General features: G+C 35.1%; 2 protein-coding genes across 3 annotated transcripts; both read right to left on the reverse strand.

Annotated features, from left to right (window-relative positions):
* Positions 1 to 17,844: 17,844 nt before the first annotated feature.
* Positions 17,845 to 24,340, reverse strand: LOC128558753 (uncharacterized). Its single transcript, XM_053548942.1, has 4 exons — positions 23,960 to 24,340; positions 21,442 to 23,011; positions 20,552 to 20,648; positions 17,845 to 20,042 (listed from the first exon to the last, which is right to left on the reverse strand). The coding sequence occupies exons 1-2, from the start codon at positions 24,338 to 24,340 to the stop codon at positions 21,632 to 21,634; spliced, it is 1,761 nt and encodes a 586-aa protein (XP_053404917.1). The 3' UTR covers positions 17,845 to 20,042; positions 20,552 to 20,648; positions 21,442 to 21,631.
* A 19,244-nt stretch (positions 24,341 to 43,584) lies between these two features.
* Positions 43,585 to 47,836, reverse strand: LOC123555641 (uncharacterized). 2 transcript variants are annotated; one of them, XM_053548974.1, is made up of 4 exons: positions 47,013 to 47,836; positions 45,272 to 45,442; positions 44,527 to 44,694; positions 43,585 to 44,014 (listed from the first exon to the last, which is right to left on the reverse strand). In XM_053548974.1, exons 1-4 carry the CDS (start codon positions 47,178 to 47,180, stop codon positions 43,982 to 43,984), a joined length of 540 nt encoding a protein of 179 aa, XP_053404949.1. In that variant the 5' UTR covers positions 47,181 to 47,836; the 3' UTR covers positions 43,585 to 43,981. The 2 variants fall into 2 exon arrangements, with proteins under 2 accessions (XP_053404949.1, XP_053404948.1); XM_053548973.1 differs by having other exon boundaries at positions 43,585 to 44,254.
* Positions 47,837 to 72,089: the final 24,253 nt, after the last annotated feature.

Genomic DNA, 72,089 nt, shown 5'->3' on the forward strand with positions numbered 1-72,089 from the left:
AAGATCGGTGTGCAAAACTGTACATGTCATCCGAATTTCAAAGCTGTATCTTAAAAAAACAAGAAAGTAGGTCAGTAGGTCACATTCATGGTCACTAAAAGTCAATTTTAAGATTGGTGTGCAAAACTGTACATGTAACCCAAATTTCAAGGCTGTATCTTTAAAAACAAGAAAGTAGGTCAGTAGGTCAAGGTCAAAGTTAGTGACCCCTTATCTCTTGGGTCATCAGGTAATTTTAATTAAACATTCTAGGAAATATGATCTGATAATTTTTTTATGTATTTTTACCTATATAAACCATATAACAAGTGACCCGCTGGGTAGGGCCTCTTTTCATCACAGTGGCAGAATTCGAACAATCTTGTTAGAGATCAACTAAGCAATGATACATACAAAATATCAAAGGCCTAGGCTTTGAACTTTGAGACAAGAAGGTTTTTTCTATGTAAGTCTATATAAAACTTGGGACCCACAGGGCAGGGCCTCCTTCCACCCCAGGGCTTAATTTAAACAATTTTGGTACTAGACCACTAGGCAATGCAACATACCAAATATCAAAAGCCTAGGCCTTGCAGTTTCAGACAAGAAGATTTTTAAAGTTTTTTCCTCTATAACTCTAAGTAAAACTTGGGACCCCAGGGCAGGGCCTCTTTCCACCCCAGGGGCATAATTTAAATAGTCTTAGTAGAAGACCACTAAGCAATGCAGCATACCAAATATCAAAAGCCTAGGCCTTGCAGTTTCAGACTAGAAGATTTTTAAAATTTTCTTTCCATATAAGTCTATGTAAAACTAGGAACCCCCGGTGCAGGGCCTCTTTTCACCCCAGGGTAATAATTTGAACAATCTTGGTAGAGGACCAAAAGGCAATGCAACATACCAAATATCAAAGGCCTAGGTCTTGTGGTTTCAGACAAGAAGATTTTTAAAGTTCTATATTAACCATGTGATCCCCTGGGCGGGGCTACAATAGGAGGATAATTTGAACAATTTTGGTAGAGGACCACTAGATGATGCTACATACAAAATGTCAAAGACCTAGACCCTGTGGTTTAAGACAAGAAGATTTTCAAAGTTTTTCCCTATATAAGTTTATATAAATCTTGTGACCCCCAGGGCGGGACAATAATTGACCATGTGGGGATAATTTGAACAATCTTGGTAGAGGACCTCTAGATGATGCTACATACCAAATATTAAAGCCCTAGGTCCCGTGGTTTTGGACAAGAAGATTTTCAAAGTTTTTCCCTATATAAGTTTATGTAAACCATGTGCCCCGCAGGGCGGGAACATATTTGACCATAGGGGGATAATTTGAACAATCTTGGTAGAGAACCACTAAATGAGGCTATACACCAAATACAAAAGCCCTAGGACCTTTGGTTTTGGACAAGAAGATTTTAAAAAAAAATTCTTTCGGTTGTCATGGCAACCAGAGTTCTGCATGGATTTCAATTCTTTGGCAAATTTTGAAAGGGGGCTACCCAAGGATAATTCCTGTGAAGCTTGGTATAAATCTGCCCAGTGGTTTTGAAGAAGAAGCTTGTTTTAGAAATTTTGACACACGATGCATGACGGACGACGGACATCGGGCAGTCACAAAAGCTTACCTTGAGCCTTTGGCTCAGGTATGTTAAAATTGTCAGGCAATCCTTAATAACAGGGCTCGTCCTGGCAGGCTCAAACAACAGTGACGTTAAAGAACATTGTACTACTGTAAGACGTCAGATTGATGAAGACACAAGCTGCACGGTGTCCTTGATAGCGTCTATTCTTGGCATGTCAAAGGGGAGAAACCAAGTTCTTGGGTTTAAGAAAGGTTTGTACCCGATGGGTGTCTCATGTTAACCAAGGAAATAATGCCATTTGGGTCAAATGTGCTAAAGAAACGTTGAAAAGGTTCTCAAATTTAGATGATCTCAGAATGTCACAACTCCAAACAAGAGATGAGATGATATATTTTTATGAGCCACAGCTTCGCGTTGACATCTGACGATCTTGGACACGCTTTTTAATAAACATGTTACAAGACAGAAGAAACAATCTTGGACACGTTATTCAGTATCTATGTTACTAAACTGAAGAACCGGTATTGGACACACTTTTTAATAGCTGTGTTAAAAGACTGAAGGAAAATATTGGACACTCTTTTAAATGTTCCAACATTCAAGTAAACAAAGGTTAAGGTTTAGTCGATATTCAGTTCTAATTATGACCAATTACTATCTGACTGTTTTTCTGCATACATTATCAGAATATGTTTATTCAAATGTCTTCCACATTTAAAAGAATATTATTAAAATGGGTATTAAATACTAGTAAATATACAAGTTAAAGCGTAGCAAAAGTTCCTTCTAGGGCACGTCTATATAAATAAATAATGATCACCTTGTAACATTTTGGTTGCAATTTCTGTTTTAAGTATTGGTCATCAGTGTGTGGAACCCCAGGATCGGACACAAGGCCAAGACCATTCTACCTTTTTGACATTCCGTATGCCCCTGTTTAATCAGGGAGTCAGTGACGTAGTGGTTAGCAGTTTTGACTACAACGACACCGATCCGGGTTCGATTCCCGGACCCGGATCGATTCCCGGTTGTGGCTAATATCCCGACTAGTGTTCAGTGCTGGGCGATTTACTTTGCTTGGTACTGTTTGCAACAGCATCGTGCTAGACTGGATGCTGGGGAGGTAGATATGACGCCTACCGTGGGCTCGGCTGGAAATAAGTTGTTCCATCAATTTCAGGTGGGGACTTTCGTCGACTACCCATGTTAAATAGTACCCCTGGGAGTATGGAAGGGAATCTCCGCCAGGACATGCATGCTGCTAAATGACATTGCTATGTTAATTACTTACATATGCGTTCTGCAACATTGCAACTGCATTTTAGGGAATTTCCGCCAGGACATGCATGCTGCTAAATGACAAATGCATGTTGCCTTGTGTTATTCGTTTTAAACTAAATGCAACATCCATGCGTCTTTGTGTTACCTTCCATCCGTTAGTGGCACATACCTTGCATCCTTCGTCACTGCATGTATGTAAAACGCATATTCTTGCGTGTAAATGGCAAATGCATCCATTCTGTGGCATATTAAAAGGTTTATGTGGACAAGTTCTAAGTGTTTTGTACGTTTTACTTTCTGAAATTGATTAAATCGTTCCTCCATTATATAAAACTAACACATGCATGTTAACATTTAGTTGTTGCCCGTTGTTTTTTGTTTTTGATATATAGGTCCCTGTTGTAGACCTTTTCTATGTAGGTCCCTACTAGTATACTATACTTTAAATTCATAGATTCTTAGTATTGCAATGATTGAAATGTATGCAAGGCGAAAAATGTGCTAAGTAAGCACTACGCAGCACGAAGTTAATCAAATGCGACTTTAACATTTGTAATATGAAATTCGTAGAAAGCTGGGAACCAGAATTTCCGGCAGTTTCCGTAAAATCAGTGAACCATGAACGGTGTTTTAGTAAAATAGTACTCATAATTTCCAGCTGTCCAGGGACGTAATTTCCACCGAAAACAACACAAGTATACACGGGTAAGTTTAGACTCTCTCACCGTTTAACCCACGGAAACTACCGAACACGTGAATTTGCTGTCGAGAGTGGTCTCCCGTGTATACTAATTTGCGCTAAAATTTTTGCTTTTTGTTGGTTCCCTGTAATGTTGTAATGCACTACCGCGCTTAAATTTTTGTTATACTGCAAGTTTAAATATTTATTAAAGCCATGTGTTTTAGTATATTATTTTTGCCGGGAAATTGTAATATAAACAAGAACAAAGTGGTTGCAAGCATCACTAATGTTAAATCCAAAAACCAGTAACAATGAAGTTATGAAAATTTCGGAATATTCACAAGTCACAACGTTGTTAATAGCTCTTTACATTCAGTAGCAACAACTTCAAATACGCGTAAGAAAACATAGAATACAGTTAGTAATAGCATGAGTATACATTTCAATATTGCACTAAGCAAACAAAAAGGTTGAACGCACTTGTCAATTACATGCAAGAATAACCGATATTCATGAAAGGACTGTTTTCTTAGCATTAAGAAGCATTAAAGATGAATTTCTTGTAAGGCAAATGTAAGAAACTAAAATGCAGTTGCAATGTTGCAGAACGCATATGTAAGTAAATAACACAGTAATGTCATTTAGCAGCATGCATGTCCTGGCGGAGATTCCCTTCCATATGGGAGCGTTACATTTTGCTTTAAGGGTGCGTTTATTTTTGTATCAAAATACAAATAAAAACTAAAATTTTGAGAAAAAAAGCTGTGTTGTTTTATACTGCCAAAAATGTCAAGTTGGTATTTACGCTAGTAATTTAACATAAATTGTTAAATCCAACAACAAGGTAAATCCTTACTACTTTCAGTTGACTAATACGGCAATAAGATATTGACCCGGTCTATCCATTTCTACATGTAGTGTACGATTCGATGCGTGAATTTGTTGCGCATAATTAGAGGGTCGCAATGGGGTTTGTTTTCACATGTTAACCATGCATTCGAAAGTAACGATAATATTTAGTTGTTTCTGATATATGTCTATCTGTTTGTACATATGTTATGCTCCTCAAGAATGGAGGGGAAAAAAAGAATCAATCAACCATCCTCGGGTTTAGTAATATGTAATCCGCGTAGCGCGTTCTGTCACAGAGTAATTTTTTTAACGTCAAAGGTTATTTCTAAGGTCACGGAGTTTGACTGGCCAGCTTGTAATGACAACAGCTTTCGAGGTCAATTGCTCAGTCAAGTGTGACTTACCGAATCAAAGAGAAGGAACAAAAATTGACTCTTCACGTTTTGATAAAGGACAGGTTGCCGAAAATTTAATATACAAGTTAAATTCGTTAATTTTCACAAATACTATATTTATCCGTTACTGACAAGGGAGAAAACCTACATTTTCACGAATGCGAAATTTTTGTTTATTACATGCTCAAAGGTTAAAATAACACTAAAGTTTCATCGGAAAATACGAAGCAATTTGTATGCCAACTATCGTAATTCGTAGTGACGCAGAATGTCTATGTTCAGTCCCCGAAAATAAGAAAACAAAGCCATCTTATTGTTGGAAAATAAGTACAAAAGACACATTTATGCAACGATTATTATAAACAAGTTTAATCATTCAGTCATCAATATAAGTATGTGAAACCGTCAAGTATGTATTTATTATTACCACAAGATATTTCTTACAATTTAATCCCGTAAAAGTGGAGGCTGGCCGAGCGTTCTTCAGGAAGTTGGCAACCGTGGAATATTTGGACAGTTATTGAATTGAGATCGTCGAGATAATGTTAATCTATTTTCTGAATCAACGGGTGCTATGGTTTGTGTAGATATAACTTAGGTCTAACGGCTGCTTAGTGAGAATGGGTACTCTATGGCAGCATAAAACTTCACTTGCATTTGCCAGCAAATTTAATTATGTTCAACATTATGAAGACACCAATGACGGGTAGAAAAGAAACGGAGACGGACCACTGCAAAGTTTCCAATCTGACTGTCTCTTATTAATAAAAAAGTGTTTGGCAGTGAAATGTGAAGTTTATTTCACCGATAATATAAGAGCATGTAATAGAGTGATGTTTAACCTGTTAGTATAAATATATTTCAATTGACTCGGTGAGACATATCAATAAATTTAATGGCTATAAACTTCACAACATGTACATTATAATTTTCAGTTGAAAAGTGAATACTCAAGGTTTAAACCAACAGCATTAAATAAGAAGTAAAACCGATGGATGTTTTCCAAAGTATGATAACTGCATATTTAAAGCTCAAAAGCACAACAGCGTTGTTCATCGACTGGGCACATACCTCCTATTAGTAGTGAAGCTTCCAAAGAATTTCTTAAAACTTCAGCAAGTAGTTGTTGAGAAAAATCACACACAAAGTATGCGCATCTCATCTTGGGAGTGAAGTCTGGAGCAGTTGAGGAATACCCCGGACAAAGATTGTGCTACTGTTTACTAATGTGAATAATTAAATCAGTGAAAATGTTTTGAGCAGAACATGAAGAAAATATGCGCATCACCTCTTGAGAGTTAAGTTTGTTTTATATGACATTTTTACTGAATTCTAGTGAGTGGTTGCTAAGAAATACTCTGAACAAAGACAACGCTATAGTTAACAAATGTTGAATAATCAAATGGCAATAACTCATCTAAACAACATCCGACCGTAACATGAAGAAAATATGCGCATCTTCTCTTAACAGTGAAGCTTCCTATAAAGTTTTGCTGAACTCCGGCAAGTAGTTTCTGAGGAATACTCCAGACAAGAAATGGTACTATAGTATACGAATGTTGGATATTAAATGGTATTTACTCATTGAAAGATCACCCGACCAGAACATTAAGAAATTATGCGCATCTCTAAGGGGTAAAGCTTCTTATGAAGTTTCGCTAATTCAATCCAGTTGTTGTTTATGAATAGTCCGAACAAAAATGGTGCTACAGTATATTTATAGGGTAATGATCAGTGAAAAATCATCCAACATACGCGCATCTCCTCTGAAGAGAAAAGTTTAAATACAAATTACAAGTGGTTGCCGAGGAATATTCCGGATAGGAAATGGTACTATATTATACTAATGTTGAATAATAATCAAAGGGCGATAACTCAGTGAAAAAATCTTCCGACCGGAACGTTAGTATTTGGGAGTGAAGTTTCTATGAAGCTTCAACAGTGGTTGCTGGGAAATACTTCGGACATTAATTGCAGGACGGACGGACGAAGTTTCCCCTCGGGGAGCATAAATAGCCCGGCTTATAAATCCTAAAATATGGCCGAACCTTGCACATTTTAGTAGAGACTTAAGATCATACATTTCTTAAAGAAAAATACCAGAAGATAAATTCTGGATATGGAACACTCAAATAAGTCAACCCTGAAAGCCTGGGCAAACTGTTTTATGACGTCATCATTAGGAATATTGAATTCGTAAAAATAATTTGATCTTGTTCAGCAACGTATAAAATTTTATCGCCCTTTTCGAAATTTCTCATAATCTGGTGACAAAACAATTGGGCTATGTAAAGCTTCTCATAGTTACATTTTTTAAAGAAATATCAAAGAAAGGTTACTTTTGGAATAATTTGTATGAACAGGGATAAATTATCTAAAACGACGTATCACATTTCGTAAACTTTACATCCTGTTTTCAAACAAAGACAAAATTTTTATAAGATAGTGTTATAAAAAAGAGAAAACATGTGTTCATAATTAGATTATATCGCTTTAGAATTCTTCCGACTATAAATGCCGTAAACTTGTCCACGCATACGGGAGAGATGACTCATATTTTGCTCATTCTAAATGTTGTATATTTCTTTCTTGTTGATACAAACTAAACCACGTATTTATGTAATAATCAATTCATACGTAGATCTTAATTCGAATTAAATACTTTTCTATACGTTTGCATTGATATATTACTTGATATAACATAATAAAGAATAATGTAGAGTGGTTAATTTCATGACTATTTCGCAACAGAGCTAGGCTAAGGGATGGCATATAAAATACTAAGAAAAGCAGACCCTTTCTAATTGTAAAAAAGCAAGGAACGTATACAAAACTGAAAGAAGAAATACTCCCTTAAAGAATATTTGTAGGGATATGTCAGAAAGATTTTTTTTTGTACCGCGATGTTGCATACAGCTGCAAACTGTATGTCTGGGGATGAGACAGATAAGAGGGGTGTACTAATCCGAATATACCTTTTAACTGGTAAATAAAACTGTAACATTTGCGCATGTTTGAAACGATTTCCTTACTAAATTTCATTTTTGGCGTGTTTTTAAATTACCTGTCAGAGATACATTATTCTATTATAATATAAATTGATGAGAAAAAATGATTGCTTAATGTTTTTCTTATAGTGTGGCGACTTTGATCTAACATATTTATACCAAACTGCATTTCACCAGTGAGATGATATTCTGTGCTAGTCTGTCGTATGACTGTAGACAAAATATTTATAAATGTACTTTTACATATGTTTTTAAGTCAACAAATGACATTACAATTTGGACAGGCTACCTCATAAGTAATTAAGGTATATGTTAAAATTGCTTCTGCGTTATAAACGATAAACCTATGTACCATTACTACGACTTTACGTAAAGGTGGAACAGTTGTGGTATGGTAAATGTGTATGTTACCGGATGTGACCAATGGGAAAACTGCATTGTGACACCACATTAATACATTTGCTGTAGGGTTCCCGCGAAGTATAACTCCCAAAATATGTAAAATTAGACTGAATATTTCAAGTAGTAGTTATAAGATACAAATCACCATCGTCAGGGGCGTAGTTGGCATTTTTTAAATTGCAGGCCCGATGCGCCGAAGAAGCGACTTTGGTAGTGGGGTATTGGGGTATCCTGCCCACGAAAATTTGGAAAAACTAAGAGTGTCTATGGTGCATTCTGAGCCATTCTGGAGGAATAAAAGCAATGCTAAGCGGGGGAGTTTAATTCAATAAAAACACACAAAAAACGATCGAAGTTCAGTTTATGACAAAGTTATCATAACTAAGTATAACTGACCCAACATCAGTATTATCAGTTCCATATCAGTCACACTGTGAGTGATATAGGTTTTCCATTTCTTTTATTAGCATTCAGCAAAACAAAATAAACAGAATTTGTTTGTTTTGAGTGGATATGGAATAAATCACATTGACAGTTGATGCAATTAAATATTTTCATGAGCAGGTAGCGCGAGTTATTGTATCAGTTCTCGGTGTGTTATTCCATATCCATTCACAGCAAACAAATTCTGTTTATTTTTTGCTGAATGCTAATAAAAGAAATAGCAAACCTATATCACTCACAGTGTGACTGATAAAAAAATATGTTCCTGTATTTTGTTGATGGATAAAATGATGCGAATAATTAAATCACTCATGCTACGCACTCCTGATTTAATTACTAAGCGTCCGAAGTTCTGATTATATTTATTCACCGAAAACTGTAGTAAATCATTATTTATTAAACAGATGCACATTTCAATAATTATTCAACTGAAAAATAAGCTGTATACGCACTTCAAGATATGCATTTTGTACTATGAAACAGATTTTACAGCACAGTCTAGACTACTTTAATAAAAAAAAATACTTTCAAACTTTAATAAACTTGAAACAGTTTATGTTTTCAAAATGCATTAGATTCACGGATTACTGAGAGGCACCGAGGTGTAGGGGTAGAATTAAATCAGGGTTTTTTCCCCCTTCATAATAGGGGCCGCTGATAGGCCCCTTCCGCTCAGTAAATTTCTTTTAAATCATGTAGTTTTCCACAAAAATTGACTTTGCATCAGGTTTTTATTCCCCTTTGCTTAAATACCTAGCTATTCCCCCTCCCCCACCCCTCAAATAACAGGCCTTGGCCCCTTCCCCTCTTGGTAAAAAACCCTGTAAGTACCGTCGGACTCCTAACCCGGAGGTCGCGGGTTCGAATCCCGTCCGCGTATTTTGATCATGACATTCGCAACCCCTTTTTTCGGCGCAAGTACTGTCTATTTGCCAACATTAATAAAGTTGTGGGGCGATAATTGGCGGGGCGGTGGTATACGAGCAAGAAAATAATTAAAACTACTGGTATCTGTTTTATCTTTTTAATCATGGAAATATCTAATAAATACGCTCTAATTACATGTTCAATATTGGTCAGGCGCGTATCTGGGCATACGCCTATACGCCTGTGCGTACAATTCAAATTCGACACAAACTGTCAGCGAGAACATAACGAACGTATAAAGGAACACAGTGGGAACCGCACAGGAACGGCCGGTGGCAAGACCTTCGAACGATACATTTTTGTGTGTGTATTTTTCTCCTTTCTAAATTACACATTGCTTACAAAGCTGGGCATACTGATACTGCTTCATTTCTGTATATCATACTTATCTTCTTTGCAGTTTGCAGTTCATATGATCAGTGGCATCTGGATTCTTGTGATCTATAGCGTAAAAGTGAACAAACCTTATATAGGGAGTACGGACATATCATTTGATGTCGAACATATATTGTGAATCGTTTTAAGTCTCGTATATTTTCGTAATGTCATACGATCTTAATTACATATGTGTATATTGTGCATCCGTTTAGTTGAAGTTTTCTATACATGTAGAAGACATTTCGCATAGATATGTCTCATAAGAACTAAAAATTCTGTCTGCCTAAGTGATAAACTTAAGTAGAAACAAGCAAAAAATGAAAGTAAAGCAAGTGTTTTAATGCCATGGAAAACAATTATGTAGGTAAACCCTAAACAGTTTCAGAGGTTTAGTATAAAATCATCAACTGTAATTTTTACAAGTACGTGTTTATGTCTCTAAAGAACTGTCCAGCTTTTAACAGTGTTTAATGTTGGGAGGAAGACCCCGGATGTCTCCTTCGGACATAACTTTAGGCCATGAACTGATGCCTGGATGAAGCCGTAAATTGTTCAGAAAGCCAACCTGATGTATGAACTGATACCTGGATAAAGCCATAAATTGTTCAGAAAGCCAACCTGATGGTTTCCTCACAATGAAAAATGAAAAAGATAGACACCTCGTGCGAGGTTTCGAACATACAAAGATACAGTCAAGCGGATACAAGCTAAAGACTTTCATATTTGAAAATATGAACAGTTACTACATATAGTTGAGGTAAACATAAAGTAACAGGTTTATCTGTATTAACAGTACTATATGCCCTAGGTTTAAAATAACCCGTAATGCATGTATAGCTAAACACAGTATAAATATTTGCTGCTATTACAAAAAGTTTAGCCAATGATTTATATTTAATTGACACTAAATCTCAGCATACCGGTACATGTATATTAACTGGATGTTTGGATATTTTAGATTTAGACCACCACTTCAGGCGAAACATTTTGCCACAAACCCCTAGTTGCGATACTCAGTCAAAAGCGAGATTCTGTTGTGCATGCAAGTTTCTACGGCAACTACCGAGCGCTCGTTTCTTTAAAAACATACCTACATATCACTTTGCCCATTAAACCTCGGTATACTCAATTTGGGCATGTCGGAATCTGTTTGCACAAAGGATCACCCGCCTGACTGCTATTCAAGTATCAATAAGATGCAATAAAACAGAGCAGTGGGAGAATAAAAATGATAGTCTTCCGTTATCTCGAGTAAGAAAAACGTGACTGCTTACGTGATATCGAAGACTTTATTAATGGTTGCAATAACATCTGTCAATCTATATCCAGATCTGAATACAGAAGTACTTTTAGCAATTTGCGCAGTTTAAATTTGCATTTGCCAAAATTAGATGTTTAATGACTAAAAAATGTTAAGTTTTCCGTGAGAAAACTTGAAACGTTTGCAATGTGTGCATAGATACATTTATCAAAAACTTGCAAAAATGTTGATGCAGACGCAATGCATTAAATTAAACACTGACGAAGATATCAAATACGATTACAACAAAAGTAAAAAAAACAACCTAGTATACCTTTAAAGTGCGAGGTATCAAAAACTTACCAAATGCGGATGCAGACGCAATGCATTAATTCATGACGAAGATTTCAAATACGATAAAAAAAAAACCTAGTATACCTTTAATGTGCTAGGTAACCTTCCATTCATTGCCTATGTAATCTTGACATTGTGGAGGATATTAAATGAATAATAAATAAATAAATAAATAAATAAATAAATAAATAATCATAGTGACAGCTTTGCACACGGTTCGAATATTCGATGCTTTCACGGGTGTAGCAGTTAGATGCAGTTACCCAAACTGCCATAGTGTTAGGCCCCTTTGGCGCGAGCGGGTCTTGGTAGTTGTACAATAAAATATATCATAGAATGACACAGTGTTTCAGTGACACAAATATTTTGAAACATAACCATATATCTACTGTTACTATTGATGTCTAATGTACGAAAACAGGGAGTATATTGTGTAGAGCAATTCACAGAACTCTGATTCTTCAACGTTCTAAGCCTCAGCCGTGCTAGAGCGATACACAATTTCATGGTCAAGTTAATTAGAACTCTTCATTGTAAATAAAGTACACGAAAAATGGTTGTATTCCTCAAAATATCCTGGGCTGCTCGAGTTGCAGTTTTTGCTTTTAGACAATGTCACGATCCCTGCCATTAAGCATGAGCGGTGTGCTAATCTTTGATTTTAAATGATTACCTCCGTAATATGAGGTACAAATGTGACAAACAAAATAGATTAACGCTGGAATATAGCAAGAGAACGCATCTCTTGCCTAAAACATTCACTAAATCTCAATTTTCTGGGAGATGGATACCCCCTCCCTCACCTATATCATACTCGCAGCATCGCTGCTTCGTTCGTAACTATGCTGCGCATATCTAGCGTACAGTTCTAAACCATCCAGGTACGCCCCCGTTAGTGACTGATTCATTACCTCCTACAGCCTAACCCCCTTACTCTTCGATTTTTATTGCATATGTGGCATTTTTATTTTTTCACTTTCTCGGATAATCTGCAGGCCCGGGCCTGCAGTGCCTTATAGAAGCTACGCCACTGATCGTGGTCTGCAAATTTATATTTTGGTATGAAATACATGATTTTTTATTTAAAGCGCGTGTGAAGACCGCCCTCTATAAACTAAACACGTCCATATGTTTCCTTAGTGTTTCTTTAGGACGGCCAGCACATATTTATGCAATCTCGCCAGGCATATGTATGTTTTTGACAACATAGAAAATGACGTCACTCGACCTTCAGCTATTTCCGGAAGTAAAGAAAATGAAAGTAGAAATGCTAAACTTGAAAACGAAAGCCGTATTTTGATTCGTAAATAGTCAGGGGTCACGGGCAGGGGTCACCCCGTCTAAATGTATGCGCGTGAACTTTTATTTTTGCTATTGGGAAGTCAATTTTCAGCAGCTTCTTACGAATTGAAATTACCTGGGCTTTAGCATGGCATGTAAGCTTTTCATCTACTAAAAGATATTTGAGCTTGGGATAAACACACATTCCACAGGGGTCCGTAATGGACCAAGGGTATATTGATAATTTTGGAACTTCATAAAATCCCTCAAAATGTCATTTTTGTTGTTGTTTGACAGTGTCAGTATATGCCTCAGATGTAAGATATAAACGTATTTGAGAGCTTCAGACCTAGGCATTTCAGAAATATTTTCAAAATAAATTTCGTGTAATAAATGTTGTCTCTACGGAAGCGTGAAAGGGCCTTCAGACGCTAATATGTTTCAGTACGTTAAGACTGTGTAAAGGATATGTTTCATACCCAGATGTGAACCACTAAACCGCAGTCTATTTTTGAAAAGGAATGTAAGATTAACATAAGAATTTTTTAAAAAACTTAGTACTTTGATGAACGAAATGAAATAAATAGTTCTACCGAAGTTAATTGGCTTTCCAAAACGGGACTAAAAATATCAGAAAGTTTGGATGTACGATTGCTTACAGACGTCGCGTCGTCATTCTTTTGTGATTACGCTGGACATTAGTCTTTTAGAAAAGACACTTTCATGATGATTCATGCTAGTATAAATATATGCCGTAAGTTGAAAAGTTTATCTATAAAAACGGTTAAAGTAATGCAAAACTGAATCAGTGTAAACAGTGTTAAAGAAAGACAAATAAAAAATGTGCTTATTATTATAATATATGATATAAATAGCAAATTAGCAGTTTCCATTTTGGTATGTACTACATTGATGCGTTCGAAATACGCACCCCTTAACATTTAAAACACGAATATATTTGGCTGATTTTTATTTTACACTATGGCCTTCAGGATGATAGGTCAATTATAACTCTTAAGACTTTTTCATGTTTTGTGTGATTAAATTATGTTCTGATGTCAATTTTCTTTCAATCTAAAAATATTCATATGTCAGATATAAATACAGTTTGATTAACGTAAGAAATAAATCGCGACTTAGTACTGTTCATTTGAGTATATCTTTTATTACGTTAGTTTGCAAAAAATATACAGAGTGATACACACATCATGCCGTTACAAAGAGTAAAACAGCAGCTTTATTAGATTTATAGAAACATTTCACTTAAAATATTAAACCCATGTCTTTATATAAATCACGTTGTTAAAAATATCGCATTTTAAGTAGATTTATTAAAAACATTTTGGTTCAATTTCTGCGCATCCGAGCTCTGAACCGTGATAAATCAGGTGAAAAACCACTCGACGGCTTCTTTGTTTTTACTTTAACGTGGTAATTGAAATTTAATGATAAAATTTTGCTGGGCTTCATTTATCCAGGTAGTAATAAACCGGACGTCATACCACCACTTGACGCCATAATGGACTTTATAATGCTGTCTTACCGGTCCGCGCGTCAACCGTTGTTTATCGCACATTCTAACACAATCGAATTCATTTTCCTAGCTGATTATTATGTATAATACTAAACTTAGTTTTGTTTACCAGAGTGATATAATATTCACACTTAAAAATAAAGTAATCCTGTAAATGAAATTTTTAAACAATTTCCCCCCTTTTAGGGCCTCATCAATGTCATTTGTCAGTGTCCTATATATTGAATCTGTATAAAATGTAACTAAATAAATATTATGTCAATAATAGTTATTTCTCTAGGTTATAAATTAATCTTTTTGACATTGCTTACATTATATATGATTAAAATAAATAAAATATAGGCCGCTTCTGGGGCCTCATTTTAAGCTAATTGAGGTAAGCGAACAGCATGTCTCCTCCTTTTTTTGGATTCAGCACACTTCAAAATAGTTACATACAAAGTTTGGTGCTTTCTTCACAAAAGGAAACATCTTTTTCCTATAACCTACTTACTATAATAATATGTGCTGTTACGTATAGAAACAAGAGGGCCTTGGTGGCCCTAGATCGCTCACCTGAGTTCAACACCTTGCTTGAACAATCGCGCAAGAAAAATATATGTGAAACTATTTTGTAATAGGACCAGTGTTTCAGAACAAAAATATTTTGAAGTTTCTACTAACTAAATACGATTTGATAATGGCGTTGTGTGTTTGTCAGGGTTGGGTATGAATGGGGAACGGGGTGAATGATGACACGGCAATTAATAGAAAATACATTTACATTTTTTGAAGAGGGAGAGGGAGGTGGTTTATGTGTGGGATGGGGTGGTGGAGAAAGGGGGATAATGTGGGCAAGGAGAATGAGACTAAGCCAGACAATTTTAAGAAACTAAAAGTAAAACAAATAATGAAAATGCCCTCTCTTACTTGAAATAATGTACAGAGGGAAACATAAGATCTTCCTCCGCCATTGAAGCTGGATAGTCGCCTTATGACTTTAAATGTAAACCTCCAACAAAGAAACAGAACACATGACTGATTAATAGAAAATCTTCGTTTTCTACAGCTACTCTGGTACAAAACACAGTACTTAACACTGTTTAGGTTAACTGGCTGCGGGTATATAATAAGTGACACGGACAGGTTTATGTCTCTTGTATGCACCCCTTTATATGAACTGGCTTAACAAGATCGGTACAGCTCACATTACTCGCATGTGCATCAAATTGCGTTCAGGGGCGTACCTGGGCATACGCCGATACGCCTGTGATATGAAAACGTGTGAAAAAATGCAATAAAATGTAAAGCCTGCAGGGAGTAAGGCGGCTATTTCAAGTTCTTCGTTTAACAAAATCATCTGCTTGAGACTTATCGAATTTGTTTTTGAAACAGATTTATTTGTTCCTGTTCTTGGAAAAGGTAAGGGTATATTCTTTGCAAGCACAGCAAATACAGCCAGAACCACACATCGCCAAATAGAAACACAGACGCACACATGCACGCACGTACACAAACAGACAGTGATGACAAAATGAACACTGTTGGTACCTCCCAGGAACGGGTAGTGGTAACAACTTCGAATTTTTTTTTCATTCCAAATTATATAAAAACACAATTTTATTGATGAGAGCTGGTCCTAGTGTTTCCCCTAGGTGCTCCTCCTTGCATTATTTTATCACGGGCAGACACTCAGGTAGAACCAAGACCTTCCGTAAGCCAGCTGGATGGTTTCTTCATATGAAGAATTCAACACCCCGACTGAGGTTCGAACCCATATCTGTGAGGTGCAAGTGATTCAAAGTTAGCGACCTTAACCACTTAGCCATAGAGGCCTCGAGTAAGACATAAGTATTCAAGCATGCAAAGGGAGAACAAAATAGCGCAACGTCAATATCGATGTGCAATTCAATCTAGATCAGGATACCGAAATACTACATGCAAATTACGCAGTTTGAATTTTCGTTTGCATAAATTAGACGTTGTGTACATTTCTATGAAAAGTTTACTTTTGTGTGGGAAAGATATATTAATTGTTATTTGATAACACCGGATACATTCGCAATTGATAAGTAGACGCGTTTATAAAAAAAACTGTCAAAATGCGGATGCAGAAGTCATGTATGAAAATTAAACATTACGATGATTTCAAAAAACGATAACAACAAAAACTAGAATACCCCTACACAATCCAATCGAGACTCTCTCACCTACCCCATACTCTCATCATCGCTGTTCTGTTTGGCTCATCGTTATGCTGGTCGTCTATCTGGCGTACAATTCAAAATTATCCAGGTACGGCACTGGCGATTGAATGTCTTTCAATCTATCGGGGTTCGATCCTTTGGTGGCAAGGCATTTTTACCTCCCTGAGGCCGAAATGCGACTATAGGCGCTATATTTTCTACCCCTGTAGCGTCGATATGCGACTATAAGCGCGTTATCAGGACTCCCCAGGACGGCGATTGACGACTATAGTCGCGGTACCGACTTCATGCTAACTGCGTCACATACTTGTTAATTTTTGATAAATCTGATAAAAGCAAAATTATATTGTATTCTGGTTATTATTTCTCAGATGTTATAATTACTAAGTGTGCTACTAATCAGTTCCCTTGTTAAAATAAATGTTTATAATTATGCGGTCATGTAAAGGAAATAAAAAGACGAACTCCGCTGTGTTTTTTTTTCTTTCATACTGTTAATACATTTTTTTCAAAAGAGTAAAATAATGGCCCAGTTGTTCAAAACTTTCGTTAAATTTAACGAATCGTTAAGTTAACGGTCGTTAAATTTTGATTTTACAAATCTACGTTAAAAGTCACATACCTTTTTAAGTAATGTATTATGTTGCTTATCCTCAGTTACGTCTCTGGAAGGGGATTACTGGCTGTAGTTGATGAAATCCTGGTCCAGAATAGCCTCAATATCATTGAAGTAAATATCCAAAAATATCCAAACACATGCACTGAGAATGATGTATTATTGCGCAGACATGCGCAATGCGGTACAAAGTAGTTCCTTTTAACTACAATTTTACAAATCTACGTTAAAAGTCACATACCTTTTTAAGTAATGTATTATGTTGCTTCATTTAGAGATAATGTGACAAATGAAGATCCGTAAAGGAGCACAAGTGTGGACAACTGACATGTACATTTAAAGTAATATCCTTGCATGAATTGCTCAAATATTTACAACTGGTAGTGATCTCTTCACTGAATGTAACAGAACTTAAACGCAAAACTATAAAACAATAACTGTGCTGTATACACACTTTCATAATTGCGATTATGAAAACAGTTCAGTTGTATATTCCTGATCAACTCTGGGATATACATAATGGTTTAAAAAGACTTCCTTAGTCTTCCATCTTCCAATCTGCATGGCAGTCTCAGGTAGAATCCCCATTTCTACTGCTCTAGATGCACCTGCTGGCCTAAATGATTTTGAAGACCCGCCTGATTTATGGAGTTCTCCAAAATGTTGGCAACCGTATCTGCAGAAATCGCTCTGTAAGGCTCTTTAAGCGTTAAAAACAATGGAAGTTTATCGGTAGGTCGATAGCGTTCAGTTCTGTGAATATATGTGACAGAGCATGAGATTTTGGGTCCAAATGCAATTTTGGTCAAAAATGGGGTTTTGGGCTAATCTGACAGACTGACCCGTTCTGAGTAAAAATCTTCAATTTGACAACAAAAATCAGTCGTCGTCATGGAGATATTACCACTATTCGGACACTATGTTTTTGTCTAACTGTATCAAAATTGAGGTAGTATATCTTAATAATGACACCATATTTAAATAATATCAAAATAAAATACATGATAAAATAACAAAAGCAACATGCAATTAATGGTATATATTTCTTTTTGTCTCTTTCTTTCATGTAGTATAAAAATATTTATGTTCTAAAAATCGTTTCTATAGCAACACTGTCGTTTAACCTCTTTTTTAACAGTCTCTTGATGAATCTAGCAATAAATTACATAGAATGTGAAATAAATATACAATTAACTTTTTCTAGTGTGCAAACAGTTTACAGACAACTGTTTTATGACATTCTTTTGAATAAGATACAGAATTTATTTGATATCAAATTAGACAACATCCCAAAAACTAGGACATTAATCTTATTATTATAGACACCTTATCTATTAAACAGTAAGAAAGAAAATCAGGCAAGAAGATATAATTATTAGACTGTTATTATCAACTGTGAGTTTGCTAAAATTTCAAAAGACTTAGATATACTGATCAGTGAATCATTACCATGGCAACGATGTGGTATTTTCTTACAAAAATACTAACATTACCATGGCAACAATGTGGTATTTTCTTACAAAAATACTAACATTTTTGGCAATTTCTTTGTATTAAGTTGAATATTGGAAGTGTTTTTCCATATATTTACATCAAAAGCTGTCTGTTTTCTTATTTAAAAGTAAGAGAGTAGACATCATTCCATGAAAATTAATGTAATATGGTTTGAGAAATACATAATTTTCAGATACACCTCTCTCAGTTACAACTATTGCCATTTTAAGGCAGGCTTGTGTAATAACATAGTGCTTTGTTGATGCAATTATTACATATGAAGATACTAAGTATATTCACTAACATAATACAGCTTAACATATATAACATATAAACAAAAAAGATGTTGTTTACATATGATGATATCCAAAATAATTTAAAAGTTAAAGTAATGTTACCATGGCAACAGTGCACTATTTTCTTAAAATAGTAGTTTTTTGTAAATTTTCCAGAAATAATCAGAATATTCATTTAGCATCTGTTCAGTATACATTTGTTTTACACCACAAATGGTCAATTATGATCATTTATAAAAAAACAAACACCATTTTATGTAATATAACGTCTTTGAGAACTACATACTTTCCTGATATATATAAAAGATATTTTCTTGCAGAACATAGTCTGATTAGCAGAATATAAACAAGACACATGCTGTTTACATAATCAAACAAATCTAAATTATTTTAATTCAAATTTGTGTTACCATGGCAACTCACAATGTTTTGCAAAAAAATTAGCTATTTCTGCAATGGTCATGTCATGTAAAAATATCTTATAACACAATTATAACCATGGATTAACATGATTAATTCTTGAAATAAAATACATTATATTTAGCCAGTAACAAATATTTTCTGCTATATTGGTAGTTTTCTGCCATTTCTGGAAAAATCCTTCCTACACTCACACTGGCAAGCCAAGGCAGTTTTTATTGTAAAAAAGTTTCCTCCAAAGGTTGTGCTTTAATGTCACACATGTTGTAGCTTTGAAACAACTAGGATTCATTCAACAGACATGTGACTGTCTTAGTATTTCATGCATGCAGTTTTGGAAAATTTATAAGTTAAATTCTGTATTGATAGAACAATTAGGATAGTGCTTCTCAAACAACTTCACAGCTGTCATGACATCAAAACACTACTTTTACCCAATATTTCTCACAGTTGACTAAGTTTACTTTTTCTTGAAACACATTTGTAATTTGAACTAGAATTTTTAACTTTTTCAGGTCATGAGGGCAGGAAACATGGCCTTATTTGTGCAATATGGAGTTATTTGCTCATATCAGTATCTGTGACATGCATTCTGTTCCACAGGCATGATTTCCGCTGGATGATCAGTAGAACATATTAATTCCTTGTTTCATTCCCATTTACATATTGATAGTTCTTTCCTCACTGCAAAAGAAAAATTCATCAACATTAGAACTTCATTTTAATAAGATTAGTATAAGGTTACAGAATATAAGACTGTAAAGCATCTTTTTAAGCTTAAGAGAGTCTTTTTGTTAAAAGCTGAATGAAAGCAGATTGATAAGTATAAACTCATCAAAGAATCTTACAGTATTCATGTAGAAAAAGTTTTTTCAAGAATACATAAACTAGTTAAGATTCCTACAGACTAGACATACAATTCATGCAATCAAACTTAATGTAAACACAAATACTGTAAAAATAATTTTGAAAATATGAAAAAATACATACATGGTATATTCAATTATTGTATGTCATTACTTATTCACTTCTTAATGTATTATATATTTGTTGAATTGGTCTATAATCAAAATCATTTCTCTTAAAATGTTATGAATGAAATAGATCATTTATGTTTATGTTACTTTAATGTCTTTATCTTTCTTAGAACAGCAGTATAGTAACTGTAAAAAAGTATGAAGAAATTTACAAACCCCCATAAAATCCAGCTTGTTGTGTATAGACCTTCTTGGAAAATCATTTCACTGTTTAAGGTCATTGCATCAAGCCAAACAATCCTCAGTGGTTGATCTGTAAAATGAAAAAAATACTCAAAAAGGCTGAAATGCAAGATAAAAATGCCCTGGGCAGTTAGCTCAGTACATATTTAGCTAAAAGACTTCTATAAAAAAGAGTAATATGTTTGAATTCCTGGCAAGGCTTTCAAAACAAAATGTATCTAAAGTTTATTTATTTTACCAAGTGGTTTTTAGTCACTTGTCAAGAACAGTACAAAATGGTGAGGAATCCAGATATAATGGCCAAGTGAACAGTATGCAAATTTAACATGAAAAGCTTTGGACAAAACTGTCTCTTTCCAAGTAAAAACAATATCTACTATGCCCTGTAGAAGTTTATGTATGGACTGATTTGACATACATGTAAGAAATTAGTGGTTGAAGCCGACAATAAATGTGTTTCAATTATATCTAATCAGTCACTTTTCATGGCATGGCTGTATTTATAAAATGATCAGGGCTTTAACTTTAATATGTAACTAAACATTATGACTGGCTTTTGCAATTTTTGTCTGGCACCAGAGTCACAAGGTCTTCATGTAATTGTCTTGCATACAGATTCTACTGAATAAGAGTCAAAACCGATTTAAAAAAAGTTAAATTCATGGCAAATTTAGTAAATAAAATATAGTCTACAATATACTGACACTTGTAAATAAAATGTGATTGTGAACTGCGCTAAATCTACAGCGAATCTGTCATTAGTGTCAAATCCGGGCTATTTTTGGAAAAGATATCGGACAAAACTGTCGATATGAACTCAAATAATATTCTTAACACTACATGTCGCTTAAATACTTACTTACCTTGAGATTCGCTAACTGTCATTCTTTATACAATCGAAATGAATCATCAAATAATTGTTTTTGGTAGTTTCATTTTCTCCGCGACCTTCCATGTTTACAAATGGCGTGTCGATTCAAAGGGGGGTAAATTATCAATCATTTGAAATTTTTAAAGAAACGGAATTGCAAAATACGGAAAGGTTTATAAATGTCACTTCATTTTCTTCTTGTGGCAAGGTAGAGTATTATTGAAAACAAGAAATGCATTAATTGCCGCGAACACGTGGTAACGTCCACCATTTTTTTTGTGACGTAACTTTAATCGATGTTTTCTCAAATGACGTAACGCCGAATTTGGACCCAAAATGTCATGGTGCGTCACATATTCTTGCAAGCATGTTGCAAGATCCATTAGTGTATCACTATTTGAGGGTACAGAAACGCGAAAACCTTGTCTGTTGGTGTCATTTTTAATTCCCCAGAAATTAATTGTCAAATGTCCATCTTCTTCAAAAGTAACATCAGTCAGTGATAGAACTATAGACTCTAATGATGATGAGTCAGAATTAAGAATTTCACTACGCGGTGCTAAATCTGAAGGTCGTGCCATGAACGTAAATGCCATAATTGTCAATGTTTTCTGACGTAATTGTTTTAAAGTTAATGATGCATTATCTCCCCATTTATGAAACAGATCCACAAACGGTTGAATTGGCATTGGAGAATTACGTTTCATAGGTTTCTTAGTTCCAGTCTTCACCAACCCTACTATTAACCTCCTAATATCTGGGTTGTGCATTGGTGATGACTTTCCGAGAGCTTCAAACAAAAAGGTAATTGCCGCGGATGTGAGATTCAAACTTGACTCAGGTCTTTCAGTCTTTATGGCCTGTTCATACAAAAATTTAGCCAAAGTAGCAGTATTTGTATTGTCTGAAAAATCTACATGATGCTGTCTACAGAACTGCACATACTGGTTAATACATTTATTATAAGTTTTTAATGTTGTAGGAGCGATACTAAAACTCACTGTTTTTGCTACTGTACTTTGCCAACCTAATACGCGTAATCTTGTTGACCAGATAGTCTCCACGCGTAAAGTTTCCACATTGGGTTCTTTAGCGGTTCTGCTTTCGGTCCAACACGAATCACAGTTCTGTTTGAAAGCGCCAAAGGTATCGGACTGGTCACTGACATTCTTTTCAAAAGATTGAACCATGGCTGACCTTGCAACCAAGGTGCTATTACTGTAGCCTCGGCTTGTTGATCTATCAAAAGTGTTAATATTTTCGGAAGTAAAGCAAATGGAGCGTTCACGTAATTGTTGTGCAAGTTCCAATCCTTTTGAGCGAGTGCATCTACGCCCGACGTTAGCGGATCCCAAAATAAGGAATTGTAAGTTGGAAGTTGAGTGGTCATCATGGACCCAAAACGATCGATCGTGTGAGGTCCCCATATCTGGTCGATCCACTGAAATAATTTTGGGTGGAGCATCCACTCGTACGTTGAGTGAAGGCGCGATAACATGTCGGCTTGCCAATTGTCTGTTCCGACAAATAAGATGCTGTGATTGTGATGCCGTTCTGCCATGCTAGTAGAAAAATGTCCCTTGCTATGGAGTCTAATGCTTGGGATTGTCCACCCATGTGGTTTAGAAAGGCTACTACAGTCACATTGTCTGACAGAACCTGAACTTTTTTGTTTTTCAGTTCGCGTATGAATGAGTCTAGCCCCATATACACTGCTTGCAATTCGCGGTAATTTGAACTGCGGTACGAGATATCTCGACTCCAAAATCCCTGAGCCTTCAAATGACCTGTCCATGCTCCCCAAGCAAATCCGGATGCGTCCGTAACTAGCTGTACGTCTGGTATTTGACTTTGAACGATAATGCCGTTCCAATTAGCAAGAGATTCAAACCACCAAATTAAGTCATTGCAGCAATACTGGTCCAACATTAACTTATCATCCCATGAACACCTACTTCTAAGAAGTCTGTAAATATTGCGAAGCAAAAGTTTAGCTGGGATAACACATTTACACATAGAAATACACTGCCCAGCGATTCTGGCTAAAAATCTTGCCGATGCAACGGAAGTTTTCAAAATTCTTTTAATATCCTTGCGTAACTTTTTAATGCGGTCCTTAGTAATACGAATAACTGTTTCAACACCATTATTGGTAATTTCGTAACCAATGTAAATTTTAACTAAAGACGGTGTTAAATCCGACTTGTCAAAGTTAACTGTCCAGCCTAGAGACGATAAACACTGCAGCAATAGACGTGTGTGTTTAGAAATAGTACATTTGTCAGCGAACAAAATGAAATCGTCAACGTATAGTACTAAACGTAAACCCTTTGAACGTAAGAATGTTTGCACAGGGCGTAATGTCTTATAGAAAAAGTATGGGCTGCAACAGTGTCCAAAAGGCAAAACGGTCCACCGGTAATACACCGACTGAAAATGAAAACCAAGGAATTGTCTATGAATACATGCACTGGTATATGAAAAAACCCATTCTTCAAATCGAGCGTTACCATATAATCCGACGGTAAAATACATTTTTTAACAGTTTCAATATCTTCATATTTGAATTTTGGTGGTGTAGAAAACTTATTTACTTCACGCAAATCAGTGATAAGGCGAAAAGTGCCATTCTTTTTTGGTACACAATTTATGGGTGAAACACAAAATGGTTTAACATCGCATTGTTCAATACAACCTAACAAGAGTAAATCAGCAATCTCTTTCTTAATGAAGTCGATTTCTTTCAAATTAAATTGTCTATTAGGTAATTCAAATGAAGCACATTCACTTGTAAATGGAAATTTGACTCCGTCAGCAATCCATTCCAATATTGTACTAGAAGTGTAAATGTTTTCCCAATTATGTAACTGTTCTGATAAAGGATTTCTCATATTACTTGAATGGTATTAATTAGTATCACTCGAGGGCTTCTCAAATGTATGGCTTGGCATAGGGGAACGATTGCTTCTGAATGAATTATATGAATCACCTCGTCCCCGACCTGGTCGAGGGTTATAGTAATTGTTCGTGAACGGTTGACGGTAACCAAACCCTGAAGTCCGTGGGCGATACGGTGGTGCCGGACGTGGAATGCTGCACAATTCCGCTGCTATGCGAACATTGTTCAAACTTTCACTGGTAAAGCCTGAATTATTACGTTGGAGTGCTCTGAAAAAATGAGCTGTATTATTGTCAAAGCGACCTTTCACTAATAATGCCGAGAACTCGTCCTGCAGGTATTTAATCTGTGCAGTCAAGATAACTACTAATGGAGACAAGTCTACTGGCCCTTCATCCTCACTAACAGAATGCAAATATTTCAAAGCTGTTTCTGTGTATCTCCTGCATTTACTTACAACATTGAGTAGATGCTGATCCTCACGTTTAATACCATTTCTAGAATCGTGTACTTTTAGATCCGTTGGTAAAATTATTTTGTCCAAAGACGACTTCAAACAATTGAAGCGTTCCTGAATCTCATCGGGTTCAGGCTGCCTGGCTGAAGTTCCCTTAGTACTTGCACCAGGAAAAGCAGAGGCCTGGTGTGGCAAATTAGTAGCGGCCGAAGATGGCGGCTGTCTAGTTTCCGTTTCCGGTTGAGAAAAAACGTTACCAAAATGGCTGCCTCCAGCAGCACGAGACGCGGAAGCTTGACGCTGCTCTATATCCGAAAGACGCCTTTCTATACGTTCCAGAAGAAACCTGAAGTCTTCGGAAGAAGGTTGTTCCTTATCAAGAGCAAAATCCTCGCCTGATATCGTTTTGTCCATTGATTCTGTGCGATCCCCCTCCAGTGATGTTGCACTGTCGAAACACATGCACTGAGAATGATGTATTATTGCGCAGACATGCGCAATGCGGTACGAAGTAGTTCCTTTTAACTACAATTATTACGTTAGCTAACGAAATGTTAAATTTTCAGTTGTTGAAAGTGTTGTTAAAATTTTCGTTAGCTAACGAAGCGTTAAATCATCTAACGGAACGTTAAAAATTTTAACGAATCATTAAAAATTTAACAAGGACATCATATCCCATAATACACCACTTTTTACACTTCCTGTTATAACATTGAAAAAATGCTTCAATACCAAAAATTGTATTACCTTTTGTGTAGCTTTTCATGTTGTCCATATTCCTGTTTTTTTTCTTGCATATAATTTGTAAGCAGTCCCTCTTTCTTTTAACTAGTAATGTCACTGACACTTGTTTTTGTAGACTTTACTGACGACAGCACATTTAGTTGATTGTTGTTCTAGTTTAAAATACAAAACAACAAGTCAACACCATGTAAAGTGCCAGTAATCTTTCATATTTTGTCACACGTTTTCGCTACCTTCTCTTTTGTTATTCTCCGAAGTTTATACACTTCATATCCCAATATTTCCTAGTTATTTGCAATACATCCACATTCAGGTATAACTCTGCAAGTTATATCAAGGTTATTATCCAAGCACTTTTGTTATTCTTCCAATTTTATGTAAAAGTTACATCTGCAAAGAAATGTCAAAGGAAGTACTGACTGGATTAACTCCCTTTGATTTTGAGGCCCCACCTCGGGGTATATCTTTTGTTATTTTATTTTATTTAGACAGTCAATTTGATTTGTGTCTTGTGGAAGCTGTTATCTCTGACCACTTGTACTTCTCAAATATTATTTAGGAGTATAGAAACAATTATTTCAAGAATGACACAGATTTGCTTTTAAAATTAAATGTAAAGCATCAGTTTATGTTCCTAAATATATGAGCCGCGCCATGGGAAAACCAACATTTTTTTTAGGGGGGTGGGGGGGGGGGGTTTAACGTCGCACCGACATAATTTTAGGTCATATGGCGACTTTGAAAACCAACAGTGTGGGTTTGCTGTTCGCTAACATTTTCTCTAATTGCAATAGGCTTTAAAAGCGAGCAGCATCCGCGCAGTCTGGTCTGGATCAATGCTGGATGCAAACACACTATGTTGGTTTTATCATGGTGCAGCTCATATATTACTATCTCCCTTTTGTTAATCATGAAATGGTTGATAAAGACTGTTTTAAAAAGACTTTCATTGAAATTAGTAGAAATACACAGCTTTAAAAACCAAGTTTTAAACAGAGGCGATAATCACAAAAAGATGTAAAAATAAATAAAACATGCATTTTACAATTTGTACATAGAAATTTGGCTCTATTTTTTATTTCTAATTTTGTACATTTTAGTTCCTATTTGAATGATAATTGTCATCTTTAATAATCACTCACTTTAGAAGATATACTTTTTTTAGTCTAGCAATTTAAACCATAATTACTTCCCTAAATTAATAATTAAGGTCTTTGAACAGAATACAGATGTATATTGAAAGTGAAAAATGTCATTAGGTACATCAAAGAAGTATATATAAAATTATTTAAAGCTCTTGGTTCAATTGATTAAATGTGCATGGTCCAGAAGTGTAGCACTGACCCTTAAGATAGGTGCCTGGGATTTACATGTGAAACTCTGTCTCATTTTCAGGCAGAGTTTTATGCTAAATAAAAGTAAGAATGCTTAGAAATATTCATATCAAATTTGTCCTGCATCAGAACACTTTAGATCTTATATGAGACTTGACCCCCTAAGTGTTACCAGAGGTTTGAGGCTATACAATTATACCAAAAAGTAATAAAGCTTGTTCCATACTACATTAAACAGCGATTTTAGAAATTTGCTAAAAATGCAAATGTATAGTCTACAAAGAAAAAAAATTAAATGTATACTTTGCCTCAATATGTAAGTGACCAGTATGATTATGTCAAACATTTAAATTACATACATATCTAAATACTATGAAGCCAGATTATAAGATTGAAATCTTATCCCAACAATAAAAAGTATAATTTTTACACTTTTTTAAAGAAAAAATGTTGCAAATTAAGCTACATCAAGTAGCATTTTGTAGACAGAAATGACCCAAAATGTGTTATTTTGTATTTATTCCATTAATAAAGAATTTGACCTTTTGCTGCTATATATGCCACAACAAAACAATGAGAGAATCAATTTTCAGCTTATTAATTTCCAGAAAATCATTTTATAAATGACTTCACATTGATATCAAGTGCATATCAATTAAAGGGGGGTAATTTCACACCATACTGCACTTCATTGCCTGTGATTACTATCACAAGAGTAATATTCCATGTTATGATTTTAGACAGAATAAAACCACATGGAAGTATGTAGAGATAGGCCCTAAAATTTTCAATGATAGAATTACATTAAATAAAGTCTAGAAATTAATTTCCAAGTCCTTGAAATAACCAAAAATGATTTCACAAATGTGAAGTTTATGATAGTTTTGTTAATATCAATAACAGAAGTTTTAATTTTTAATTTAAAGTTGTGATCCACAAAGAATGGCAACTCTTGCCTTGGGCTAGTACTTATAAGTAGAGATCTATTAGTTTACTTCCCTTGCAATTACACAATTGAGTGGAAAATGAAAACTGTTTAAGACACAATATCATACTTTTTTGCACAACAAAATCATTAAGGATTTATTCATTTGTGTTTGATTTACCCCTCAAGACATGGTTCCTATGATTCTGTCAACTTACATATGGTAAAAAATTAACTTTTAACAAGCCAATAATAAAACGAAGTACCTGTAGGTAAATAAGAGTGCAGATAATACAGTTTTGCTTGTATCAAAATGTCACAATAGATCCACTTTTGTAATACAGAACACCTGGTAGGATTAGTAAAGGTGCAGTTATATTGATCTCTATTTCCTATGCCTAAAGTATGTAAAATCATGAATTGTGAAAACATTAAACATCAAAATGTAATATAGCTTAATTCTTCTGCTAAAATGCGGCTGATTTAATAAAATGTGACCATAAATTTTTACCAGAATTATTATGTATCTGTAACAAATTATGTACACAATATCAAACTTTTTTTTACAAAGTAATAAGGATTTGGCATTTCTGTATTATATCATTCAAAGGTACAAAGTGAAAAGATAAAAGATAGAACTGTACAAAAAAAAATAGATGAAAAATTCCTTGTCCAAGTGTATGATTTTTTACTTTCTGCTGTCTTACTACTTTTTTTCCAGTGAACAACAGACTCACAGTGAAACTGGAAATATGTGCCCTTTTAAAATATATATTTATCATATTCTCAAATCCTGTTGCATTATTTGGAAACAATATAGATTAGCCCTAGTCTTATTCAGTAGGTAAACTATATATTTGTGTAAATGTGGCACCTGACAGCATTTTACTTACTCCACCATTCATTACTTTCTCCTACACATATTAAAAATAAAATTCTTCTGGTGTGTTATACCTAGATGTAATGTATAAATGAGTGTGGACAAAAAAGTAACTAAAAAGTCCAACTTAATTTTCCTTTCACTAAATCATTTGCATGCAGTACATGCAATTAATATCAACAGTCACTGTAAAGTTTGTGGAATTTAACTTCAAATCCAAGCAGGTACTAGCTAGATACTTAGCCAGTGGTCTAGCCTGTGACATGTCCAGGAAGCAGCAGCTGTGATTAAGTTAAAAATTTCTTTATATTTTATAGTTAAATTTAAACAATTTTAAACTCAACTATCCAGCAACTAACTAATTTCCAGCTGTAGAAATCCTTTATCTGCTTTTTCCTTTTCAACTATTCTGTCCCCATTACTTTGCATGTCATGATCTTTGTGAGTGTAGGATTTCATAGTTTCTCTTTTTATGATTTATAAAATAACAATGATATATAATGTAAAAGACCATTGACTGCATAAAATGTGTTTAACAAACTACTTAAATTCTGTATTATCAAAAATATGTGGTTAGAATGCATGTATATTAGCAGCCTAAATTCATTTCCAAGTTCAACTTATAGCTGTAACAGAGATGTCTGGGTAAATCAGACATTTAGACTGAAAAAAAAAGTAACCATTTGTTAGAATGATTATCAGGTATTAGGTGTGATACCATAATTTAATTCACATGGCAGTCATTAAAAAGTACTATTTTATATATGTATCTTTAAGGAGACATATAACAGCAATTTTAATTTCAAATCATGACTTAAATTTAAAAAACACAAGCTTTGATTTGCAGTTGTGGGGAGCTGGTGGTTAAAATGTAATAATAACCATAGTTATCATGGTTATGCTTATGCAGTATTTCTGGAGGCAGCATTTGAGTTAATAAATATTCTGAATAAATAAAGTAACCATATTATTAACATCTTAAGGTCATGCATATCCATGGTCCTCTCTTAAAATTTCCTGCAACATCTAACATTGACTAGCTCCTGACTATGATATTTTTCATTTAATTTTTGTTTTTAAAGTTGTGAATATAGCCAGTCAGTATTATCCTAGGTGCAACATTACCATCACTTCTCTGAGACAATATCAGATTCTGTAAAATAGACTGGCACTAATTTTGTCACTATTATGGAAAACAAAAGAAAATCACAAAAATCTGAAATTTTGTGACAAATTCTTTACTATCAGTCTAGTGGCTAGCCTACCTCTAGGCATTATGTGACAGACACTAAATAGAAAAATTGCGGGGAAAAAAATGGTAGTCGCATAATAGCAGATTCATATAGTCCTCAGTTTTTTTTTTGCTCTGCAGAGCCATTTTTCCTTATTTTCTTTGCAATTTTTTTGCTAAAATCACATGACAGATCTATGCTGGACATGTAGGTAGCATTTTCATAATGAAATAACAAACAACATGACAAAATTTTTCATGGAAACTTAGATCATACACCACCAATTTGGGATCTCATTTTTTTAGCTGATTTTGCAGTTTGTGTGTTTGACTGAAAATATTTTTCTTGCATCAAACATGACCCCCACTTTTCTTTTGATTTTGATTTAGTACTGACAATATTCTTCAAGAAAAGGTAGTTTACAGACATTTAAAATGGGTCCTGATGTGTGATGTGGACATTGGAAATAGGTCAATTTTATATAGAATAAAGAACAAAAACTATTTAGTGTGTTATAACCTCTAACTCCCTTCATAACACTTACCACTAAGTAGGTACAGATACTAAACATTTATTTTGAAAGTGACTACAGTTGAACTGGCCTAAATGGCCACCTTTTAAGCAGCCACTTTTCTTTTAAGCAGCCAATCAGCAAACTTCCCAAACTGACTTCATATTCTTATTTCAACTTGTCTGAAGCAGTCACCTGCTTTAAACAGTCACTAAATACTTCCAAATAGGCATCAAAATAAAGAATATTAAATAAACAGTCACAGGAAATATACTGCCTCAATGGCTCAATGGTTATGTAAGGTGTTCCGTTAGGGCAAGCGCCTGCTCCCTGTGAGTGCAAAGACAAAATTGTACGATGGCGAAGTATGACAGTATGATGGTGAAGCGTAACAGTACGATTGATAAGTACAGTACAATCATTATGGCAAAGTGCAGTATTACGATGTCGAAGCACGGCAATACAATGGATATGTATGACAGTACGATGGTGAAGTGCGACAGTACAATGGTGATACTACAATGGTGAAACGCGACAGTGCGATGGCAAAGCATGACACTGATCATGTTAGTACGATGGCAAAGCACAACGTACAATATGACGTGCTGTCACCATCGTACTGTTGCACTTTGTCATCACACTGTTGCGCTTCGCCTTCCTACTGTCGTGTTATCACAATTGTACAGTTGCGCTTTGCAATTGTACTGTCACGCTTCGCTATCTTTCCGTCGTACCTTCTGGCTTCATGCTCATTGGGAGTAGGCGCTGGCCCTAATGGAACACCATGGTTTTGTGTGTCTCTGTTGTGTTATACCAAAGATGTTGGAAAAGTACTGGTAACTCCCTTGCTTGACACTCAACATTTAACTTGAGGGGTTGTTTCAGATAATTTTATAAGCTTTTGGTCACACTCATGTTATAGTTTATCATAACCATGCTACTTAGATAATAATTATAAAATTATTTATTTTGCATAATATCATAAATGTCAATCTTATAGTGTACCTGTCCAATTTTTTTAATATACTGTATCTATTTTGGCAATTCAAAGAGTTTTTAATACAAATTTAAATAAATACTCTAGGTACATGTTCAAAATATATACTTTACCAAACTTATTGGCACTTTAAATATTTTAATACTTCTAAATGTTGGTATCTAATTGCAATAAGTAACAATTTTTATTACCTCCCTTTTATAAATACAGCACATGAATCAAGCATGTTTCTTACTTAGATATATGTTTTTCATTAGTAATAACAGTTTATGCAAGAGAAATAAAGGTACATAGTACACACCTTGGTTAGTTTTTTACAGAGTAAAGAACATTTTAGATGGTGGGAAATTGCACAGTATCAAAGTTTTTTTCGTTACTCTTGTCAGGGCCTCATTCACTTTTTTATTTTTATATGTTGTAAGCAGAAAAAAATCCAAATAATTTAGTAAATAAAGAAAAGTATGCACTTGAATTTTAGTAGAGATTTCTATAAAAATAATTAGGACAGTTGATTGTTAGGCACTGTGTATTACCTGTCGATTTTCCTTTGTCATATTCTCATTGTTGTAAGCAACTTCAAAATTTGTTGTTATTTTTTGAGGTTGTGTTTAGGATTGCAAATAAATGCAAATGAAGTGGAAATCAACATGTATTTCTGAACTAATGAGAAGGGGTATCTCCTGCTTTTCTCTTATTCTGCATTGCTGGCTTTTCCAATAAACTATATTTGGCATTTCTACCATATTCAGCGAGGTCAGGAAGTATAACGATGAAATATTTGTTTATTGAATATTGTTTTATAAATGCTATACTCGTAGTAAAATTTCTCTTATCTTATATCAGTTTTATTTTACACAGGCCTACTATACTGTACTAGCTATACATAGCATGCTTGATGAATTTGATGTTGTCAGTCCTTCAAAACTAAATGAAATGACATGAATTAAATCATCAGAACTGTTGATAAAATCTCTCAACACAAGTTTCAGGCCTGTGTTTCAAAGAAATGTGGTGAAATACACAAGTTTTGAAAATAATTGGGAAATATCTTGACATGGTAGCCATCTTGAATTTCTTCGTTAAGTCTTAACGAACATTTTAAAGTACCTGCTGAAGTGAATTAAAATTTGCGATAAATTTATCGTTAAACTGTATAGTTTAACAGAATTATTGTACTAACATTTCACCAACAACAGATTTTTTTAACGAAAAAATTTAACGAAATATTTAACGAAGCTGCGCTAATTTAACAAAATTTTTATTGTTAAAAATTCTGAACAACCGAACAGTTTAACAGCAAAATTTAACAAAATAATTAACGAGCCTTCAGCTATTTAACGAAAATATCATCGTTAAATATTTAACGAAAGTTTTGAACAACTGGGCCAATGTCGTTGGCCAGAGATCTTTCTTAAAATGAAGAAAATATTCATTATCATGCTGATTCTGACATATCAGCTCCGTCGGGTGATGAGACCGATGATGAAATTCCAGTATCAGAGAAATGAATGGTCGGGAAATACTAAGATTTAGAAGGCTGAAATATTCGTACATTTATATCGCATACGATACAAATGGATACAAATAACACACCAAAACATGTTTCATAAAAAACAAAAACAAAAATGTATGTAAATAAATGCATGTTTGTAAATTTAATGATTATTTAACCGTGGATGTAAATGTTGCAATTTAACTGTCTAAGTGCGTTTCACACAATATTTATGTACATATTTAGAAATAGATTATACATCAAAATAAACCATCGATATTCACACAAAAACAGGTGTAAATTTCAAGTAATACTGATTTAAATATTCTGTGTAAATAACGTATCTATCAATTGGAATATAATGTGTTTACGTGTGAAAAAGTTAAGAAAAGCAGAAATGTTCAAATATTTATCAAACGCATTAGGTGTGCTTAAATTGTGAATATTTCGAAGTGAAATTATTATTCAATTTGGATATAAGCCACGGGCGAAATATGATATAAAAATATTTGTTTAAACTTCGAAGATTTTGTTAGTTTATTTTAACTTACACAAAAGTTAATAATGTTTCCCTGCATTATTTCAATTGATCTATCGGCCTCAGGGAGTTAATGTCGCATATATCTTACATTTTCACAATATATTTGTAGCAGCTTTTACTGAAATGAAACAGATGCGGCTTGGCTGGGCTAGTTTAGCCTATATATTTGGCAGAAGCAACTCGCTTTTTATACGCCCGAAGGGGAGTTTTATGTTATGACATCGGTGTCCGTCCGTCCGTTAGAAATTTCGTGTCCGCTCTAACTCTTGAACCCTTGAAGGATTTCAAAGAAACTTGACACAAATGTTCACCACATCGAGACGACGTGCATATGGATCGCTTCAAGGTCAAGGACACATTTAGGGGTCAAAGGTCATATGACTTTGTTTCGTGTCCTTTCTGTAACTCATGAACTGCTTGACGGATTTTAAAGAAACTTAGCACAAATTTTCACCACATCGAGACGACGTGCATAGCGCATGTTTTGGATGGCTCGCTTCAAGGTCAAGGACACTTTTGGGGTAAAAGGTCATTGCTTCGGGTGTATATCGCTCCGCATTGCGGTCCTGAAGGTAAGTTGTCGGCAACAAATGTTATATTTTAGTTAAGTGCGGTGGTATTTATAGGACGCACACTTGTGTTTTTTTTCACTTATCATGAGCAGTCGAAATAAGATGTCGAGCGCTCGGGATAAAATTACGTGTGATGGAGATGAGAAGTCGTGAACTCGAGATAAGAAGCCGTGCTCCAGAAAAGAATTGTCGTGCATTCGAGATTGATGTCGTGAACTCGTGATTAGCTGCCATGGTCTTGAAACACGCCAATGCGACACATAGCGTTTTATGACACGACACACGACAATGCAACACGACGCCCGACATTGGTGTCACGATGTCGCGTCGTATTGTCGCCCGTCGTATCGTGTGTCGAGCGTCGCACTGTTTAGCATCATTTTGTGTTATAGGCCCGGATCATGACCCGGGTTGAGCCCCCCCCCCCCCACCTCACCCACTGTTGCCGGAAAAGTGAAAAGTGACTATACTCATCAAAGTTGCACCCAACTACATTGAAATTATATTTACTCAATATTTAGACCCAAAACGCACCAGAGGCTAATATTTCATACTTATATTTCAAAATTTCCCCAGGAGGAGAATCCCCGACTCCCCTAAAATGAGGGGAGTACCCTTCCAGTACCTTAAAACTAAGATTAAAAATGTACCAGAGGCCACCATTTCATACCTGTATTTAAAACTTTCCCATGGGGAGAGCCCCCTTGAACCAACCCCCTCTAAAATGACAGGGGTACCCCCTCCCATACATCAAGCTTATAACAAAAAACAAATGCACTAGAGCCAGCAATTCATTCCTGTATTTCAAATGTTCCAGGGAGACAGCCCCCCGCCTAAAATGAGGGGTGAGTACACCTGAAATACCTTAAAAATTAGACCAAAAAATGCACCATACGCCCAACATTTCATACCTGTACATAGAAAACTCCTCCACCTACCCCAATACGGACAGAGGCCCCCTCCCGTACCTACTGCATCTCGCCGTTGACGCCTTTGCTCTAAACTAGTGCTTTCCTACCTCCCACCCTCCCCTCCCCCAATCAAATTATTTCTGGATTCCGGACTTTTGTGTAGTGAAATTCTTCCAGGTCGACGCAAGACATGCGATAAAACGCGCGACAATACGACGCGCGGCACGACGCGCGTGGTTAATGTCTCATGAGCTAAACATAGAATTACGTAGTCCTGAAATAATTTTAGTACTGTGGTGGGTACCGCGTTAGTGCTCAAACCATTAAATATTAGATATGTAGCGTACGTATGGCGCGGGACCATTGAAAAGCAAACGTGCAGTTCAGAAAGGTATGTCATTTCAACCCCCATTGCATACTCATGCATTCAAGCATGCACTCACCCAGTCTTATCTCTAAGTTGCAAAGACTACTGAACTTACCTTATTTTAGCGTTGGTGTTGCGACATATAACGGTGGTTGCGACATTTAGCGTTGGTGTTGCGACATATAACGGTGGGCAATTTTTTGCGACATTTAACGTTAAAAGTGATTTTGCGACATTTAGCGATGGATGCGACATTTAACGTCAACGTTGCGAATTTAACGGCGGTTGCGACATTTAGCGGTGTTGCGACATTTAACGGTGCCACATCCTGCTCTGCGATTCAACCTTCAATTATGTATACATCAGCTGAATGGACAGTTCTGATTCAATGATGTTTACGTCAGCTGAATTGACATTGCTGGTCTGCGATTCAACCTTCAATAATATATGCGTCACAGACAACATGTCTTAATGTTAAATAATAATAATCTAATGAACAAAAACAATCTAAATGTTTAGAGAATACATAAATATATATATTAGATTCTTACCATTGTTTGAATTTCCATCAATTTAATCGGCGTGAAGTTGGCAGTACAGCAGTAGCAGCAGAAGGAGCAGTTAACTACTGCCACTGCCAGCAGTTACAGCAGTTAACTGCTCCTACTGCCAGCAGTTACAGCAGTTAATAAGCTATTACACTAGTTTGATAATGTTGTTGACATCAGGTATTTTGTGTATTTTGTGTAAAATAAAAACCTTCACCTTCTTCACAGTATACATCACATCAAGTAGATCCATATATAAGTACATTCAGTACATCATAGGCGTAACCAGGATTTTCGGAGTGGGGTGCGAGTTGACTACGGGGGTAGGTGTGGGAGGGGGTGACCCCCTCGCGCAGGTGGGGGTATGGGGCCTCCCCCGAAAACATTTTAAAGTAAGAAGTCATTTCGTGCAATTTGGCGTGTATTTGAAAGCCTACTGATGGGTAGATATGTGACTCATTTTTTCGCTTTTTTTCTGTGAATAGTACATAATGTCTTTTAAGTTCAGATAATGATAATAATACAAAAGGAATATCAAGACAGACGCATTATTTAAAAAAATATATTTGACAGATGTGATGTGCATAGAATAAGGTCATTGTTGTTTATGAAACGAAGTTTACATCATACCATTTATTAGAAAATTAATGTAAACTTAAACTGTTATTTCTATATATTTCATTCCACTATAATTGTGAAAAGGTATATAGCTATACATAATCATTTTTGCTTAAAAGTAATGGTCTGGGTTTTCTTAAAGTCATATAATAGGATACAAAGAACAATTACATGTCTATGTACACAGCTGAGAATATTTGGCAAGTAATGCCTAGTTCACATTTGGCCTGCGATGTGTCTTCGGAGCCCGTAGACTGCCCGTATCCTCCTTTCCATGCAGGAGGCGACAGAGAATTTTTTGTTAACGGGCTCCGCAGCCTGTACGATTTTGCTTAGTGAAAAGTTATACAAGACTTTTGAGCAATCTGTCAATTATAGCCGATCAATCTAAGTATATGATGGTTGTAATAACAGTCCTCTGTATTGATAGATACATCCAACCTTCTGTAAAATCGCCAGATTCAACATTGAAACGTTAGGTAAAAATGTATTAAAAAAGCTGCCGGTGTTCAATTCATTGATTTTTGAGATATAGACAGTAATCAACAGACTTTATATAAAGGTTACAGCGTCAACAGCTGTAAACATATGTAAGTTGGCGAGCACAGCGAGCCCAAAAAAAAATCAAAGAATAGGCCTTCAAGGGTATTTTGGTGTAATGAAAAATGCAAGCTTTGGCGAAAAAGGGGGGGGGGGGGGGGGGGGGGGGGGGGGGGGGGGTGCGATCGTATTTCAAGCACAAAATTATAGAGAGGGGTGCGCTACCTGCCCCCACCCACCTCCGCCCTACCCCACAATCTCCCCGCCTCTCCTCCTGCTCATACGCCTATGTTAAAGATGTTTCAAGAAGTTTGATATAATCAATTTCCCTGATTTGCTCGTTATGAAAATGAAAGTAGAAAAACCCTCGTTTTTCTAGATAGTTACATGTATAATCAATTATGGTTTCGTATGTGGCCCGGGCACGTTTTCTAAATAAAATGAGTACGTGTATTTAATAGGCATATATATTCAATGAGATATTTTTCATGATTATTGAGGTGAAGAAAGGAACAAATATTACCAAAAAGTTCCTTGCGGTGGAATCGAATTTCCTGGCTCCGAAAAGACAATTAGGACTAAACTAGGTATTAGAAGTCCATCTATGACATCATGTAGATTTGGCAAAACTGAAAAGTTTGGGGGTCCCCAGCTCCGCCCCAGACCTTGAATTTTGGATCGGACCGGGGGGCCATTGTAGAGAGGGTTGTCCCCCACCAGGCACGGGTGGCCGCCATTCCGGGAAAACTCTTGTTTGGGAGAAACTCGGGTCGAGGTGTGAGGCGGGGGTGGGTCCGGGGTAGCCTAAAATCGTTCCAGCAGTTAATAGGAGGTCCCTATGGGATCTTGAGTTTGGGTTGAGACCGGGTGGCCGTTGTAGAGGGTGACGGTCTATGGTGGGGGGGGGGGCAGCATAGTGGCTATTCCGAGAAAACTCTTGTTTACTCGTGAGCGGGTCTCAAAGTTGGTTTTAGGTCATTTTTAGAATTTTCCGCTTTTTTCAGTTTGTGCGACCCCAGCTCCGCCCCAGACCTTGAGTTTTGGATCGGACCGGGTGGCCATTGTAGAGAGGGTTGTCCCCCACCAGGCACGGGTAGCCGCCATTCCGGGAAAACTCTTGTTTTGGAGAAACCCGGGTCGAGGTCGGGCGGTTTTTTGAAAGTTTTGTTTAGGGGAACACGAGGTTGAAGCTTTCTTTCAAGAATTTTACACGAAACTGTTTAATGCTCACTTTGTCTATAACAGGAGCCTTGTTAATTGCTGTCATAAACCATTTTACTTCTAGCAGTAGCAGGAGCCTGGTAACTTGATCGCTTTCATAAAACTTTTAAACTCTGGTAGTTACATGAAAACTGGTATACTGGTCTTATACAATATAATTATATTTGAATGCTGACAGTAACACACTGAAAACTCGGAAACTGCTTTCATTGGTCATTTCACTGCTGGTAGTGACAGGAGTCTGGTACTAGTAACCTGCTCTCATACACCGCTTAACTGCTGGCAGAAACATAAATGAGACTTGTAAACCATTTAATTGCTGGTATTACAAAATGTATAGGTGAATTTTAAACTGCTCATATAAACCAGTTAACTGCTTGCAATAACAGATATAAAAACACGGTAAACTGCTCTCATAAACCATTAACATCTATGAAACTGGTAAATTGTTCTTAGTTATATTTGAGTTCTGGTAGTTACGTATATTGGAGACTGGTAAACGTTCTCATAAACAATTTAACTGCTGGCAGTAAAATGGTAAGAAAGGTGACGATACGTAATACATGTATCATTTTATTGCTGGCATCATTTAACTACCTGTAGTAACATATACAGGAAGCTGTATGAAGCGTATCGTAGAAACATCATGTACCTGTTGAAAGTAACATCTATCTGACACTGATACCAGATAACTGCTATAGGAAATATAAAAACAAAAAAATCAGAAATTCGTATTTCAACAGCTTTCAATATCATATAGAAAACTCCACAAACTGCAGTAAGTGACAATATGTAATTGCTGGCAGTGACATACCCATAGAAATGACAAAGCTGGTCGTAGAAACATCATATATCTGCTGGCGATAACATCTGTAACGGGCTGAGGTGTGTTCGAATCTCGACTCGGCACTTCTCCCGCCTCATTATCGTGGAAGAAGCAAAGATGTGAAATCATTGGACGTTACACTTAGCAACAGAACATAACAAGTCTTCGGCAATGTCCGTAAAAGAAATGACCATTGAGTAATTTTGTAACAAAATGTGAATATCATTGGACGTTGTACGTGCGCGATCCAATAACATTAAATATATTAAGAACAACTGAATGCGCACAAGACTTGGTTTACAAGTTTGAAGGTATAAATAGATTAAGAGCGCTTCAATGATCTATAAACGATACGGACAAATGTATAAGCAGCGGGAAGAGTAGGTTTATTAGGCCTATTATACATCTGAATGAAACTGGTAAAACTGATTTTAGAAGCACAATTTAACTGCTGGCAGTATTATATGACACTGACAAAATAAAAACCTTATGCCATTCTCATCATCTAACTGGTAATACAGCTTTATTAATTGTTGTAACTGCTGGCAGTGGTAGCAGTTAACTGGTGTTAGTACACGCAATCAGTTGCTGTAACTGCTGGCAGATAACTGCGACACGCAATGAACTGCTGTAACTGCTGGCAGTAGCAGCAGTTAACTGCTGTAACTGCTGGCAGTAGGAGCAGTTAACTGCTGTAACTCTGGCAGTAGGAGCAGTTAACTGCTGTAACTGCTGGCAGTAGCAGCAGTTAACTGCTCCTACTGCCGTTACTGCTGTACTGCCAACTTCACGCCGATTGCAGATGCATGTTTTATGTATTTGATATCGGGTTTTGATTTCGCCCTAATTTCACTGAACAGAATTGTAAAGCTTTTATAGACAACAGATAATTTAGAGGACATTTAGAAAATATTATATAATTTCTATGTTTTATATTGTATTTACGTAATAAGTTTTCCGAAATATTATTTCGTTTTCTTTTTGGAATATATGTCTTTTTTACGCATCTTTTTCTCGAAAATACGAAAAAGGTTTTCGTAAATATCATATTATTTCATTAAATCGAAATCTTATTCGTATTAGGACATCCTAGTTTATTTAACAGTTTAAATCTAATTTAAAAATAAAAGTATCGGGTGTCACTTCAGGGGCACCGTATAAAATGATGCGGATGTATGATTCATTTGCTCTATGATTTTACCATCCTATGAATATTGGGTTGTTTCTAAATATATGTTGCATTTCAAAAGTGTCGACTTAGTTTTTGTTAAGCGTTACCATGCTTGGCACGATTTATTATGCCTCTGCGACCTGTGCAGATCATGATCAGCCTACACATTCGTGCAGTCTGATCAAGATCTACACTGTTTGCCATTCAGTCAGTAACGTTTTGGTAAGCATCCCTTTCAACAGTTTAATGTACAGTCAAAATTAAAAGATGGTCAAGTTCATTATAGAAATTTAGCAGGGTTATTGTTAAAAATGTATTTTAAAGAGTAATCATATAAATGTATTTTTTTCTACACAGGCGTTTAAAATGTTGTGAAAACGTTAATTGAAATAATATTATATAGTACGTAGATTTTCTGACAATATGTCTAGCAATTCGTATATATGACAATGTAATGGGAAAACCATGCTTAACACATGTAGTACACGATTTGCAAATTTGATGGATTTAAATGTATGTTTAAGTGCTACATATTGCCGTTTGAAACAGTACTGCATTTATATTTAATCTTCAGAGAATAACAGACTGCATTTGCCATCCTTGGTCGTGCTCCGAAGTATCATTGGCCCCCATGCACGTAGCACCTGTTACAAAAATATTTCGTATTCAAAAATAATAAAGATTTCACCGAAAAAGAAGAAATGAAATCGTAACGAAACAAACATGAAGTAATAAAGTACATGTTGATCATTTACACCTCTGCAGAGAATTCATACATGATTGTGCTTTGGCCATTCATTATTAGACCCAATTATTAGTGCTACTATTTCAATAACCACGCACGAACGAAGGCTTTTGCTTCTAAGCTTACTTCCTTAAAAGCTTCACAATTGCAGTCTGATCTTTCATAACTAATAACACTCTCATTTGCATTTATGATTAATATTTTTCGTTTAAGTTTGCATAAAGTTTAGATTTGGTAAAACTTAAGATATTTGATACAGTATTAAATCTTATAAATGTTGTATTGGTCGTACATGTTCACTGGTTCTTTCATATCTTGAAGTCTATTCAATGATGTAGAATTCCACTTCAGCCTAAGTTTGGGGTGTTAAGTTCTTTCACATTCATGCTACGAACAGACTCAATCTAATCGAGTTTCCTAATAATTTAACACATAAATTAATTGACTGTACGTTAATAAAGCATCTAAGTGACAGCATCACAGATTTCACGCAAAGAAGTCATTTATTACTAATATCTTGATAATTAGAGGAGGGAAATATATAATTTCCGCTTCGCATCTGCTAATTTGTCTCCCTGAGGCAAAGATACAGGTGCTAGATAATTACTGATTTATTTATATAACAACATAGTCGTAAAATATAAGTAACTTTCCGGCTTCCTAATATTGAATATCACGATCGGGGAGCTAATTATTTTAGCGCATATATGTTTCACGGGAAGAATATAATTACAGCTATCACTTACAGCACGGCGTCTGGAAATGGCGTAATAGTATGGGGGATTTAGTGGATTTCTATGCTTCTATAAGGCTTTCAAAATATGTTATTAGCTGCTCTTTTAATTTAACATTTATACCTTGACAAGTTTTTAGTAAATTTTAAAGCAAGTCAGCGAACTATTCAACAATCTTGAGACTGAGAGAGCTGTGGCAAATGGCTACGGCATAAAGACGATTGAAATGGCACATATTAACTTTGAAAATCCACAAAACATTTCCTAGTGTACTTGTTTTTTACCAATTGTAAAGTTTGATTTATAGATGTAGGGCTAACGCACGCGTTTTTCGTGTAACAGCATTCTGCAGAATCCCGCGGGACTGGTAGAATACATGTGTAAAGTAGACAGAAACATTTTGAAAAGTTTTAGTGTAGGATATAAAGTAAGCATGTCAACTTTCTCGATTCAAATGAATCTAAAAAAACGAAATTGTATTTTTCTAATTGTTGTTTGTCTATCTTTTTCAGGGATTAAATCGTGACTTTGAGTCGAAAACACATAATAATACAGTAATACGAAACATCAGGGCAGTCACGTATCAAGAGAGGAAGATCATGTTGCAAGTTGAAAGGAAAGTAAGGTGGAAAAATGATATTTAATGTAAACGGCAGATGAAAAGATTTTATAAGTCTCGGACAAAAACGGATTTGGTGTCCATTTTTTTGTCTACGTTGGACACGGAAACGCATATCCAAACTTTCCACAAGCGTGTATCTCGTTGTTTGCCCGAAAGCGGCAAGAAACAAAGGTTTTATGCAAGAATATAGATTTAACCGTAGGAACTAAGTAGCATTCGGGCATCACGGAAACGGCTGCTTAACCTGAGCACTGCTGCGAGTTTGAAATATTTTATTATCGCATTTAAAAATTAGTAAAGCCAGGCATTTGTAATTTTCAAGTTTTTCTTATTCGTCAATTACTTTTGTCTGCAATGAAAACTTTTGAAAGATATTGTTTAATAGTGCAGTGGGGATCAACAAGAACATTGTACGCATTAATGAATTGTGAATGACTTTTGCAAACTTGCAAACAGATGTGTATAGTGAATGAACAGACATTAAAATCTATTTTCAAAAAGGTAAGCTTGTATTAATGATTTAAATATTGAATAATTTTACAAAAATCGTTTGAAAATACAATTTCATGGAAATCACACGTCAAGATATGTGCAAAAATATTTCCGTCGCCACTTGTTTATTTACAAGGGGTATACCTGATGGCTGTATGAAATCATTGGCTCTCCACCTCTGATTCATGTTGAGAAATTGGCAGTTACTTGCGGAGATCAGGGTAGTACTGTTACAGAATCCAGGAACGCTGGTTAAGTTAACTACCCACCGTTACAGAATGAAATACTGTTTGAAGTGACGCTTGACTCAAATCAAACAAGCAAACAAAAGATAACGTGACCATTTAGTGCCGCTTAGTGCCCCAGAGTTTATTTCAAGTTTATTTCAAACCAATAATTAAGAAACAATAACTGTGTCTAATTCTATCACATTGACTTTGATAGTCATTTTTGACGTCCGTCACATTGAGTTGCTTAAAGTACATCTTTTCTTTCAGACATAAAATGTGCGATGGTAAAACAACCGCCCCCCCCCCCCCCCCCCCCCCCCCCCCCCCCAAAAAAAAAAAAAAAAAAAAAAAACAAAAGAAAAAAAAAAAAAAAAACAAACAAAAAAAAAAAAAAAACAAAAAAAAAAAAACAAAAAAAAAAAAAACGGTATTTGCTTTTTTCTAAAATAATGAAACACAACCATACATGGAAGAATATCTTTAACTTATCATCATATCATTACTCAAATAAACAAAACGTAAACAGTAGAAAAATAAACGCCGTTTAATTAATCAATTATCTGCAGTTACAAGAAATCCGGTGAAAGATGTTCTCTTATCCTTTTCAAGAGCCGCAGTTCCTTCACACGTGCAAATATCAACCACGTCGTTTCTATATAAATGAAATGTCCCAGATATGCTAAATTCATAAGCGTCAGTATAACGATCACTGGAATGCGGGTACTGTTGAGTTCCTATTTTCGCTTGTGAGTTCAGACATAAGTAACATCGCATGCGGGAAGCACTATGCCAAGATTTAGAAAGCGTCGCAGCAAAGAAGTACACACCGGGAATGTTACATGTAAATCTCCCCGTGGAAGCGTTGTACCCATTACCGAAATTGCTTATAACTGATGAGAATACAAGAACTGAACCATTTTTATTCACACTAGCAGCAAGAAAATATACCTTTTTATCTGAAATAGAAGAAATTTACACAATGTATCCACAAACCCGTAATCCCATGAAAATGGGGCTAAACGACAAAATCCTTTAAAGATATCATGTCGGTTAGATATGTGGCTGCCAGCCTTTCCGTCGCATGAAGGTGATTGAAACATGTTTGGATACATCTTAGTCGCTGTTCTAAAAGTTACTGTTTGATCGACAATTATTCATAATCTGTGTAAACTGAGGAGTTGTTCATTGATGATATACTGAAATAGTGGTTATATTTGCAGATCAAATAGTTCGCGACTTGCCGATTCCTGATGTTTTGCGAGCGGAAATATTCGCGAATGGTCGAAAACTAAAGTGCAAAAGCAAAATTGATTTATCTTTACTTAATACTATAATGACATGCCTTGATGAACGTGAAACGCTACAATTTTCGCGGATTTTCGGACACTTCCATATAGTCTAAGAGAACTTTTCAACTTATATAATACATCTGTCAAAAGCAGTTTACTTATAAGATGTGTAATCCCACCTGGGCATGTTTGTTTATTACAGAGGCTGAATGTTTCGGAAGACCCTTCACATTGTTTTCCGAGCACAGATGGCGCTGGGTTCGAACATGTGCGAGTTTTAGAACGAATACCACCACCACAGCTTTCAGAACAATCACTCCATCTGCTCCAGTCAGACCAACCACCGTCTGTAAAGAAACTGGCAATTTTATCGCGGTGCTTAAATAACCTAAAAAGATTTCACATTATCAGATATGTTTAATTTTATTTTTCTTAAAAATTTAAGCATCATTCAGTGTTCCCATTATTCTTTCATATGGGCGTATCATAAAACATAAAGGTTTATCATGTTAAATCCTGCTACATATACAAATGATCTTAATCCTTGTGCAACTTGCTATTTCGATATAAAAAAGCGTAATTTACAGTTCAGCTTATGTGTGTGTATGTGTGTGTGTGTGCACGCGCGCGAGTGCGCGCGCGTGTATATTGGGCGGTACCTCATTGTGTTGTTTTTTCTTATTTTTGTCTGTTTGTTTATCTGTGTATGTGCGTGTCTGCGCTGCTGTGGTATATGGTGTAGGGAGACTATGTTTTAGGAATGTGGCTTCCCCTGTTAAATATTCATCCTTGCTCCACTTTCCCCATGTACGTTACGTGAGCAAACATAGACCACGTTTTTACAAATCTGTATCACAAGTTTTATACATAAGTATTGTCTGTGATATTTTGATAAATGAATATTTCATATACAAACATTCATACCAGTACAAGCTCCTGGTAAGCATATTTTGCTTTCAACTGGAATTCCATAACAATTGTCACCGAATAGATCAGGGTGGGGGTTGTCACACAATCGGTCCCGGTTCTGCATGCCAATGCCACATGTCTTGGAACATGCTCCCCATGACAACCATGAGCTCCAACCGCCATGAACTGAAATGGAGGTTTAATTAAATTAATGGATATATTTTCCGAATTAGGAATGTGCAATGTTTTCGTTCCCGTTTGAAGTCAGCCTATGTATTCTTATAGTAGTTCGAAGTCCTGATAATTTTCTAGCAAGATAAAACAGCGTTTGTATTTCAATACAATTTTGTATATAAGGAAGATAACCATAGTTTGATGGTACATATTAGTGGAATAAAATAAATATACTTTATAGTCATCATGATTTCAAGAAATTGTTTTAGCTTTCGGTCGCATTTGTATTACCAGACATAAATTGCTAGTACTAAGCAAATCCTAAAACAATTAAAAGGATGTGGGATTGATATTTCCATACGGAGTAAGGTAGTTCTTCACGTTCAAGTCAAAACTTTCTCTACACTGTAGAATTTGATTAAATACTGTTTTATTCCAAAACTTCAGAATATACGTAGAAAATTCGTCAAATAAAAATGATAGGGTCGTGTGCTTGATTTGTTTTGGTAGCCTGGACATCAAAATGGCTTGCATAAATGGGGTTTGTGGGAAAAATCAAAATTTTGATAACATTTTCACGAATAGAAAGTTTCTTCACAGTGTGGGTTTTAATGGAATTTACAGTCATAAATAAACTCAATACCTATAGTATGCTTAAATAAAATGTTTAGATCCGTGTGCTTGTTTTTGAAATATTCGAACATTTTAAACTCATTGCAAGGACATAATTTGGAATTATTTAACATGTCAAACTGTTTTAATATAATATTTATCTTTAGAAAAATAGTAACGTTACTGTTTTAATAAATTTACTCAAGGGTAGCCATCTAAATTCCTAAAACGATTTTCATTTCCGAATGTCATGTCCGGGCTTTATTTTTACGTTATCCGGATAGCTGACGTTATACCATTACTTCCGGTTTGCCAAACGTGCAGAATTACCTTAATAGCGTTTTAATCTAGTCAAGGGGCAATATTAGTGCTTTTTTAAACGACAAACATAAGTTTTACTATTTTTCAAGTATGTGTCCAAAGTTCATATTAGGTTGGTCATTTATGAAATAAATAAATATGAACTTCGCCGACAGCTAATATTCAAAATATTTTAAAACGTTTTTTTTTTCATTAAGATAGATACAATATTATCTTCCATAATTATAGCTATCAGGAATACCTTACCTTTGCAAATAATCAATAAATGTTTTAATACACTGAATAAACTAGAATGGCTCCTTCCAAATTGTAAACAAGAGCAATTTTCCAAAAGCAAGGACGAAGCCTCCCAGACTGCAACCCACAGCAGTACATTCACAGACATATATACGACCAACAAACCCACAAACATACATAGACAAAGTAATACACACAAGCCACGAGGAAGAAACAAAGCAAATAAAGGAACTTGATGAGGTACGGCTTTGAAGCAGTTGGTGGCATAGACACCACTGGAAAGTTTTAACCTGTTGATGAATCGCACCTAACATGTTTCTTAATTTCCCGCCATGTTCCAAAGTCACGGGACAGAATTAATACAGGTGGTTTGAAAGTTACATAATTAGATTGAACTTAACTTAAATTTTACCTGGGCATGGTTTATTCGTACATCCTTTCGACTCTGTGCTGTTACCGACACAATCAAGACCACCGCCGGCAGGTTCGGGGTTAGTGCAAGTCCGAGACCTAACTTGCAGCCCGGTATCACACGAAACGTCACAACTACTCCATTGCGACCAGTCCGACCAATTACCATCAACTAGATTTAGTAATGGGGGCAAGGGACAGTAAATTTGAAAACTCCACAACTCTGCGCTGATACCAGTGCGAAAAAAATCATAAAAAATCCAGTTTCGACAAATTCAAGGCAATTATTGAGCGAATGTCTCGCATAGACATAGCACTTCATTATGTGACATTTTCAGTCTGCCGATTCTGTTTCTTCTGTGATAAAAACGAGTAAAACGCAGGTTTCAGGACACTAAATTTTTAGACAAAAATGGCCCAAAATGCACTCCTTGTGCGACCTGTACCGTATTATCTGCAAATGACTGACCTAAAACACATGCATATTTTTAAAGCATGTGGCCAGACGAAAATAATGGTGGGAAGAAAAGTATCACATAACCGTTTACTTTTTCCGCAAATTTGAGCTGAAGCTGGATGGATGGAGGACCATTTCCAATTCGTCTGACTTCCGTTACCTCAGGTAAAGTTTTAGACCCGGCCGTCTACATGGAGCTAGGAAAATCGATACGTGCACATATTTATTTTACACAATAATCACTCGTACGCAGGAATCCTTAGTTCTATAAACATCATAAATAACCAGTTGAATATATATGCCTGTAAAGTACATATGTCTATTTTATTTAAAAAATGTACCCGGGCCAAATGCGAAACTGGCCCCTGCCACTTAAACGATAACAAATTTACCGCGGTACAGTCGACAGGCACTAGTAAAACATATATCATATGATTGTCAGGATACAATCAAATCAGCATGTATTTATTCTGCAAACAGCGATTACTGAGATGAATCGACTTTTCGTAATGCGTCTTTGAAGATCAGATCTTTAACGAAAATTAGGAAACCGCATTTCATTATGTATACTTGTTGCTATGCCACGTTTACCCTGCAAAAAGCGCGTCTCACTTACCTAGTGTACACAGGTTGCAAAACTGAGGGCATACTAGCTTCGCCTTTTGTGTATCCTTACAAATGTGAAATAAACTGCTCATTTTCGCACAATCCACCGACTCATCGTCAACACACATTGTTGCTGTAAAAATACGACAGGTTGTAATTGTCGTTAATACGGTGTTTGGACATCAAAGTTTTTATTCCTGAACCCCATTCCTTGAACGTCGAAATCAGGAAACCACGACGATGAAAACACAATATCAAGTCAAAACTACGGTGACGAAAGTCGAAAGCACGATAATGAAAACACGAAACCATGATGGTGAAAACGCGAAATGATATCGCGTTTTCATCACTGTTGTTTCGTGTTTTGACTTTCACCATCGTAGTTTCGAGTTTTCACCATTCATCATCGTAGTTCATTGATTTCGAATTTCGAGATATGGGGTTCATAAATGAAAATATCGATGGTTCAAGCGGAACACCGTACGTTCAACATATACAAACTCAAGAATTTACTTACAAATTATTAAACAGGAAAAAACTAATGACTCTAAAATTAGATGTTCAGTTTAATTCTATTTCGCTTTCTATGCAACATATTGCATAAATACAATTAACTAATTAAGAAGAAAAATATTGCACATAATCAATTTGTTACAGCCGCATCTGAATAGCACAATATAATTACATTTTAGTCTAACTGGAATTTACCACCCGCCCCGTTTACGCAGTTTCACTTCTGGGTGCGAAAGTTGTTTATTTTGAAAATAAGGAAAATCTATATTGGTTTATAACACAGCATTTACCCTAAGGGGTACCAAATGTTTAAAGACTCTATAGTTCTCACTCAGTTTTATTAACGTTTCGGCCTTAAGGCCTTTATCAAAATGACAAATTCCGAGAATTACTCTACATCATGGCGTCTCATAATATAACAACATTTGAAATACAAAACCGGAACTGACGTAACGTTATTAAACGTCAACGTCAAATCCCGCTAAAAAGCGATACACATTTATGATGCACAAGGACTGTCTTCTGGCCTAATGAAGATATGATTAAAAAATAAAAGACTTAATGTGCAGAAACACATAAAGCTAGTGAAGTCCCAATGCTATCATGGGAGACAAATTAAAATTATACCCTAATCAATTCGTTGGTAGGACAATGAACGTTTATATACCATAGATATATGACAAACAAAAAGCTAAAACAAACAAAGATGGTTGAGTGCAAAATTTTATGAGTATCTTATTTTATGAGTTATGTTTCTGCACATTAAGTCTTTTACTTTTTAATCATATCTTCATTAGGCCAGAAGACAGTCCTTGTGCATCATAAATGTGTATCGCTTTTTAGCGGGATTTGACGTTGACGTTTAATAACGTGACGTCAGTTCCGGTTTTGTATTTCAAATGTTGTTATATTATGAGACGCCATGATGTAGAGTAATTCTCGGAATTTGTCATTTTGATAAAGGCCTTAAGGCCGAAACGTTAATAAAACTGAGTGAGAACTATAGAGTCTTATATTGGTTTATACAGGTTTCCATAAAATAATTTCGTTTTTACGTTATACTGATTAAGGCCATCATGCAAAGTGATGGGTATTGCAAATAGCGCTTAAACAACGGACTAAATTTTCGAAGTTGGCCGTTATAAATGTTTTACTGTCTATCAGTCATATTTAACCATGCTAGTGAGATCTGTAAGAAACGTGTCTTCAGTCATAATTGAATAATTAAGTTGTTTACGTTTTGCCACGGAACACGTACACTTTCAAAAGTGGTTAAAAAGTGCCTGAACTCGAGAATGTCTCGGTAAGCACACATTTACCCTCTATTCAACATCCCTTAATCACGACATAAAATGGAAGATCCAGATCATTGGAAAACACGTATACTAGAATTTAGTTTAAAACGGTTATTTCGCACTAGGGAAAAAAATAGACGATCGCTTTTTACAACCACAACTTACGCTTAAGATGTCTACATAGGTCTGCATTACAACCATCAGTAGAGCAACATTCATTGCAGTTGGAGGACGTTTGTTTTCCTGATACACTTCTCCCAACAATACCGGGACTTGCAACACCGCCACAATGCTGTAATTGAATAGAAATATATATATTTTATCAAGCTCGGATCCAGAAGTTTTTATTAGTAGGACATTAGTTGAGAGCAAAAGCCTCATAGGCGAGGCGTGTAGCACCAATTTTTCGCAGGTCCGGGAAGGGTTACCACCTTGTATTAAGAGGTCGGGGGAGTAGTTGTTGAAAATTGGCATATTTAGCTTTTTTTCGTCATTAGAAGCAGCTGCCATAAATTGGCGTGCTTGTTGGTATTATGTTATACCCTTCATGGAGTCACTATTGCTTTACTATAGAGCTCCGCTTACTAAAATCAGTATGGAGATCCTTTGGAAGCATAGAACGCAACTATGCAAAATAATAAAAGACTCGGTTTGAATGAAACTGTTAATGAGACGGAACTGTATTATAATATCATTTAATGGATTCCATGATCCAAAAGGACCAAACCAATAAAATAATACTAAGTCGAAGCAAGGTAAAACCTTTTTATTGCCGCAACACGACACTTTAATACTGCTGTTGTGATAGTTAATAAAATCTATATGATAATCCTTTTGGAAGCATATACCACAAACAAGCAAATTAATTGTAGATTCGGTTTGACAGGGGCTGTTCAAAATTTGATAGCGTATTTTTTCACATACCTCATAATTTGTGCAACCCATGTTGTAAACATTTCCGACTTTTTCAAGAAAACAGACCTGAAAGACAGTGTTATTCAGAAATTAACCCTTACCCTGCTATATTTCTATAATGAACTTGTCCATCTTTTTAATTTGGACAGTACCATTAAATGTTAAAAGGGGTGCTTACCAAAAAGATACTGACTGAATAGCGATGTGCAGGCTGATCAGGACCTACACTGGTCGCAAAGGCAGAATAAATCGTTCCAAGCATGATGAGGGTTAACGAAGGGATTAAAGTCACTGATTGTTCTACTATTTTTTATATTTATTCTTGGCATCCTAAAATTGAACATACAATTTTACATTTATATAACTTTCGTTCATCATTTCTTGTGTGAAATAATTCTTTTAATTTGAAAGCAAATTTATCTTTAGTGAATATGATGTGTTTTTATAAGACGATGTTGGTTAGTTATAGGGTTACCTGGTGGGCAGGGCAACTTCTAGTATTCGTGTTATTACAGTGACGCGGGTCTGCAATACTCTGACACGAAACACAGTCTAGTGATTCTGAAAGCAAAAAAAAAAAAAAAAAAAAAAAAAAATGATTGTGTACATACACACATGAAATGACATAGATAACAACACAATTTTGTTCCTATTGTCTAGCTATATTTGTTTAAGATACTTTACTTGTACAGAAGTATGAACTTGCAATTTTCGGTAAACTGTCTTTGATTTCCAACTTGTAGTCCTAAAAGTCAAATTATCTAGACTTGCTAGAGTTTACATAAACATATTTAGGACAAGAACAACAGACACATCCACTTCGGAGAGAAGAAAAATGCAAAAACAGAACTCGATAACTTTAATTTTTTGGTAAGATAAATAGATACTGGAATTTTATTTGAATAACTATATCAGAAAATGTAATTGGCTTATGACCATGCATAAATATTGATGTGAATAGAAGTGAGACTAGTTTTTCTGTGTATCGTCTGCTATTATATTTCATTTACTTCACTTTCATTCTGATAAAAGACACATTGCAAAATTAAAATGTAAGACAACAGAGATATCTTACTTACCGGCTCCAGAGATAGCCGTTATCACAACCAGGAATTCTAGAAAAAAAAGTGTTATTTGGATAAATATATAGACAATGTTTTACTGATCTAAAGAACGTATGACAGGTTATGTAAATATTTCATCTCCGTTGTTCATACTTGTAAAGGAAAAGTATGTGCAAAAATTCAGACTGGCCTCAATGACATAATTATATTAAGTCGTTTTTCTCTGTTTGTATTTTGTATTTCAAACCGTCCAAATGAAGAAAATCGGACCAATTCGACCAAATATGACAACACATATGAAGAGAATACAGCCATTTTTTAGCATCTCGGAATTGTTTCAGCAAGTTAAATGCAAAACAAAGGATTATGATAAGCATATGCCGATAATTGTATAATGAGACTCAAAGTATTTACTGAATGCAGTACTGTGTACCTGTTTTATAATTTTACAACAACAACAACAGCAACAACACCCATAATAATAATAATAATAATAATAATAATAATAATATTAATAATAATGATAATTATAATAATGACAAAACACAAATAACCATTTTCAAATATGACATTTAAAAATTCTTACGAATTATCATTGTAATATGAACTTCAAAACAATGCATCCTACGGATCCATTGCGTTGTAGAAAATAAAACTGCTGACATAGTACATAACTGCATTTAGATATGTTCTTATCGCAGACAAGCGTGAACATAGTTGGCTAAATTAGTACTATTATCAACGCTGATCACGCTTGACATCGATGAAAAGTAGACTAAGTACAATGTTACACTGGCGTGGTCATTAACCAGACTTTCTAATGTTACAAAGGTTTAATAAATGTAATATATATTTCCAGAGGAGAAAGTGTGTAATTAAATTCAGTGACTTCTATGTATCAAGGCGGCAAAAATTCACAATGTTTTTTCTTTAAATAAACACAGATGACTAGATGTTTAGTATAACAGATTATGTTTAATTACGGCGCATTGCAATGGACTTGTCGGATCTTTGGAACGGCCAGTAGCAAAAATATCACAACGGAGTTTAAACCGGTTTGTGATGAACACCTCTCTCTCATCCCCAACCAAAGTCATAGGAAAGTGTAAATAAAGATCATCTCCGCCATGTGAGACTTTTACACACACAATACTAACAGAATACAGGGCATGCATAACATGCTCTTGTAAATTTGGTAAGATTAAAGAACCATTACACGCATGTCCTCATAGCCTTTGCTGAAGACATATCATCAATAGAACACCATTGAACAGTACAAAAGGCAGATATCAAAACAGCTCAGTCCTGGTGGGCTGTAAAGTCTACGCATGATGGTGTACTCTACCTGTTCCGACCGACAAAATCAAAGAGGAATTGAAAAATTGCCATGACCAAAACTCTTACCAGCAGTTCAAACAACATTTCCATAAAAATCAGAAATGTCCTTAAATTACTTTTATATTTTAAGAAGAAAACTGATTTACTATAGTACATTTTTTGCAAAACAGTTACTCATTTTAATAACGGCCGTGTTTATTACTTGTTTGTCTTGTTTTGGGATTTGCGCCGTTTCTTACGGCGGGCAGAAAACTTAACCAGTTCACCTGGATTCTTTACCAGTACAAACCTGTTTTCCGCAAGTACAATTTTCCCTCAAACAGGAAATACTTATAAGATACAGTAAAACTCTTAGGTACATGAGTTCACCCCTAGCTTTAAGCCTTGATAAAAAAGGTATGAAGGATAAGCATTTTATTCTATTTACTAAGTAAACCTGTCATTAGTGCCATGACCTCTTTTGTTTGATCTACTTTACAAAAAGAATAAAACTTCAAAAATATTAGGTTATAAAAATGATATGAACCTTTGAAGATTTTGGCGAATTAAATGGCAAAAGGCGACTATCAAACCCTTTTCCGTCGCTACTTGTTTCTTCATAGCGGAAATATTAAGTTCGGTGTATCTGGTGTTACTATGATTATTGTTTTACCAATGTAATTTGTAATATCTGTGATTTAGACATGACGTCTTGACAGAACATTTCTCTTACCAATAATATTGTAATAAATACTAAATTTATCCGTGATGGTATCTCCAGGAAGTTTGGATTAGCGAAAGGAAATTAATTTTACAGAGTATACTGCCGTGAATGACAGGATGCTCTAAATACAAATTATTCAAATGTCAGACGCTGTGCTTTCTTTTATAGTGATATCCCCATACACATACGTTCTTAGTGCCCTTTTCCTCGTTGCAAAGCCACTGACTCTATTTTTTCTGTGTTTAAAGAGACTTGCTGGTAATTTCTCAAGATGGAGAATGTTTATTAAGTTGGATTTAACATCAAACCTACGCAATTATAGATCATATGTCGACTTCAATTCTGATTTAGTTTTAAAATCCAATAGTAATTTAAAGACACTTCTGCGAGAAGGTATTTCTAAACCCGTTTTTTATTGGGATGTGGTTTACAAACTTCGTAAGATCTTGGGTCATGGTAATTTTCCAAATGTATTTGGTAAAATATAAAACGTTTTATTAAAAGAGGTTACGACCCAACTGTTTTGAGACATACCGCATGTTTAGTGTTCAACCCGTTTACAGTTGGACACTACGCTTCCCTCTTTGATTGTGTCTGACGGAAGAGGTGAGGACTCTATGATAAGCAGTTTTTTAAATCCTACCAGGACTGAACTGTTTTGATATCTGTCTTCTGGCCTGTTTCGTCGGGCCCTTAAGGGTGTTTCTCTTGTTACTCTGTCTTCTGAAAAGGCACTGAGTACATACGTTTTTGGTTCTTAAGGTTTGCTTTTTATATATTTATACACGAGCATTTTTGTGTTTTACATGCCATGCCTTTTTTGTTTCCATTACGTGTGTTAAAGATTCACCTGGAGGGGATTACTTTTATTTACACTGTCCCGTGTCTTTGGAACATGGTGGGGGTAAGAGTGAGGTTGGGTGCGCACCATAAACCTGTTTAAGCTCCCCAGTGGTGTTTTTGCCACTGACCGTTCCAAGGCGGTGCCCCACTGTGTTCCTTTGTTTGTTCGTTTTGTCCTCATGTGTTGGTTTTGTGTGTGCGCGCATGTGTGTGTGAGTGTGTGTGTGTGTGTGTGTGTGTGTGTGTGTGTGTGTGTGCACGTTTACGTGCTGTGGGTTTCGTTTTAGGGAGGCTGCGTTTTTGGTACGTGGCATTCCCTGTTTGATATGTGTCTTTGTATTTTTTTAAAACGGGGACTGATTCTTCTGCCTTGCAGGATGCAGTCAGGACCTGATACTAACCTACAGTAAGGCTTTAAAAATGGTTTGTTTCCGGTATCCCGACCTACCCCAAATGTTTGGTCTGACCCTAAATGTTTTTATGGCCTTTGTGATTTGTTCCAACTTTTTAACAAAACTACACTTTTTCATGGGCGTAGGAGCGAGTTTAACCTTTGGGGGGGGGGGGGGCGCAAGCCTTTTCGACCGGCAGCGAGGGGGGGGGGGGGGCAAGGTGTCCCCGGTGCATTATTCATGACAAAGTCTTGTACAGGGGCCAAATGGGCCATAGTCCCCCCTCAAGCCTCTATGTTTTAGCAATCATTGAGTTATTCTGATGATACACATACGACTAGGCACTGAACTGTCTTAATCAGTCATATTATGTATTGTTCTAATTAAGTGTGCTATTTTTTTTACATTCTTCTGTTGAAGCCCTGGACATACAATCAATTAGCGATGCATTTGTCTAATTGTGATATAAAGTTGTGGAAATATCATTTCCCTAGAATGGAAAATAAAAAACAAAAAAATACATAACGTTTACATGCGTAAACAGGCTTAATAGTTACATAGATTTTGCAGACGTTCAAACCGGAACTGTAGTGATTGCGCTGCATGATATAATATTTTATAAAATGTAATCAAACAATCCTTGGCATGGCGCGTACAGATTTTAGTACTCACACTACGGAAAGAGACAAGTCAGAATACAAGGGAAGGCCAAATGCAAATCAGAAATCAGGCTGAAAAGAATTATATGATGCTTACTAAGTAAGTAAATGTTATATTAGACTGCAAGTTATATCTCTTTCCCAAAATGTTGGCGGGGGGGGGACAAACTATAGTTGGCCCCCCCCCCCCTCTCCTAGCTTTGGGGGGCCTGGCCCCCGCTGGCCCCCCTGCTCCTACGCATATGCTTTTTATGCTTTAAACATGGCCAGTGATGTTAAAAATCAACAAACTGATGCTCTAAGGGCATAACACCCTTAATTGTATTCATTTTTTGACACAAAAATAATTTTCGAAAAGTCCCACAAAAAATCGAAAAACATTTTTAGGCTGGCATATGCGTTTAAGGACTGTTCACACAGATGATCGCTTGAAACAAATGTATGCATACATGTCGCAGCATTCTTATGTCAGAGTTTGCGAGCTTCCCAATCCAATCAAATTTTGATATAATTATTATAAGACGTTATGTTTATTTTTGCTTAGATAATTAGTTATTTTCTTTTTTTACTCAAAAACGTTAAACTGTTTATTGATATCTAGATAATTTTGACTATTATTTTTTATTAATATGTCGATAAGAAATATAATACAATATACAAATATACAGAATAAATGTAGTTTGTGAGGATTTGAATGGTGTCTATCCGCCTTCAACTGAAAACGGATATTTCCAATCAAAGAGATATAGTAGAGGATATCAATTAATAAGACATTGGACATACAAAAGTATTAAAAGTTTGAGAAATATAAATAAAATATCAACATAATTATCAAATTTGGTTAAGCCTGAGTGTGTATAAATATCTATAATGTGGGCCGGTGGTCTAATGGTAACACGCTTGACCGTCAATGTCACCTAAAAACAAAGCGTAAATGAGATCACGCCAAGAAGACCATCTCTAATTTTCAAACACGAAAGAGTATGAACCAGTAATTGCTTTGTGATATCCCCCAATGCAACAATTAGATATAAGAGTTGTGCTGGGGGTTTCAGTTAGTTTTTATCAATTATTTATTTCCTGAAGTCTGCAAAAAGTCGGCCATGTTAGAACTCAAGTTCTCTTATGAGCTATAGTTCCATAAATATACAAATAAAATTATCGGTATTCAAAATGAACGAAGAAAGCGTAAATGTTAACAAGTAAAATGTAAAAATATATAAGAAGATCTTTATAAAGTGTAAAATGCAAACAAGCAATATAAAAGAGGTCTCTGTTTGACTGATTGACAAATACTGACAGAAAGGATACGACGGATTAATACTGTAATTTTGTATAAGTTATTATAGTTTGTGTCAATTTATTTTAGTTCCATTGTGAAACAAATGCTACAAAACATATCCTTTTCTATGTTTAATACAGGGTATGAGAAAGACCGAATGGACTGAATTGTTTTAACACACTTCAATGTCGAACGTGTCATTGCCTTTTATTGCGATGTGAACCGCTTTAAACTGTCCTTCAAAAAATTTAATTTCTACTATAGAATGATGAGAGTGTACAAATAATATAATTCCTAGGGAAGCGAGATGTTAATTTATTAAGCGAATTGCTACTAGTTGAAACAGAAATCTGGCTATTTCACAAATGATCTAATGATGCCAGTAGCCTAAATTTGTAAAGTGTTTGTATGTAAGCTGGTATCTCAGTACCTGCTGATGGAAATGAATTGAAACTCCATACGCCTGCACTGCACAAGTGACATAATTCTAATTTAAAATATTATTTAAAGTGTATCTTTACGTCAGACCCATGTGAACAATAGTAGTATTATAGTAACATAGGCGCAAGAAAATATGTTTGTAATACTTCCAAATAAAATGACCAGAATTGATATTTCTCACAAGAAATGTTAAACGACTTATACAAATTACAATAGACCTGCACACTCTCTCGCTGTTTCAATATCCGCTTTTGAAATAGTTCGCCTACTTCGGAAATAGGAACTTATGTTAGATCAAAGAACTGAATGACCCAATATTCTTATCTTACCGAGGCAACATAATGCGGTTTTATTAAAAAATACAAGAAATACATAACTTGCTGTACGACCATCATCATGATTTGCTATTAGTTATTTGGAAACGTGCTTCGTTACATACGAATTGGCATGGGAAGGAAATATGAGGAGCCATTTACAATCTTTGTAGTCCAATATTTATTTAATAAAAATTAACTTGTTTCTAAAACATTGATAAAAAACATTTAATGTGATGATATTACAAATATTTCTTTCATATGTCTTCTTCTATTTATTCCTCATTTGAGGAAGCCATCCAGCAAGCTTAAGGAAAGTCGGAGGTTCTACCCAGGTGCCCGCCCTTAATGAAATAATGTACTGAGAGACACCTGAATTCTTCATCCACCATCAAAGCTAGAGCCGCCGTTTTGTCTACAATTGTGGCGATTCGGCGTTAAATCCAACAAAATCAAAATCATTTTATTCCAAATAGATTGTAGATGACACATTTACATTTTGAGATGACTGATATTTGGATTCACATGTTTACTTCAAAAGATAATGGAAACGTATGTCAATTACAGAGACTCTTTAAAATTAAACGTGTATATATTTCAGTAGACAGGCAATGGTAAATCATGCTACAAGCTGGTTGACAAATAAATGTTTATCATGGAACATTTACCTTACGCTACAATCTGACAAATAAATCTTTATCATGGAACATTTACCTTACATTTTATATGGCAAATAATTTTTGTTTATATTTTATGATTGCAACAGTGCAATTACAGGTTGAATAGACAGAACCAATGGAACTACACGGGGTGGCAGCTTCCTTACCATAAATGTATTAGATATTAGTTAAAGAGAAGTGGAAATCCCATTAGCTTTTACAACCATCGTAAATATGTCTGGAATGTGAAGACATTTTTATCATGTACTTTAAGATGGAGTAATTGGACATAAAACAAGGGCAATGTTTGGTTTAGAATGAGTAAAACATATGAGCCGCACTATGAGAAAACCAACGTGCATTTGCGACCAGCATGGATCAAGACTGCGCAGGCTGGTCTGGATCCATGCTGGTCGCAAATGCACTATTTTGGTTTTCTCATGGTGCGGCTCAAGTATCCATGACAATGGTTATTAGACTTCATTTGTCCCAAATAATTTCAGTTTTCGTCTTCTCCGTTTAAGCCTGCGTAGCTGACGATTTTTTTAAGTATTTGTACGAGCTTTCGAATATCAGCTGGATATAAGACGCGAAGATCGTATTTTCATTGTTATGCATTTTCTTACATTGCTGTGCATTTTCAAATAAAAAAGAGCTTTTCGAGGGCTCAGTGCTATTTTGATGAGCTTAAATATCAGGGTTCAGTCATCAACGTAATATTAAACACTTAATATTGAAAATGCATGCAAAATATTACAGCAAATACTGGAAATTAAAAGTTATCCCAAGTAAAAAGATCTCGTACTTTCGCGATAAAAGCTATTAATTCTGCGCAGTTGTCGAAACGTAGCGTCATGACGTCTGTATTGTCACTTTAACGCAATATTGTATAGTAGCGTTTCTGCCGTAATTAATTCATTATTTCAACACAATGTAAGCATATAGCATAAAATCTGAATATCTGTCTCCGGTTGGACATCCCCAAGATTAAACGTGGAAGAAAGTGTGTTACAACTGGACAAAGAAAATCATAATGTTTGATAAATCATTGTTAGTCCGAGTTCATATAGAGATATTACTGCTTAGTACCAGATTTACGAAATTATTTGTTCCTACTATAAGAAAGGAATGTTTACTTTCACAAATGCACATGTGTTATATCATTGTACCACATGGGTAATACAAACAAATGACTACAAGACTGTTGGACAGATATGACCGTAACGTATTTGCCATAACTATAGTATCAAGGAATGGGTAACAGACCCGATAAAAGTCATTTATCTCTTTATGTAAGGAACGACACGTTCGTTACCATAAACGTGTTAGAAATTAGTTAAAGATCAAGTGTCTTACAGCGTTATACTTCAGCTTAAGGCGACTATCAAGGTATGTGCTAAAACCATTCTCCGTCGCCAGTTGGTGTACCTGGTGTTACTGTGATATATTAATTTTGTACCGAGGTAATTTGTAGCATCTTATTTGCGTTGGCAATCAACGTAGGGCGGTGTGGTTTAGACATGACGTCGAAACAGAACATTCTTCATAACAATAATTTTGTAATAGATACTAAATTTGTCTGTGATGATATCTCCAGGAAATTATGATTAGCGAAAGGAAATTAATATTACAGAGTATATTGCCGCGAATGACAGATGCTCTTAACGCAAACTATTCAAATGCCAGACGATTGTTATTACAGGCTGCGCTTCCTTGTGTAGTAATATTACATTTATGTGAATGTGATGTAGATACATACATATATGACCTTAATGCCCCTATTCTCGTTGCACAGCGGATGACTTTTTTTTTGTCTGTGCTTATAGAGCCCCGTTGATAATTTCACAAGATGGGAAGGTTTATTAAGATGGATTAAGCGTCAAACCAACACAATTATAGGGCATTTGTCGACTTTTAAAAGGGGAATGATTCTTCTGCCTTGCAGGACAAAACTTCATAGAGCAGTAAAAATCTGATGTTTACCTATGGTAATTAGCTGGCATATGCCATTATCGCGAAAGGACTGTTCACATAGATAATCACTAGACACAAATGTATGCATACATGTAGCAATTCGGCCAACTGTCGTTCTTAAGTCACAGTTTGGCAACTTCTAAATCCCATCCCTTTTTGATATAATTAAAGATTTCTTAGATATTCGGGTACTTTCCATTTTTTATTCAATACGTAAACCATATTATTCGTATCCACCCAGTTTTGAATTTTTGCCGAACCATAATATTTTCTATTAATATGTCGATAAAATTACAACAAAATATACAAATATGCAGATTAAATATACATTGTGAGGATCAAAACTGGATATATCCATCCCTAACTGAAAACGGAAAATTTCCAGTCAAGGAGTATTAGTAAATGATTTTACTTAATTAGGCTTTAACCATAATTATTATTATAACAATAAAAGTTTGAGTAATATGAAAAAATATCAACATACATGTATCGAATTTGGTCAAGATCTATAGTGTGGACATCCTTTTTTCATATGCTTGTTCTTTTCGTTGTTATTATAATATCGTAGTTTATTACAAGACGTATACAATATCAATCATTTGCAAAATCCAAGGGGAGAATGTTCATTATATTTTTTCTTGTATATGACAGATTCAATATACAAAATAGCTTACTACCTTATCATACATATCGGAACCATCCCCTTGCCTACAATTTTATCTAGTTTTAACAAAAAATCTATGAATACTGATGTACACTTTCCGTAAAGAAAGCTATAAATCACCGTTAATTTCTCGTTAACAGAATTTCATATGTCGGACTAATTCAGGAAAAAAATGTAAGGGTGATCTAAAACGTCTTTCTCATAGTTAATAGTTATGAAGGAACCAAAACAGAACATAAGACTAAATCATTCTGAAAACATTCAGAAAACAACTGAAGTTATTTTATAGTCATCATTAATATAAGGTTGTCTGAGAAAAATATCCTTCCATTAAATTACTCATTCGATTATATCTCTATGACTTATGCCGTTTATATAAATCACATGTATTCGGAACATGTTATAAATGCTGCATTAACGTCAGCTAAAAGACAAAAAGCATATGACATCATGCCAGCACGATCATCTTTAATTCTCAAACACTAAAGATTATGAACCGTTGCTTGCTTGGTGATAACCTTAAAGCAAAAATTAGATGTAAGGCTTGTGCTAGCTGTTTTAGTATACGGTCTAGAGATAGTTTCATCAATTGCATGTATTTATTTTCGGAGGTTTGCATAATATCGTCTGTTTGGTTATTCAATAATCTAAGCAATGTATATTGTCATTAACGGTTTTGTGACAGAAAATCTAACTGTTTTCTTAAGCTGTTATATCCAATGGAATATTATTCTCTATGTTATAATGCAAGCTTGTTCTGCCCAAGTTGCTCTGCCAATGGAATTGCTCCATTTCGTTCAAATCAGGCCATTCTAATTTACATACAGTTGTCACATCAACTGTGTGTATTAAATTAATGCTCGCTCGAAATTAATATCTTAGAACAATTGTATTCAACTTATAACCTATACGTAATGCAACTGTATTTTTGCAATACAATATGTTGTAAAACGCATTCAATAGAACTATGTATCACTATAAAATGCTTCATAATAAATGAATTAGTGCTCATGTTTATTCATGTATTATTTCAGGAAATTAATTCCAGACTAAATAAATCTCTCATGTAAATATATTCATGATTTCTTCACATGTCCACTAAGATTAGTTTTACATCAGAATAATTTGTGTCTCTCAACATATTGCTACGTTGTTGGATTTTGTTACAATATTTATGAGACTTGAAAAAAAGAAGCACTGAAGAATTTTCAGGAAAATATAACAGTAGCTGTAGTGATGTTATTTATATTATTGCCTACTGTTTGATTTGATAAAATTATGCAAGTGTTTTCCTGAGCGCCATAGCCACGAGCCAAATTAAAAAAATATGGTGTTTTCGAGCGAAAGATAAGTTCAATCGTATAAAAAAAATCTTTTTATTTCATGTATTTCTATTTTTTACCAAACTATTTCATTGAATGGCATAAAATAAAGTGAAGTCTGTTTATATTTGTCTTGGAGCTCCTGTATATTGTTTCCGGTTATTTTGCCTTCCCAAATGTAGTCGTGTCTACTACAAGAAGCCGGGAAGCAGGATATATCCAAACGGCAGGATGTAAGGTGTCTACCGGTTGGTCACACCTACAGGCTTCGGTCCAACGGGTGTTTGCATTTTATGACAGTCTATCATTAATTCGAGGGTGTTTCACGAACAATAATAAGATGACAAAATGTAAATCAATTACTTGGTGAAAATGAAGATCGTTTCATTTCTGACTTTACATATTTCACTTATTTTAGTTACTATTGTAAAGACTTTATGGCAATTTATACCTGTCATAGCAAGCACTCCTCTAAAATAATGTAATCTGCCAAATGGGTATCTCAAATGAAATTTTGCGGCCAGTTTCTGCATTTACGTTGTGGCAAAATCCATTAGTGTTTAACGGGTATCTGGTTTTAGACTGCTTTTGTGCATGTTTTCACCGCTTAGTCATGTTTGCGGAAAAGACAGAAAAGTCGACTACTTCCGGTTTCGTTGGATTTAAAAACCCTCATTTGGACTATAAGTGAACGATACGGATGCTTTTACACAATGTTTTCGGTTTTACGCGAATTGTTTTTGTTTGATCATAAGCTGCTATACTAGCGGTCATTGATATAGTTCCTAGTTTGCAAGACCAGGCAAACCTTTCCTTTTAAAAGGAATCTTTTTATTTAATAATATTCAGTTGTTTTATCAAGGGAAGAAGTATTTAGAAATATGATATACAAAACGGATGTATCGTCCGACAATTAAACATCGAAAGCATATTTAAAACCTTTGTTATTCATAGCAAACAAAAAGACGTGTTTCTAAAGTCATTGTTTTATATCGAGGTGTAAATGCCATTTTATAACTCTTAACCTATATTTCTAAATCGATTTTAACATTCTTTCTTGTCCAAACGGCAGTTGTCTTGGTGCTAATCTGAATTTTAAGGAATTATGGAAACGTCTGTCTTATTCCTCAGAGAGATGTTAAATCGTAGTTTATATATCAGAGCAAAAGACAGCCACATTGTTTTAAACACTTGACAAATACCTCTTATAAATATCAGGGGAGTACTTGCTGTGCACTTAAAATGGCAGGCGATTGTGAATATAAATGTATCTAGAATGGCTGCGTCAATGTTAATCTTAGAAAGTTTACCAATTTTGAAAAACTAAATTGCAACAACACATTTTAGTACATATGAGCAGCGCGATTAGAAAAACAACATAGTAGCTTTGCGACCAGCATGGATCCAGACCAGACTGCGCATCCGCACAGTCTGGTCAGGATCTATGCTGTTCGCTTTCAAAGCCTATAGCGAACAGCATGGCTCCTGACCAGACTGCGCGGATGCGCAGGCTGGTCTGGATCCATGCTGGTCACAAAGCCACTATGTTGGTTTTCTCATGGCGCGGCTCATATGGAGACTTCATAAACCAATAAATATACGACAGTTTGTATCTATCTTTTATAATCACCAGAACATGATCGACGTTAACTTGTAGCCCGGGAGCAGATAGATGATAAAAAATGCAAATATTCTAATACTTCTCCAAATCTCATATGATTTTGTGTATGCATTTAGAACTGTACCAAGATGTGGTGACCAAGGTCAGATAACATCATACATGTCAAAGACTCTTTATCCTAAATGGCAACGATTATTCTAGAACTACATATTACAGTATTTCAAATAAAATGTGCATCTTGTTTGTAACAAATGCAACGCGTGCATAATGCGGCTTTATTCGAAGATACAAAATGTACAATAATTTGGTACACTAGCAGCATCATGAAATGCCTATAGATTATTTTCAAACGTGCTTTTTTTTGCTTATTCATTAGTTGCTGTTATTTATGGCTAAATACTAATCAAAGAAATATGATTGTTCTTTATTTCATATAAAATTCAGCTACTTCAGAACAATTCTGTTACAGTTTCTAGATTTTTACTCTGTCGTAGACCTATTTTCAATAAGATATCCATATATTTGCTTCAAGAAAACGAAAAGAAAAAGGGATGTTGAATAGTATGCAGTGAAATGCAAGTCAACTGAAGTCAGGTATCCTCATATTGCCGCATTTCATAAACACCCTACATTCGTTGTCAAGTAAACAACTCGAAAACATGCGAACATAGCATGAAACGTGTCCTATTTTATGTAAAATTCATTCCACGAGTGAAATAATGCCCATTTGGCCCCCGATTTACGCGTCAAATGGAAAAAATAGGATCTGTTTATTAGGGACTTCTTTCGACTACACCACTGAAGAATTTTTGACCGAATTACTGCAATATAACCTTATGAAACCTGTAAATTATTATTATACTCCCGTATAACGTATCATCATGAATGCTGCATATCGGACGATTAAAACGAAAAGGGAATCAAGCATTTATAGTCTTCGTTTCACAATGCTTATTTTATTTAAAAGACTCGTAACATATAGTTAATATTGTGATATTCCAGGCATTAAATGTACATGTCTAGTCATATTAAGTTGTAAAATAATGCGGACGACACATTCACTTCATGAGATGGATGACTGGTGTCTAGGTTTTCAAGTTTATTGTTAAAGAATTATGGAAATTTATGTCAGTTACAGACAGTCTTTCAATTTAAACTTTAACATTTCGGTATAATGGAAAGAGTGTTATCACTTTAAAAGCTGACCAATAAATTTTTATTATGTAACATTTATCTGACATTTCATATGGCAAATGATCTTGGTTGTTTTGTATGATTGTTATGTTGAATACTCAGAACAAAGGAAGCTACACGGGGGTGACAGCTTCCTTACTATAGATATATTAGAGATCGGAAATCCTATTAGCTTTTACAATTGTAAATCTGTCTGAAATGTGAAGACATTTTTATTTAGTACAATTAATTGGAATCCCGAGACAAAAGACAAAGGCAAGGGCTGGATAAGAATGAGTGAAAAAACATCCATTACAATGGTTATATGTCCCGAAATGGTGTTCTATATGGCAAATCTATATGTCAAAGTTTGCCAAAAGTAACACAAACGAAACTGTTCAGTTGTTTTTAAAAAGAACTATATGAAAACCTATAAAGTGTTATATAGTTGATGGAGAATTTGCAATGTATTTTATTTAACTATATTGTATTGTCTGTGTAATTATACCTTGAAATAGATACATGTACTGGGCAACAAGTGTTCTAACAACATTACATTAAGCCCTTCACAGTAATGAAAACTATAGAAAAATGTAAGAATGGCGGCACGTAATTGTTTACATACATGAACCATTAATATAAATAATAAATAATAAAATAATTTGAGTGGTATATGTCATTTAGCTATTTATTGATTGGTACATATTTGTGAATGTAAATTGTAAAAAGTGAAATTTATTAAGTAGCATTTCTGATGTGAATGTTATGAGATTCTATAAATAGCCAGAACAATAGAGTTGTGTCATAGTGTGTCGAGAACAATCAGTCTGTGTGTCAAAGGATGAGAAAAATGTGCAGTCAGTCCGGAGCTCGAACCCGGGATCTCACGCTTACAGGGCGAGTGTTGTACCGACTGAGCTAACCGGCAGCCTGACACATCTTCTCCCCTAACGTGACCATGTCCGTACCGTGACATACACCCCCACAAAGTGGAAGTTCGTCCTCGAATTACGGAGGTACATAATATTGCATGCGTCATAAGACTGACCAAGCAAGAATGCCACGGTCCCATGTTGGGCGCCAAATGTCACAAAGTGAGAAAAATGTGCAGTCGGTCCGGGGCTCGAACCCGGGACCTCTCGCTTACAGAGGGAGTGCTCTACTGACTGAGCTAACCGGCTGACTGACACATCTTATCCCCTAACGTGACCAAGTCCGTACCGTGACATGTGTAAAAACGTTCCATCATTTTAATAACTTTTTGTACAGCTTCAAAAATGTTGTCGTCATATCTTATGTTTACACGGCCAAAGCGTAGCAAGTTAATATTCAGCGGAGGAATATGTAATAAAATATCATGGAACGACTTGCTGGTCAATAATTAAAACTAAAGTGTTGTAGAAAACAAACGAAAAGTTATTTCGATATCATGTAATAAAACACTTATTGAATGGCTTGCCGGTCGAAAGGTTTATATCATTTGATAATTAACAAATTTCAGTGCCGCTGAGTAACTTTCAGACAAATTCAAATCAGAGGAAAGGATCATGTTTCAAAGCTTGCAGAGTAAAACTCGCCAGGTATTTTGTTCTAGTCTTGTGTCATTTCTGTAGATATAGATGGTAGTTAATAAACTGATTATCAGCTGAGGTAATTAAGGCGTTATCTCAAATTACAAGTTCTCGGTTTTTATAACTGAGGCCTCATATAGTCATTGTTTCTTTCAGATTTTATAAAACTAGACTCTAAAAAAATAGACATTGTCTCTTTCATTTTTATCAAACAATACTTAATAATATGTAGTCATGCCCTAGTCGTGTACGGTTGTATAATCGATATTTTACTAGTGATATGGAAAATAGAAAATACATGTTAGTTATCAAGAGCATTTTCTCAAAGTGTAACTTATACGCAGTATCTTTACGTATTTTGAACTGATTGTAGGATTTTCTGTAAAACTTATTACATAATACAATCGAGACTTTCAAATTAAAAGAAGAAGAAGAAGGAAAACAGTATTATTTTTCACTTTTCAGCAAATTTCAGTGTTTGTCTTATCCGTAGAAGACTGCGTAGTTGATGTGTTTATAAGTATGTCTACACATTTTCAAATATCAGCTGAAAGGCTATAAAACGCAGGGCTCGCATTTCTGTTGTTAAGCATTTTAAGCTAGTACAAATAAAAAGTTTTTTTGGCGGCTAAGTTCCATTTTATTTATGGACTGGAATATTATGGTGCATTTATAAACATAATATTAAACACTTAACAGTGACATTTTTATCTAAAGGGATTACGAAACCTCAAATTTATCAGTGTCTAAAATTTAAAAGTGTTTTATAAATGACAAAGAAAATGCTAATTATTACCAGTTTATTTGACAAGTGATTGTTAATTCAAGGTCATCTGGTGTGATTGCAGCAGTAGCTGGTTTATAACATTACTTGTTCCAGAAATAATAAAAAGAATATATACTATTAAAATATATATGTTATAATATGTGTTATTATATAAATATCATATGGCAGCGTGTGTAACATATGATATTGTCATCACGAGGGCAGAATGTCACCCGAAGGTTGACAATATCAGTGTCACACACGATGCCATATGATATTTAGTTTATTATACCGAACAAAACTAATATGTAAAAAAAATCTTCAGTTTTCTTTCTGATAGCATACTGTCGTCTGAATCGCATGTTTACACATTGAATAGTAAAATCACCACTCTATGTATACAAGGGAGGCAATCATTTCATGATTTCGCTAAAAAATTGAAGCAGTTATTTGCCCTTATATGATATTCAAAATATCAGCGCGGTCACATGACCTGACAGTCATTTTCGATTGGTCACATGTTAAAACGGTTGAAAATGGTTTTGATAGTCAAACTATCTCTTTCTCGGGTAATGGAATTTTGTCATTGTGGACATAATTGAGGCATAATAAATCATTGTATCGTGTGAAACATTTATAAAATGACTACATGATTGTTTGACTGGTATAGTTTTAATGTATTCACTATACAATTTGTAACAACAGTATCAAGGAATAAGTTACAGAGCCGATAAAATGTCATTAACCTTTTCATTTAAGAAGTGGCACTTTCCTTACCATAAAAAGTATTAGAAATTTGTTAAAGAGAGCTACAAATGAGAAAATCTCATTAGTTTTTACAACTGTCGTATATTTTGCCGGTCTTTTAAGGCTTTTTTATTACGGGCAGTTTCTTGGAGTACAGCGACATAATAGAAAAGCTCGGTTTGCCAATTAGAGCTACAGAGATAAAAGAAGCACTTTATTCCAGAATTATAGTACATGACAAAACATAGGACGGAGTAATTCAAAATTACTACAAATGAAACGACCTTTTTAATATAAGGTACTTTTAAAGTTGCTGAATGTGTCATTTCATCTTGCACACAAGGCAGCTAACAGCATAACTCACACGTTTTTTACTGTGTAGAATCAATTCGATAAGCTAAGGAAGCAAATATGGCAATCGAGGAAAACTATTGTCAGTTCCTTAAAAAATATTGAAAAGTGCAGCATCTCTCACCCCCGCACTTTCACTACTGTAGGCTGAAATCTATTAATAAAAGGTTGTAGGAACTGTATATGATCCCAAAGGATAATTTATTCCAGCAGAGTCCAAGAACGGTGAGACATTTTACAGTCGCCATATGCCACTTTAAGATTGCTGTTGTGATTTTGAGCGAGGTAGGACACACTATACCTGAAATCATAGCTGTATTGTATTTTTATACTTTAAACTTTACTTTGTATAGGAATACTAAGCAATCGTTTTAAATCGGTTATTGTAACAGTACTTATTTGACAAAATGGATAATAGATTTTTGTTAGACTTACAAAGTTTGTTGAGATCAAATAATCTGTAATAATGTTAATTTCTTTCTTCATACTGACACTGATTTTTTCTCAGAAAACCATTTTGTCTCTAGACTCATCTAAACATTTTTTTTCAGAAAGTGCTATTAGAGAGGATTGATTTTATGTCTAGGTGCTTTACATTAAACGACTCTAACAACTGATGCCAGTCTAATTTTTTGCTTAATGTATTACCTTTTCGCTAATATTTCACAAGGGTAGGAATAAAGTAGGACATCTAAGATAGCATGCTCTTTTTAGATTTAAAACTAGCTAGCCCAAAATGGCACGTAATGAAAACCAAACGCCAAAATATTTACCATGTATTGATAGCATTTATGAGCAATGTATGAGGTAAACAGTAGCATTATCTTAATAATAATAATAATAATAATAATAATAATAATAATGATAATTATAATAACAAAACCAACAAAAGAAATATTTTTTTATTTGCAATAATAAATTTGTATTTAAATTTCCAATCATAGGCCATTTAAAATGCATGGCAAATATTCCATCGACAACAAGTATAGGATAAATTTCTCAAGTTGTTGAAATATTAAAATATTAATGCTCTCTGCTTCTTCCTCCCGATACAAAAAAGACGATTTATAAAGCTCTGTGGACTTTGACAGAAATTTCAATACAGTTACTGTATATTTCAGTATCCAGACAACAGTTAGCGTAACGGAATTCGATTTAGGACAATTGGTTTAGACCACCATGACAAATTAAACCGTTTGGTTTCTGCAATAGATCGTTTATAAATCAAATTAGCTTTGAAAAAAGAAAATATGAAAAAGGACTCTCAATGCCTAATATTCCACCTTAAACCGTTGCTTGTCCTACGAGTTCCCTCTGATATTAAAGATAAAATATAGGGTAGGGTTCCTGGAAACAAGGATTTCAAAATGTCTAAACCATAATGAAATAAGATTGTTTCAAGATTTATGCTGTAGGCTGTGCTGCAGAAAAAAAAGTCATCAACTGAAATTGCGTATGCCAAACGAAACACAATACGTCCAGCTGAGACACAGTTTATTGTCTTAGCTCTTATAAATAACAGTAAAACTTATCTTTCTGACTTATTTTTTGTTACTTTAGACAATCCTTTATTTTAAGACATACTCCAACAAATTCATACGGCACATCTCTTTTTTAAAATCGTCAAGTCAAATTGACAAAGGAAACAAAGACGCTGCTATGACAGAAAGGCAAACCCATTCCATTGCATTGAAAGAAACTAATTTGAAGTTATAAAACTACTTTTTTTTTCAAACTGATATGATGGCTCATATTTCATCTAAATGGCAATCGCCATAGAATAATAATTCATTCAGTTGGCTTCATATAATTATACCCAATTTAGGGAAATGGCACGAAGGAAACTGAGGTCTTCCTCGCTGCCAAACAAGTCATACCTGTATAACAAATTTCTACTGCCTTAATAAAGAAGACCAACCCCATGTATACAATACCAAGCAACGCATAATTGTTTGTTGCGTTTAACGTCAAACCGACATAATGATTGGTCCTACGGCGATTTTCCAGCTTTTCATGACGGAGGGAGACCCCAGGTGCCACTCCAGTCATTATTTTATCACAGGCGGGTACCTGAGTTGAACCCCAGACCATCCGTAAATCAGCTGGACGGCTTCCTCATATGACGAATTATCCGGTCTGTGTGAGGCTCGAACACACAACGGTAATAAGCAAGTTATTTGAAGTCAGAGACCTTAACCACTTGGCCACCGAGACCTCATGCAACGCATTTCAAATCGATTGCATTGACATTTCTCTACAGCGTGGTACACCTTTACAGTATTTAAAAGAATTAAACGAAACAGTTCCCGATTCCATCATTTCATCTTTCTTAAAAACGTAGTTATTTACAATAATTTAGATATAAACACTATAGAATCTCTTTACCCTTTATTTAATTGTCAGTATGGATGATGGCTCGAACACTGGTCTAGAATTCCCGATTTAGCATACCAAATAAAGATTACCAGGAAGCCCATGATAATGTTAAGTTATTATATAAGTAGAATTGATAAAAGGTAAGGGTAGCTAGATTTCTCGGAAGCACAGAGCACCCCAAAAAGTTATTATGAACACAATTGCACGGTATTTACAACTAAATAGACTACTTTTTCCACATGCGCAATTTCTTGCAAGTGGCGAAATATACGATACGTGTTATACCTTGTGTTATTTATAGATTTGAGTGCAGTGACTTACTTTGCCATTACCTTTCTATGTATGTAATCAACATACATAACATGTCATTTTACAAAGTTATGTGCAGTGTAATTAGTTTAAAGTCTACCTAACATATAGAATAATTTTTGCATTTACTCTTCCAGATGCTGGAATATCTAAAAATGGGAAGGGAATGTTATTTTGGTGTTAATTCTGCTGGAATTTCTTAAATCATTTAAAGAAGTGAAAACAAAAATCAAAATCGACGTAAAAATGAGACACTTATGAGTATTTAGATATTTGATCAAAATGGTGGCCATTTTGTTTCCATGGCAACAAAAAACAAAACAGTGGATTTATTAAATTTCTAGACGCATATTTTAACTGATTTTACTTATTTCTGTAAAATAATTTCTCCATTTTTCCAGCTTTAATGGAAGAAATTACCATGTCTTACATCTTACACTCAAGAAATATATAACTTAATCTATTTAAAAGGTTATTTGGTATATAAAGAATTCAGCAATGTGTAAATCACGTCGTAAACACACAAATGGGATGCCTTCTCTTAAATTTCAAACTGCCATATCTTTTTCAGTAGTGGTCCGATTTTAAAAATTCTTTCAGCGTTATGAAAGGCTTGGGGATGGCTTACATATGAAATTATTATTGTGAGGCTTTCCTTGCCCTTTAAAGAAGAGAAAAATTTAAGCTTCTTTTCATAATCATCCTTGTTATCCGGATAATACG

The sequence above is a fragment of the Mercenaria mercenaria genome, chromosome 7, assembly GCF_021730395.1.
Source record: "Mercenaria mercenaria strain notata chromosome 7, MADL_Memer_1, whole genome shotgun sequence".
NCBI lineage: Eukaryota > Metazoa > Mollusca > Bivalvia > Venerida > Veneridae > Mercenaria > Mercenaria mercenaria.

What these genes read in the sequence shown, in the direction of transcription:
- LOC123555641 (XM_053548973.1), bottom strand. Translation starts at nt 47,180, where the DNA reads ATGGTAATTGGTCGGACTGGTCGCAATGGAGTAGTTGTGACGTTTCGT. An exon ending in TACGAATAAACCATGCCCAG is followed by an intron (nt 45,443 to 47,012) that starts GTAAAATTTAAG and finishes CCTCCATTTCAG; the next exon opens with TTCATGGCGGTTGGAGCTCA. An exon ending in TAATAAACAAACATGCCCAG is followed by an intron (nt 44,255 to 44,526) that starts GTGGGATTACAC and finishes CCACTATTTCAG; the next exon opens with TATATCATCAATGAACAACT.
- LOC128558753 (XM_053548942.1), bottom strand. Translation starts at nt 24,340, where the DNA reads ATGAGAAATCCTTTATCAGAACAGTTACATAATTGGGAAAACATTTAC. An exon ending in TTTTACCGTCGGATTATATG is followed by an intron (nt 23,012 to 23,959) that starts GTAACGCTCGAT and finishes TTTTTCTACTAG; the next exon opens with CATGGCAGAACGGCATCACA.